Source organism: Anomaloglossus baeobatrachus, chromosome 8 (assembly GCF_048569485.1).
Source record: "Anomaloglossus baeobatrachus isolate aAnoBae1 chromosome 8, aAnoBae1.hap1, whole genome shotgun sequence".
NCBI lineage: Eukaryota > Metazoa > Chordata > Amphibia > Anura > Aromobatidae > Anomaloglossus > Anomaloglossus baeobatrachus.
The window spans coordinates 17769650-17841738 of NC_134360.1; the positions used below are offsets into that span (position 1 = coordinate 17769650).

Genomic DNA, 72089 nt, shown 5'->3' on the forward strand with positions numbered 1-72089 from the left:
AGCATGTTGGTTCTTTTTCAGCGTTTCTGCAATGTTTATTTTTACACCATAGAAGGCAATGAGAAAGTGCAAAAGCACAACCGCTGCATTTTATTGCTTTTTTGGTGAATGAAACTAACTTTTTTTAAATGAGCTGTTGACAAATGGCACCTGGTTTTTGTAAACAGCTTTTGTTTTTTTTACTGCCAAGTGAGCAGGGTTTGGCTGCAGAAAAGAAAGCATCGAAAAAGCAACGTGTAAACTCCACCTTAGAAGTCCTATTTGCCTCAGTGGTGGATATTGAACAGGGCGCTTAGGCATGGTCGTACTCGCTCATCACTATTAATAATGTCAAAGTGACCTCATCATATATGGGTATTGGGAAATGGTTGGTAGCTGTTCTTCACTGCTGTACTGTCAGACATTTCTACAGTTTCTTCAGTGCTTCATGACTTTCTCTCCATGTCTCTATGGTTAAACTGTGAGCTGTCACATCCTCTCACTATCAAAACTCACTACAAAATGACACCTAAATTTCCTTCTTTGGCTTTTATACAGGCCAATAGTCTCTCTTGATGGTTTGGGCTAAAACATATAATGTAAGTGATCCGTCTCTGACTGACGCAATCAAGCAACTTGGGGCTGTCATTTTGGATGATTCCCCCTAGGCAAATCACATTTTCTTTTCAATTCTCAGGATTCAGCAAATTCCTAAAAATTCAACACGTATTTAATTTGTATTAAATTGATTTGATTATTTCTAATCATGTTAGGTGGATTATCAAATAAGGATAAGATACATAGCTCACAGAAGATTATTAAGTGTTTATTTAATTCAAAGAGAAAATACAATAGATGTTTGAGGGAAAAAAATGAATTTAACATCATATTTCCATATTTATAGCAACACACAAGCATTACCATGAATTATAATCACATGAAGTTTACTCAATATTGTATCATTACATACAGAAACAGCAAATAGAGAGAAAAAAATAGCATAATCAAAAGTGAATATAAATTGAACAATCGCCATGGTTATGTTTAGTTATCATTGCTTATGAAAAATAGATTAAGAAAAACACAGTATGTAAAGGCTAATTGGAAATTAATTATTATAGCAATAAAAGGAAACAGTTATCTGGAATGAGTTTTGATTCGAAATGAATGAGATAAAAAAAAATGTAAGAAATGAGCATTAATATACCTGTTAAAAAAATTTAGAGGTGAAATGAATTGAGCCTGAAGAAGAGACCTGCGTAGTCTCAAAAGCTTGCTATTATTACGATCTTTTCAGTTAGCCATTAAAAGGTATCAACTACTGAGGACTTCAGTTCTTTTAAACATTTTTTTATCTCTACTGGCTAACACGGTACAAAGATATATTTTACCTAGGTTAAATGAAGGAATTCTCAGTTAATATAAGGATGCCATTTGTTAGGACCCGGTTACATTATTGTATTTACATGGGCAGTCTCTTGATTTTAACAAGTAGTATGCAGTCATATACGTTGTGGTGATAATCAACCTAAAGGAGTTTTCAGACAAATAAATTTAATTTTAAAGTTAATTTTAATCAATAGATCTTGGAGTAATAATAATTTTCACAGTAAAGTTCCTGTGCTGAAATAATCTTATATATGTGTCCCTGCTATGTGCTGTGTAATGGCCGTGTCTGACTGTACAGGGACATGGTCTGATCATACCACATCTCCTGGGCAGGAGAGGACGCAGAAGATTATAAAGACATTACAGCACAGGATCGTTGCTGATACTTTTTGTGAGGTAAAACATTTCCCTGTCTGTTTTTTTAAAAATGTTTTACCTCAAATAAATAATTGTTTACAATCCCGTGCTGTAATGTTTGTATACTTTTTATACTTCTTCCGTGGCCCAGGATATCTGGTATGATCGGACCATGTTCTTGCATGGCCATTACACAGTACATAGCAGAGACACATTTATAAGATGATCTCAGCACAGGAACATTTTTTTAAAACACATCCAATTGTGGAAAATATTATTCCGAGACCTATTGATTAAAATTAAATTTTGTTTGTGGGAAAAACCCTTTAATATCTTGCTCCTGGTTTATCCCCCATATTCCAGGTGATCTCTGGGGTTTCCAGTAGTGGCACACCCTGTAATCTGCTAACAGTCATTGGACCCGTCTAAGGCCTCTTTCACACGTCCGTGCCTCCGGTACATGTTTGGTCAGTTTTCTCACGTACCGGAGACACGGGCACGGCTCACCGAGGGCAATACGCACCTTTGACACGTCCGTGATAAACGTGCGGGACTTTCACGGACGTGTGAAAGAGGCCTAACAGGAAGAGCCCATAGCCATATGCCAGTTAAGATTAGACTTGTAGGTAGAATCACCGATATTTGTTGTCAATGTCCTTAACCTATTAAGGGGGCATGGTTGGATACCCTGGGACTTCCCTCCTTGGCGCTGCTTCAGGATAGTGTTGGAGACTAGTTCTTCTTATAACTGAATAATAATTTATCAGAATAGGGTAGGAATGTGTGTATCTGTGGAATATATAGGATTGATAGCTAAATGGTGTGTAAGATTTTATTACACAAGTAGAATAATGCAACCGATTTTTCAATTTGCGGTTTAAATTGTTTTTAGGTATAGACCACAGGGGCACTGTTCATTGTATGGTCCAGTTGATGTTTTGTAAATGTATGTTCCCTTTTTTTTCTGTTGTGTGAAAAAGTATCATATTATTTTTTTGTTTAAACTTGTTGGTTTAATAAACATGCACCTGATTAAAAAAAAAAGTTAATTATGATATTTAATGAGACATCTTGCTTTCAGATGAGTCTAACTACATAAGTTTCTCTATCTCCTCAATGGCAACTTGTTTGGAGATAGATCTCCACTGTGGAGGAATCTTTCCTTTATCCTCAAATTTTAAATTATAATATTTTTCAAAATCGGTTTCAAAACGGCAGGTGACCCATTTCCAGTATGATAAGGCGGAGTTGTCTGGAGTAATAGACCACTCGTTGTAAGGAGCTCCGGCTACTTTAAATGTTTTGTATGGATATTTTTTTTCATCACTTACTACAAACAATAGATCACTTGATACAAGAGTAGTGCATATTTCTGTACTGAAATAGTTTTTTTTATACCAATGACAACCTCGTAAAGCATTTGGACGATGGAACTGCATACTGTGACATCCATCATGAGTACTCGTAGTGTGTGTACAAACAGCACGACAAAATGGGCACTGTTTCCAGCATCCGGGAAACTGGTCAAATAACATTGTGAATACCTTTTGTTTCAGAATATTCAGATCACATACGGATAACTCATCTTTCAAATTTTTCACTATTATTTCTAAAGCTGTTGACATTGACTTCTTAAGAAACTGTATGTCATTGATATCCTGATATTGAACACTTTTCAGATCATTTGATGAAAGTTTAATTTCATTTCCAAGCCTTTGGCAAAAAATTGCCAGCCATGATTTCACATCTCCATTTTTGTCTGTGATTTCCGTGGTTGATTTATCTATAGCTTTTGAAATTAGTTGTCTAAAAAAATCCACTTTAATTTTCAGAATTTCAAAGATTTTATCCCTTTTACTACAATATACTTCAACTCGTTCTTTTAAAAAGTCTTGAACTGCCGATTTAGGATCTTTGATATAAGCGATGTAACATGAGAAACGTTCTTTTTCTGCCAGTGACTTCAGTAAACAATACTCCAGTTTTGATCTGTTCCCATTTAATGAATGATCGTTGCTTTTCATGTCACCTGCTAACTGAATTGCAGCTTTTTCTGTCACTTCTTGTTGAATAGAGCTTTTTAGTGTATTACACAAAAACTCGGCTAGTGATGCTGTTTCTTTAGTTTCCTTACAGGAGATTTTAAAACTCTGCCAGAATTGATCCTTCTTACTTTCTAGGTAAACAATGGGATTATTGGCTTTTCTAAAAGCATCTGATATTTGGATAAATCTCCTGGCGGCTCTTTGGCACAAGAATAGTGATACATACAGTTTGTATTCTGTCAAAAACCTCGGTTTGTTATCCAGCAATGTATTTATTTCCATGTTTATGATGTTCAAAATTTCATGAAAATAGATACATTGATAATCCATTTTGTCTTGCTCTTTTTTATTAATATATTCACTAATTCTCTTCTTTAGAGCATTTGTTGTATTTTCGATTTTGCTTTGATCATCAGAGTTAAGTTTTTCAGAAAAAAGTTTCTCTGAAATGTATGTATATCTTCGTTTACTCTGCATGTAGTTAGAGAACACTGTCGGAAAATCCTTCCATCTATAAGATTCGCTTATTGTAGCAACAAGACTGGTTTCTGTTTTGAAGCGATCTAGGAAAACGTTTTCTAAATCTTGGTGGATCTTGGGAGGCGAAGGCATATGTATTGTGTGTGATACTTTAGTAATTAAGCCTATCCACATCTCATTGAATTTTTCCTGCAATTCTTCGTCACTTAAGTTTCTCCCTTTTAAAGTCAGGGCCATGTTTTTGCTTTTCTCGAACATTTCATCCTCATATTTCTCCTTAAAAACGTCAATTTTTCTACAATTCTTTTTTGCTGTTAATAATTCATCAGCTTTTTTCTTCATCTCATCTATAAGATCATCTTTTAGAGTAAGGAGTCTTTTTTCTGCATTTGTTCTCCATTGCACTAATAATTCACTATCATTTTCCTCAGTGAAAAATTTCTTGAGATCTTCCTGAATGTTATTGTATTTACCATCAAATTCCTTAGTCAGAGAAGCCTTGTCTACAGATTCCATTACATTGTTGTGAATCTTGTTGTTGATCGTTCTTTGAAGAGTCAGCATGTGCTCTCTAATAGACCAAGCCCACTGGCCATATTTCGTTTCCAGTTTGTTATAAGCTGCAATTTCAAGGGAATTCTTAAAACTGAAAACAAAATTTTCATTTAGCAGTGCATTCCACAGATCATTAACACGGGCTTTAAACATTGAAATACTTAAAATATTTGCTTGTTCTTCCTGTTTTCCTGACTGGAGTATGATCTTCTTTAACTCTTGTACATTTTCACTGTAACTTGGATTTGGAGGAGCCATGGGTGGGTCACCTTCCCATAAGTGGGCAAAATAGTAAATATGGGTGTTTACATCAAACTGAATGACATCATTAAAACAAGTGACATCACACTGCTCCTGCTGTGCTGCGCACAATGTCATTTCATCCAGTTTCTCTTGAAATCTCCTTCTTCCCTCCATGTTTTTTTCTTTGGCTGTGATCTCTCCAACATTTTGATGGACAAATAAGCAGCTTGGTCTGAGGTTTACTTGCTTCATTCTCAGAAATGCTTGGACTGCAATCTGTAGGATGTCTTGCATTTCAGAAGGATTTTCACCAAAAATGTTAATTACAGTAAGATTACCCAAGCCGATTACAAATGTAGCCAGTTCATTATCATGGTTCACCGTATTTGTTTTTGATAGTTCGACAGCTCTTAATCCCTCCGTGTCTATTATAAGCAAATATTCAAACTTTAGTTCATGCTTAAGTTCTTCATCAACCTTAATAAGTTGCATAAAAGCTCCTCGAGTACATCTTCCAGCACTCACTGCAAACTGCAGGCCAAACATAGCATTGAGTAAAGTAGATTTACCTGTACTCTGAATACCTAGTACAGAAAGGATGTAAAGCTTTTTATCTCCTAATATTCCTACCAGTTCATCCAGAACAGCTCCTACCCACTTCACAGGTACATGTGCAGCGTCGCCATCCATAAGCTCAATTGGATGCCCTGAAACCATTAGCTGTGCTGCAATTTTTGGTAAAGTGAAAAAGTTTTTATCTTTTTCACGGAATATACCTAAAGCTTCATAAATTTGTCCAAGTTCTCGGAGAATGTGCTCAAGTCCAAACGTTGAGTTATTTATTATGTTGGATAGTTGTTCCATTTTGGCTTCCATGTTTTGTATAAAACGTTTATTTTTGCCTTTTTGTTTTTGCAACTTTAAACCTGACCAAATATTGTGATATTCTTGATATAAAGCTGATAATGTTTCTGAAGATAAATCATCCAAAAACATTTTAAACCACTGCAGAAAATACAATTTTGAGGACTGGTCGTTTGAATGTAGAATATGCAGGAGAGATCGCATAAAATCATTCAGAGGAAAGGCTTTTTCTAGTTGTTTGTTTCTTAGCGTTTGCTTTTGAGACTCGATATCACTCCGTTGTTGCTCAATACTCACATTATTTTTTCTCTTGAGTCTAGTGAGTTCCTTGTCTTTTTTGCTCCACTTGTGCCAGAGTTCACCTTGTAATGGGAGAAATTCATTCTTCATGGTTGATATATTTTTTTCTTTTAGTAATGACAGTAGAACCTCTGCTTGCTCTTTTCCTCGCTTGCACTGCTCCTTGTCCACATCCATCACAAATCCTTGTTTTCTGGCTATACTTGCACATTTGTAAAGAGAAGATTTTTTGTTTGAAGTGTTCAATAATGATTGTATTGCATTTGCTATTCCATTTACTAAATCTGCTTCGTTTCTGTCTTTTAACCCTATTTTTAATTTTGATCTAGATTTTGATGCAGTGTATTCTTTGTCTGCCAGAAGACAGATTAATGGTGTGGAAGACTTCAATAATTGCTGCAAAAGCATTTTCTCTTTTCCTTCTCTTGCATCAGAATTGTTGAACAAGACTACAATGACTGAGGAAATCTCTTTTAAAAATTGCACCTGTTCATCGTATTCTCTGGCATCGCCATGTAGATTAGTAAACGCAATACAGTCATTGAACTTATCATCATCCTTTCCACCTGGGCAATACCAAGCAATTTCTGTAACGCCATTCATGAGCAAACAGTTCTTCGTACTTCCTTTGCAGTGGCGGTGATAGAAGATGTCATGTTTTTGTTTACTCATCAGCCAGTTGATGATTTGTGACTTAGAAAAACCTGATGGACCCAAGCGAATGAAAGATACAATAGGAGTTTCAGCTTCAGTAACAAATTTGTTGTTAGATTTATCATCATTTTCGGTTCCATTTTTTATTTTCCATTTCTTCTTAACTTCTTGAAACGACCAAAGAGGAAATTCAATACACTTTGTGTTGGGGTTTCTTACCAGAAATGGTAGAGCAAACTGACAAATTGAAAGTTTTGTGTAAATATATTGTCGCATAAAATCATTAGCACAAAAAAAAATTGCCATCTGCACATCCATAGGGTGGACAGGTTGTTCATTATAGGCACTATTTTTATTTAGGTCTTCAGTGTCATCATCAAGGAAATCATCTAAGAAATTATCAGATATGTCATTGTTCTCTTCTTCATTTATGGTCACTGTGTGCTTTTGATCATCAGCAGTTTTGCACTGTATGTATCTAGTGCGATAGTCCAGCATAAGTAACTTTTGTAGGTAATGGAAAGAAAGTTGATTTTCCCCTAAAGTTTGGGTTTCAGTCATAGAAGATTTAAATATCTTATGAAAATCAGCAGTTTTCATTTTCTGTGGATAATATTTCATTAGGTCGAGCCTCTTCAACAATTGCAGAAAGTCTTCGTCCATGCTGCTGCTCTCAGTTTGATCCTCAATTTTTTTAATTGTTTTTTCATCCTTACAGATAATCTCCAGCTCCTTAGCAATTTCATCTGTGCTAAATTCTTTTTTTATGACACTTTCATAGGCAAACGCTCTCAGATTATCTTCCATTTTGCTCCAGTCACAAAATTCAGAATGTTGATTAATTATTTTTCCAACACTAGAGAAAATACAACCTTCTAGTTGACTTTTCATGAAAATCAAACGTTCGGTTTTCTGTTGCAAAGTCATTTCTTTGTATTCCCCTGCAGATGTTAATCCTGTGTAAAGGACGAATGCTTGCGCCCGTTCATCGCACTGACCTTTGAGGTTTGTGTACTCCTTATGGACGTCTTCCAAGTTAGTCTGTAAGAATTCAATATCTTTATATCCTAAAATGTTCCGGAAGTAGAGATTTTTCACACAGTATCCAAAGTTATTTGCAGTAAGGAGGATCAATAATTCCGCATCATTCTCATTTGTCTTCCTCATCGTGTTCAAAAATGAATTAAGTGAAAGACTAATGTGTTGGATAGCTTTTATCTTTTCTTGATACTGTTGTTCAGTGGATGATGACAGAGAGAATGTAACCTGAGAAATATTTTCTTTTGATTTCTGCAGAACATTAAGGAGTTCATTAAACTCGGACACATTAATCTGCTCTCGTTCATTATTTTCTGATTTATAAATCCACTTCATGATAAAAGAGGCATGTGGAAAATGATCAACTGAATAGATATGTGTCTCAAGTAGTTCTTTCAGTAAAATTCTTATGAGGTATACATCTTTTTCTGTACTTTCTTCATGTTGTTTAACAATTGTAAATAAATATTCTTGCAGACCTTTATCTGACAGGCACAGGTTCACCCAAGCACTGTAATTTCCTGTTGTTTCACTTAGTGTTTGTTTAAAATCAGTCAATTGTTTCAATTGTTCTTCCCAATATTCAGCTTTCCAGGATTTTACTTCTTGCAACAACACTTTTGTTTTTTCCAAAGCATCTACTAGATTTTCTCCAACCATCGTTTCTGAAGTCAGACCGGTTGATGACGTGTAAGAGTCAATTAAACATGAAGCAAGTTTGGTGACATCTGTAAACTGATCCCTGTGATTGCTCACTATGATCTCCCAGATAGGCATTAACTGAATTCCACGATCTATCACACTCCAGGTCTTGTTGCTTGATATAAGACCTGATCTCCATTGAATGAGAGAATCAACTTCTGATGGACCTCCTGTTTTGGTAGAAAAAAACTGAATGTCTTTCTGAAATTTTGACATAGTTGATCTGTCAATAGAACCCTGTAGATCTGTTTTTGATAAATCAAGATCTCCCCCACTTCCAGCAAAACTCGTACCTACATAGAAGTTAAGTGCTTCAGATGTCATTCTTTTAGCCTCATTCATCTGATCTGATTCAATGCCTTCCATGGAAGCTTTCCACCAATATATTCCCCCAAAGTGTATAGGTCCTAGGTTAGCATGAGAGCCAAACCTCTTGAAAAATTCAGTGCATTTTTTTTTTACAATTTGCTCATCCGAATGTATGCCAATTAGTTTTACAATGTCTTCTAGTCCATTTAGGGCAGCCTCAGAGAGCCTCAGCTGATCCTTAGTAAAGTAACATGATGCTAACGGGATGTAGTTGTATCTCGTTGTACAAATATATGTTCTCTTACTTGAGTGTTTATTGGTTGTATCAGATTCTGAGTTTTTGCTATAATCTGTACTACTTTTTAAACCAAAACCCATGAAACTAAAATTGACTGAGCTACTTAAACTTAACCCTATTTTTTCAACTCTCTTCTGAAAACTCGATTCTTCAATTTGGGATGTAAATTCTTTTTGCTGGAAAACTGGACTTTGTTCTGGTCCAAGAAGTTGCAAACTTTTTGGAATACACAGTAGTGGTTCATGCTTGCTAAACACATCCTCAATGTTTTTTGTCTGGAAAATTCCCTCAAGTGCCAATCCCCCAGAAGCATACTTAAGGATGTCTTCATCTTTTATGTTCTCTTTTCTTAGAAATGATTCTTCCATGAGCTTAATCTGCTTTTCATATTGATCTATGAGATCCACTAATGACTTTCCAGGTGGTGCAGAACATTCAGAAGGTATTTCAAGTGCTTTACGTATGTCTTCTTCTTTCTGCTTCACCGCCTTATCATGTCGATCTTTTCCTTCAGATCGTAATGTTTTTAGTTCAGTTATCATCTTCATTGCCTGCTCATTTTTTTCTTGTATTACCTGACATCGTTTCTCTTGTGTTTGGGTAATATTTGTATTGCTATCTGGTACATTGAATAGTTTGCGTAATGCTCTTTTTTCCCATGGATAACGGGTCTTCTCCTCTAGTGAAGAGCAGTCTTCAGGCTGAATGTATTGTATTGATTGTATGCTATTAATGCCCAGTTTTTCTTCAAGCACACAAAGCCAATAATCAGGATCCAATCCAGTCTCATGGAGCTTACTGGCAAGCTCCGCATCGGTAGAGCTACCAGCATGATGTTCTGTCATTTTCATAGAACTGAAAGAAAGAAAAAAAAATCTTATTATATTGTAATTTCTAGACATTTTAATTTCAAACATTAATCAAAATGTTAAACCAGAGGAAAAAGTGGTATGACTCCATTTTAATAAAAACAGTAATTTTTATTTCACATTTTAAAACATAAACAAAAAAATACCCAGAATTACATAATTCAAAGCAATAAATCCTCAGTAGTGGGTGAGCTGGTACCGTACAGCAATGTATGTATAATTATAGTTAATACAGTAACAGGTCAGCAACAATTGGCAGTAATAAATAGACAGACCATATTAATAAAGTGCAAAACATATATCAATTGGGGCTTTGACAATCAATCCGCCACCTCCTAAAGTGATATGGTCACTGTATAGCATGAAAAAGCCTAAGTACTGAGCCTATACTGACCAGTGATGTAGGTACCGCAACACCTGCCTGTCCCAACTCTGGTTTAACATTAAAATAGTGGTATTCAAGCATATGTTGTTTGGAATTGATCTAAATATTAATCAAAATGTTTAGATACAAAAGATTATTGAAAACTATAATCACAAAATAAATTACAACACTGGTGAACTTTAATCTTCTTTTGGAATTTTTGGGTATGTGAACACGTTTAGTATTTGGTGCAGAATTTCACCCCTTCATGACTTTTGACTGATCTATCCGTCATGGATCGTGTGCCGTTAAGCCCCGCCCCCTGCCGCGGGCAGGGAGCGGCGATCGGCGCACAAATCAGCTGTTTTCAACAGCTGACATGTGTGCCTGCATGTTACGAGTGGAATTGCATAACACCCGTAACATTAACCCCTTACACCTCACTGCCAAAGTCTGTCAGCGAGATGTAAATACGCGCGGTGAAGATTTTGACTTACCGCCGCCCCCACCGGAAGTCACGTGAGTGATCACGTGACTTCCGGTGGTTGCCATGGTAGCTCAGGGTCATGTGATGACGCCTGCAGCTATGACGTTTCACTTTCGTTTTCACACGGCCCGGAGGCCAGTGAAGCAGGAAGTGACTGTATCTGCTGTTTACAGCTGTATAGCTGTGATCAGCAGATAGATCAGAGCGATCGGATTGCTGATCGCTATAGCCCCCTAGGGGGACTAGTAAAATAAAAAAAAAGTAAAGAAAAAGTTTTAAAAATTTAAAACAAAAAACCTAGAAGTTCAAATCACCCCCCTTTCACCCCATTGAAAATTAAAGGGTTAAAAAATAAATAAATATACACATATTTGGTATTGCCGCGTTCAGAAATGCCCGATCTATCAAAATATAAAATCAATTAATCAGATCAGTTAACGGCGTAGTGGCAAAAAAAATTCCAAACGCCAAAATTACGTTTTTTGGTCGCCGCAAGTTTTCCGCAAAATGCAATAACAGGCGATCAAAACGTAGCATCTGCGCAAAAATGGTATCATTAGAAAAGTCAGCTCGAGACGCAAAAAATAAGCCGTCACTGAGCCATAGATCCCGAAAAATGAGAATGCTACGGGTTTTGGAAAATGGCGCAAAACGTGCGCCACTTTTTTTGGACAAGCTTGTGAATTTTTTTAACCCCTTAAATACAAGTAAACTTATTCATGTTTGGTGTCTGCAAACTCCCACTAACCGGGGAGAAGAAAGCTCATGCATAATGGACGCGCAATCTGAAGAATAAAGTCGTATCACTGTGGTCCTCAAATAGTTAATAATGAATTTTATTGGACAATCAAGATCACACACAAAACATGGTTAAAATCACATGTAATATCAAGAAACCCCACACCCCTCATGATGTTAATATGGGGTATCCCCCTGTGCAATCATCAACAAAGTGCAGTAGTGCATAAACCGGTCTTGTTACAGTATAAACAATGCACACTGAAATAGTCCCTATACATGCAAATGATATACCAGATTATTAGGATAAATCCTGTATCAGTAAGGTCTACAAAACCCGGAGCAAAACCTGAAAGCCGTATCAGTTGAAAAAATGTACAGCTAAAAATAGCTCTGCATGGATCCAACAATGACAAGGTCACAGAGTAGGAACAATAAATATGTAACATAAAAATGGCATGATAGGTCACACAATAAACCTGGTGACAGACTCATAATTCTCCTCACTAAAGAGTAACCACCCTAAGTAAGCCCAAGAATAAATAATTGCCCATCACTGAGCTCACGTCACAAAAAATGACCTCACACCGTGTCACTTATAGTATACAGCCTCCACATTCTCTCCTATAACATTTCCACTACACTGCCCCCTCATATGAAAACCCCCACTGTCCTCACCACTGAATTATACCCTCCAGACCTTCCTCACTTATGAACTATGACCTCCACTTCCCCACCTCTCCATGCAGCCCCCACTTCACTGTCCCCCTCATGATGTCCCCACTCTATAATAAACCTTCTGCTTCGCATTCTGTATACCAAGCCCTCCCAGGCTCCTAACTGAGCGCTCCCCATGCTGCCCCTTCTCCATATCAAGCCCCCCCCCCCATGGTTCCCCTTCCATACCGAGCACCATCCATGCTACCCCATTCTCCATACCATGCCTCCTATTCTCCATACTGCAACTCCCATTTGCTATACTGTCCACCACCCCCATTTTCCCATTCTGCTTCATCCCCAATGCAGGCGCACCCCTATCCTGCTTCATCCCCAATGCAGGCGCACCCCTATCCTGCTCCATCCCCCATGCTGCGCACCCCCATCCTGCTCCATCCTCCATGTTGCGCCCCCACATCATGCTTCATCCCCCCCGTCCTCCATGTTGCGCCCCCACATCATGCTTCATCCCCCCCATCCTCCATGTTGCGCCCCCACATCATGCTTCATCCCCCTCATCCTCCATGTTGCGCCCCTACGTCATGCTTCATCCCCCTCATCCTCCATGTTGCGCCCCCACATCCTGCTTCATCCCCCTCATCCTCCATGTTGCGCCCCCACATCATGCTTCTTCCCCCCATCCTCCATGTTGCGCCCCCACATCATGCTTCATCCCCCCCGTCCTCCATGTTGCGCCCCCACATCATGCTTCATCCCCCCCATCCTCCATGTTGCACCCCCACATCATGCTTCATCCCCCTCATCCTCCATGTTGCGCCCCCACATCATGCTTCATCCCCCCATCCTCCATGTTGTGCCCCCACATCATGCTTCATCCCCTCCATCCTCCATGTTGCGCCCCCGCATCATGCTTCATCCCCCCCATCCTCCATGTCGCGCCCACACATCATGCTTCATCCCCCCCATCCTCCATGTTGCGCCCCCACATCATGCTTCATCCCCCCATCCTCCATGTTGCGCCCCCACATCATGCTTCATCCCCTCATTCTCCATGTTGCACCCCCACATCATGCTTCATCCCTCCCATCCTCCATGTTGCACCCCCACATCATGCTTCATCCCCCATGTTGCACCCCCACATCATGCTTCATCCCCCTAATCCTCCATGTTGCGCCCCCACATTATGCTTCATCCCCCCCATCCTCCATGTTGCGCCCCCACATCATGCTTCATCCCCCCCATCCTCCATGTTGCGCCCCCACATCATGCTCCATCCCCCTCATCTTCCATGTTGCGCCCCCACATCATGCTCCATCCCCCTCATCTTCCATGTTGCGCGTGCGCCCGCCCCCCGGGTTGCTTGTTCAGCGCTGTCTTTGGCTGTAAAGCGCTTACCTGCTCCAGGCTGCATCTCCCGTTCTCCGCGGTGGTGGTGGCAATGTAGGTGGCGGCAGGATCTCACATCTTCAGCAGCGGCAGGATCTCACATCTTCCTCGGCGGCGGCTCCATCTCCCGTTCTCCTCTGCGCGGCGCTGCCTCACGCTGCTGTGACCTCTGCACAGTGAGCGCATGGCAGCACGTCGGGGCGGGGAGCTGATAGCAGCTCCTCTGACCCCATTTATATTCGCGTGTTATAGACGCGACTATAAATGACTGCGGCGCCCCCTCCCTCCTCCAAAAAGGCGACGGATTTAATAAAGAGTTTGGAGGAGGGAGAAAGTTTTGGTCTGGGCGCCGCCCCCTGGAAGGCGCCGCCCCAGGCACGTGCCCTCAAGTGCCTAATGGCAAATACGGCCCTGCACCCTGGGTCTCTTTTTGCCTCTACAAACGCGCACTGACCTGAGGCATCACATAGATACATCAGTTTAACCATATAGTGAACACGGTGAATAAAATATCCCAAAAACTTTTGTATGATCACACGTTTTTTGCAATTTTTCCGCACTTGGAATTTTTTTGCCGTTTTCCAGTACACTATATGGTAAAACTTATGGTTTCATTTAAAAGTACAACTCGTCCCGCAAAAAATAAGCCCTCATATGGCAAGATTGACAGAAAAATAAAAAAAAAGTTACGGCTCTCGGAAGAAGGGGAGCAAAAAACAAAAACGCAAAAACGGAAAGTGCCCGGGGCTGAAGGGGTTAAAGATTAACAAAACTTTTCAGAAATTATTTTATATATTTTAGGGTCTTCCACCAATCGCACAAAAAACCTCCTAGAAAAGTGCAGCTCATGAAACATGCGAGCAAGACAGAGCAGAGCCGATGCAGTAGAAAGTCATAGTCCTGTTTCCTGAGCACTGCACGTCTGGTCTTTTGAACAGTCTATGGGGATCTCAGGACACATTGCTGCACCAATATGCTCAGAATTAATGCACCTACAACAAGATATCTCCCAAAAGATAAAGGGGTGGTCTGAAAGCAAAGTAATTTTCATTCCAAATCTCTACCTGTTTAGTGCCAATATCTAATTTGTTTCTAATATACTTGCATTCAAAATTCCCTATGTCACAAGCAGTTTTGTACAAAACCCGCCGACTGCCATGGCGGTGTCAGACTCTGTTCACATTACAGATTCTGACACTCCATCCGATGGTTTCACCGGTGTCTCTGATCAACAAAGGCAGGCCCTTTCATTGACCTTCTATCTGCTCATTCATAGACAGGCTAGCAAGAGTTAACTAGAGTTAACCTCTGCTAGCCTGCTCATCAGGTTTCTTTGATCACATGTTGTAAGGAAGCCAATCACATTTGTTCCTCTCATATTTATGCTGGAGGAAATCTTCTACCCATGCAAACTGAAGTTTATGCTGTGTTGGTCTCTGTGTTGTGGTGTCCCAGACTTGCTGGAGAAAGAATTGCTTTGTGCTTGTTGTTGTTGTGGAGTTTACCCATCGTCTTGTTTTTCTCCACCCTGCTTTCATCCTTATCTCTTAGGCTATGTGTCCACGGTAGAATGTACCTGCGGATTTTTCTGCATGAAAATCCGCGACTTTCGCGGCAAATCCGCACCCGCGGATTTGCCGCGGGTTTTGATGCGGATTTCTTTTTTTTTTTTTTCCCCATTCTATACCCAAAATCCGCACCAAAATCCGCAACAAATAATTGACATGCTGCAGATTTTTCCGCATCAAAATCCGCGGCAAATCCGCCGCGGAAAAATCCGCAGCATGGACACAGCATTTCCAAAATGCCATTGAAATGGCTTGGAAGTGCCGCTGCTGCAGATTTTCGGAAAATCCGCGGTAAATCCGCGGCAAATCTGCGGCAAAATCCGCGGTAAATCCGCAGCGTGGGCACATAGCCTTTGGGTATAGAATGGGGAAAAAAAAAAAAAAGAAATCCGTGGCAAATCCGCGGCAAATCCGCGGGTGCGGATTTGCCGCGAAAGTCGCGGATTTTCATGCAGAAAAATCCGCAGGTACATTCTACCGTGGACACACAGCCTTATTGTCTTATCCCTCTGATCCCTCTGTGTGTGTGTGTGCTTTGTAACAGAGTTTTGGTTTCCCCCGTCTGTCTATTTTTGTGGGTTAAATCACACTCTTGTCCCAGCCCCCCTGGGAAGTGGGTATAAGATTAGGTCCGGTCAGGAGCAAGGTCGGGAAGGAGGTTCGGGCATCCCCACATTTAGGGGTATACCAGATATTAGGGATAGCATAGGGCCCCTAGCTTGAGGGTCTGCTAAGCAGCACCGGTTTCCTGCTATCCCCATAGTCATCATGATAATGGCATTCCCTATCTACACTGTCTAATTGCTTTTCTATTTTTTTCCTTACTTTTTTTATGAAGCTTCTTTTGAGAATCACAGTGCATGCTGGAACACTCCAACGGAACGTCATCAGGGGGTAAAGGCTGCGGTCACTGTCACAGCCTTTCCCTGAAATGGAGTGACGCTCATTTCAGGGCCTGGCCTAGTCCCTGCACTCTGTGCACTGTGCTGGCTGTGATCAGCAGTAATGAGCTGACATAAGAGCGGTGTCACAATACCCGGTGTGCAGAGACCAGTGACGTCACCTGACGTCACCCTAAAATGAGCGGCACTGATGATGCTTCATTCCAGGTGGGGGTAACGGTTGAGACACTGTCTGCAGACTCTTCCTCCTTATGATACCTCATTTGAGTATCCCAGCATTCACTGAGATTCTTGACTGAAGAGTCATCAAAAAGGAAGTATAAAAATAAGAGAGAATAGCAGTTAGTCAGTGTAGTTAAGGAAGTACAGGGAATTAAAAATGCAAGTTGTAACGCTGGCTTCCCTGCACCCCTTGCTCCTCTCCCCACAGGGACACGCGTTCACTCTCTGCAGCGGCCGGCTCTTCACACTACCTGGCTTCCTAGGGTCATTCCACGTGGGGGCTTCCCCCCTCCCCAGGCCAGTGCCTGTTGCACAGGTCCTCTGGGAGTGCCCCTAGGAAGTGCGAGAGCACCGCTGCCTTTCTTTTAAAAGGAGATAAAAAACCTGTGGAAAAAGAAGCGCAATAGGGTCTTACCCTGACAGACAGGGGATGACAGAAAGGATAATCCTACTCACCAAGGAGGGTTGTGAAAGGCACAACTCCTGTAACAGCATAAAACTGGATCAACGGCAGCAGTACCCCAGGTGGCTGATAACAGAGAGAAATTGTAGAATGGGGCTTTGTAAACCGCGCCAAAGATCACTGATGAAATCTTGAATTAATGTAAACTTTTTAATCTTGTACAGGTCTATGCGTTTCAGGAGGCTCTGCTCCCTTCCTCAGGACCAAACAGGCACAAGTTACATCAAATCTGTAGAAATTTATGTATCCCAGACATATATACACAATGTGATGTCAAAGAACCTCCCACAGAAAGAAAAAAATCGGCGGGAAAAAGTCTGAAATCACGTGGTGTGACGTGATGCAGTGAAAAAAAAGGGAAAAAAAAGAAAAAAAGTATTCATGAAACCAGTGATGTGAAAATATAAGAAGAGATTGTGCACCGCACTGCTTACCTTAACTGGAGGTAGTGTGGTATGTCTGTCCCAAAACACTGTTCAGTGTGAGGTTTCCTTGATTATTTCCATTGATTTTCAGGTATCACAGAAAAACATTTTTTCTCATTTTGATGGATCCAACAGAGTCCCTTATCGAGGTGCTATTGCCCAATTTAAACAAATATATCCATAGAACAAAAAGAGACAGGGCAGCACTCACCGATAAACTGGGACTATTTTATTTTTCACTGCTGACAGGTGAGACGGACATGAGGGAATGCAGGGAGGGGAGCACGAGGACGACGTGATGTGAAAATAGCAATGAAAAATAAAAATCTTATGAAATTTTTTTTTATTTTTTTTTTTTGTCATAATTGAGTAAAAAATATATATATGTATGTATATATATATATATATATATATATATATATATATATATATATATACCTAAAAAATTGTGTGTTTAAGACAGTAAGACTGAGGTGAGGAGGTATAGAACTCACATCAAACATAGATTCCATAGGTGACTGAAGGACAAGTTAGATTAGTCCACACAACCAAAGAACTCGGTGTAGAATTTCCAAAAACATATATATACATATACATATGAAAGGAGAGAGAAAAAAAAGGGGAAGATAGAATAGTTGTGGGAAATTGTAACAGTATAGTTCAATTTAATCAAAGTGATCATGCGAGCGCAATATACACATGTTGTAGATAGGACAAGGCACGGGGTGAAATAGGTTCAGGAGCGTGGGAAAAAGACGAGAGCGCATGCGTCAGTCAAGGCAGTGAGCAAGTACTGCAGTACTTGCTCACTGCCATGACTGACGCATGCGCTCTCGCATTTTTCCCACGCTCTTGAACTCTATTCACCCCGTCTCCTGCTTTTCAGTTTCTTCACATTACCCGCTCACTGCCTTGACTGACTCATGCGCTCTCGTCTTTTTCCCACGCTCCTGAACCTATTTCACCCCGTGCCTTGTCCTATCTACATGTGTATATTGTGCTCGCATGATCACTTTGATTAAATTGAACTATACTGTTACGATTTCCCACAACTATTCTATCTTCCCCTTTTTTTCTCTCTCCTTTCATATGTATATGTATGTATATATATATATGTATATATAAATTTTTTTCATAAGATTTTTATTTTTCATTGCTATTTTCACATGATCTTATCACTGGTTTCATGAATACTTTTTTTCCCTTTTTTTTCACTGCATCACGTCACACCACGTGATTTCAGACTTTTTCCCGCCGATTTTTTTCTTTCTGTGGGAGGTTCTTTGACATCACATTGTGTATATATGTCAGGGATACATACATTTCTACAGATTTGATGTAACTTGTGCCTGTTTGGTCCTGAGGAAGGGAGCAGAGCCTCCTGAAACGCGTAGACCTGTGCAAGAATAAAAAGTTTACATTAATTCAAGATTTCATCAGTGATCTTTGGCGCGGTTTACAAAGCCCCATTCTACAATTTCTCTCTGTTTTCTTTTAAAAGCGTCAGTGCATCATTCCCAGGAATCAATGAGAGGCACTGGGTACTTAAGGCACTCTCCCACTAGGGAAGGTGCCTGATCAATGTTCGTGTTTAGTTTGTGGTTCTGTGCCCTAGCCAGATAGTTGTCAGGTCCCCTTGTCCGTCGGTTCTTGTCTGTCCTGCCTGTACCTGTTTCCAGTCCATCCTCCTCTGTTGGCACCTTGTGACATCCCCTACTGGCCTACTGGCATCTGGTTCCAGTCCGTACTGCACTGTGGTACTAATGACTGTCTATCAACCCCAGCCTTGCTAGTGACTTGGCCTGTCTGTCCTGGCCATGCTGTTTGCTTTAGCTATTCTGGAGGTACCTGTCTTTACTAGATATTCAGTCTGTCTGCACCCATGTCTGTCTCTGCCCTGGAGGTGAGCTGCCACAGTCCTGGTCACTGCCCTGGGAATGGCACCTGGAGTCTGCCTCACGGTGGGTGGTTAGTCAAGCACCTCCCACAAAAGACCAGAGTCCGACTGTGGTCCAGTGAGTCCACTTAAGCTCTCCGCTTTACAGAAGCGTATTAGAAAACAGTTTACATTTTTGACACTAAATAGATAGGAATTTAGAAACAAAATTTCTTTGCCTTCTGACTACTCCTTTAAATTACTCTTTAAATGTTTACTAATGCTGCTACCTGCAACTAATCAGTACTGTATGGTCCATAGTTTGATGATGGCTGGTAACAAAATTAGCTCCAGTAATCTCCTTACCATTGTTAAGGACATAGTGGAAATTGCAGTTTTTGGTGCAGAGCAGCAAGGAACAATGAAGGTACTTAGAGGACTAAGGAGTGCAGCACAAACCATCCGGTATATAAAAACATCCATTTGTTGGTCTACATTAAAAAGCAAATTAGTGAATGCTCATTTTTGCTTTTTTAATGTAGACCAATAAATTGAATATTTTAGTTTCAACAATCTTTTATTGAGTTAGTCAGCATTAAAGCATTCAGATCAATGAAACAGTAATGATTTTCTTGATACAATTACAATGATCTTGAAACAGTTAGCCTCCAACAAAAGGAGACAACCGATACAGGTATCAACTAGTTCCCAAATGTTGTTGTTATATTTAAATACTCAATTTACTAAATAACTCAAAACAGTAATTTTAAGTAAAAACCAAATAACAGGGAAAAGAGGGGGAGAAAAAGTGGGGGTGGGTCCCACTGCTAACTAGAGGACTAGCAACTTTGTAACTTCAGTTTAACTGAGAGGGGTGTTATCTATAGTGGTCAACATATGTGTCGGACCTTACGTAGATATTGATGTGATATTCTCCAGAGTATTGGGGAGTTGGGTTTGAATCCATGGATCCCAAATTGCATGGAGCAATTCAAGGGAGTCGTTCCTAATGGCCTCTATTTTTTCCTAACGTATGATAATGTTAACCCGCTGTAGGACCACATTAAGGCCTAAGCCACACGGCGAGAAAATCGGTGCGAGTGGAGTGCGATAAAACATCGCATTCCACTCGGACCAATTCTAGCCTGTGTGTCAGCACACATGAGCGATTATTTTCTCAGCCCTAATCGGACCGAGAAAACAATCGCAGCATGCTGCGATTGTAATCCGAGACTCTTTCTCTCGCACCCATTCAAGTGAATGGGGCGAGAGAAAAATCGCACTGCACTCGCGGTACATCGGTGTACCGTGCGTGCAGAGCGAGAATGTCTATAGCCGGCTACACAGGCGAGAGGGAGAGAAATCCCTCCCTCCCCTCCTGAGTGCCGGCCCGCCCCCTGCAGCTGAGGTCTGCTCGCAGGAACGGACCTCAGTTGCAAGGACACAAGCATGAGACTCAGCTCTGCTGTACTGCCAGCACGAGCCGAGTCTCATGCAAGGGGATCGCAGTAGTCCCCGTGTGGCCCCAGCCTAATAGATAAAGTAGGGCCTCTCCTTTGACTGGCTATATAAATTTTGGATGCTAATATGATGAAAGAGATTAGCCGGTTACATTTAGATACATTTATTAGTGACCCTGTAGGTTTGTCTCCAAACAGGATGACTTCAGGTGAGTATACATTAGGGCTATCACTGAACTTATTTATTATAGAGGTGACTTCTCTCCATAGTGTTACCACAACTGGACAGGTCCACCAAACATGGGATATATCACCTTTTTGTCCACATCCCCTGAAGCATCGGTCTGAGGCACCTGGGTAGATGGAGCTCAAATATGTCGGAGCATAATAAGAACGATGGAACTTTTTTATAGATGTTTCGATTGAAATACTATGCCCAAAGAATGACAAAAGTATTTTAGGATTGATACCTTTATAGGTTAACCAGAAAAATTATATTAGCAAGCTTTCAGAGATGCTCTGAAACAGGGGCGTAACTACCGCGGTCGCAGCGGTCGCGATTGCGACCGGCCCCGGGAGGTTAGGGGCCCGCGCCCGCCCGGCAGATCAGCAGCCAGCTCCTTTCTGTAAGAGGAGCTGCGCTGTTCTGCCGCAGACCACGCGGCGCTGCGGCCGCTATATGACCCGGTCGCGGCCGCTGACACCAGGCCCCCCTGCCTGGTGTCAGTGGTGGCGTCACCACACTCCCGTCACTCACCGCGCTCCCGTCACTCACCGCGCTCCCGTCACTCACCGCGCTCCCGTCACTCACCGCGCTCTCGGCATCGCGCTCTCGTCACTGCGCTCTCGTCACCGTGCTCTCGTCACCGCGCTCCCGTCACCGTGCTCTCGTCACCGCGCTCCCGTCACCGCGCTCCCGTTACTCGCCGCGCTCCCGTCACTGCGCACTGCTTTGATATTGCAGACAGCGGCCGGCGCCGTTCTATGCATCATCAGTCTTCCCCCGTGCCTGCGCGCTGACGTCACTCCTGTGCAACTGCTGTGTGTGGTGAGAGCACAGCACGGGGGAATGAGGAAAGAAGTGAGGATGGGCAGCGGTGAAAGAAATAGAGGTGAGGACAGAACTGCGGTGGAAGGAGAAGAGAGGTGAGTACTTGTTTTATTTTTTTTTTATAAATCAGTGAGTACACGGGAAGGCTGGCTGCAGAACACATGGAGTCCTTAGAGGGGGCCTGGCTGCAGGACACATGGAGTCCTTGGGGGGGCCCTGGCTGCAGGACACATGGAGGCCCTGGGGGGGGCTGGCTGCAGGACACATGGAGCCTTGGGGGGGCCCTGGCTGCAGGACACATGGAGGCCCAGGGGGGGGCTGGCTGCAGGACACATGGAGTCCTTGCGGGGGGGGGCCTGGCTGCAGGACACATGGAGGCCCTGGGGGGCCCTGGCTGCAGGACACATGGAGGCCCTGGGGGGCTGGCTGCATGACACATGGAGGCCCTGGGGGGGCTGGCTGCATGAAACATGGTCTATGGGGCTGCATTATACATGGAGGTCTATGGAGCTGCATAATCATGAGGGACACCTTATACATGGACTATATGGGTGCATTATACATGGAGGAGTATGGGGCTGCATAATACAATATGAAGGTTTATGGGGCTGCATTGTAAGACATATAGGACTATGGGGGCTACATTATAATATATGGAGGACTATAAAGGCTACTTTATACATGGATGACTATGGGGTGTGTTATAAAACATGGAGGACTGTGGTGCAGTATAATATATGGAGAACTATGGGTGAATTATAATACATGGAGGACTATGGGAAATGCATTATAATACATGGAGGACTATGGAGGTGCATTCTAATATATGAAGGGTTATGTGGGACCCTTTATACTATATGGAAGGCTATGTGGGGGCCATTATAGTATTTGTAGAACTATATACGAGGGGGGACAAAGATACAAGCATGTGATGGGAATGTTTTGTGCTGAGGGAAAAAGGGCTCTTTCCCTCAGCACCCAGCTTCCCCATGCTCTGCTGTACATCTCCCAGCACCCAGCTTTCCCATGCTCTGATATGGAAAAGCTGGGTGCCGAGGGAATGATGTATAGCAGAGCATGGGAAAGCTGGGTGCCGAAGACAAGATGGATATCAGAACATGGGAAATCTGTGTTCTGATAGAGGGATTTCAGATCATGGGAAACCTGGGTGCTGAGGGTAAGAGCCAAGTGTCAGCATCATTATCCTGTACTCCGAGTGTCAGTGTCATTATCCCATACCACAAATGTCGGTGTACGTGGAGGGGGGGCCCCAGTCCAAATTTTGCACCAGCGCCCATCAAACTCTAGTTACACCACTGCTCTGAAAGCTTGCTAATATAGTTTTTCTGGTTAGCCTATAAACGTATCACTCATAAAATACTTTATTCATTCTTGGGGCATAGTATTGCAATTGATTTTTCTGGCTAACACGGTACCACAATATTACCTTGTATTGCACATTGAATAGATGTTTCGGAAAGAGATACCAGATTGCTCCCCCTTGTTATATTTTCATAACATTTGTTCCATTTTTCAAGAGTCATAGAGAACCCTAGGTCCTCCTCCTATTGGTCCATCACCTTCAATTTAATGTTTGACACATGGCGATTCAAGAAGAAGGAAGCGCCGAAACGCCAGCGTCGGGGAGCGTCACAATCCTGTATCAGCGTCTGGTGACCTTTGCAGCTATCAGGTAATGTGCCTGCTTGTACTTCTCTGTTCTCACCAGCGCTCGGCGTCAGTGCACAGATCACAGGCTTTGTTTTTTTGCCTGTGCCTCTGATTAGGGCATTCAGTCTATGCAACAGTAATTATCATAGTGGCACCCCACAAGACTGCAAAGTTTACTTACCTCTAATCTTATTACATGACTAAAGCTGGGGTCACACTAAACGACAGCGACAGCGACGTCGCTGTTACGTCACCATTTTCTGTGACGTAGCAGCGACCTTTTAAGTCGCTGTTATGATCGCTGCTTAGCTGTAAAACACAGCAGCCGAAGCAGCGATCATAACGACACGTGTCGCTGTGCTGCAACATGTGCAGGGAGCAGGGAGCCGCTCACACTGAGCGCTGGCTCCTTGCTCTCCTAGCTACAGTACACATCGGGTTAATTAACCCGATGTGTACTGCAGCTACATGTCACAGTGCAGAGAGCAGGGAGCCGCGCACACTGCTTAGCGCTGGCTCCTTGCTCTCCTAGCTACAGTACACATTGGGTTAATTACACGATGTGTACTGCAGCTACATGTGCAGAGAGCAGGAGCCGGCGCTGGCAGCGTGAGAGCGGCGGGGGCTGGTAACGAAGGTAAATATCGAGTAACCACCTTGGTTACCCGATGTTTACCTTGGTTACAGCTTACTGCAGCTGCCGGCTCCTGCTCCCTGCTCGCTTCATTTCGTCGCTCTCTCGCTGTCACACACAGCGATCTGTGCGTCACAGCGAGAGAGCGACGACCAAAAAATGAAGCTGGAAATTCAGCAACGAGCGGCGACCTCACAGCAGGGGCCAGCTCGTTGCTGGATGTCACACACAGCGACAGCGACGGGACGTCGTTGCAACGTCACAGAAAATGGTGACGTAGCAGCGACGTCGTTGTCGCTGTGTGTGACACCACCTTAATAGACATGCATATCGTTATCCTTGTCATAGCTACTGTCCCTGGTATCATTCAATAAGGGCTCTCTGATTTACCCCTTGTCCAAGAGTGTTAATACATTTCTGTATATATACTTATATCCTCCATCTTGAGAGTTTATCATTTGGGGAACTTATCCTCCACCCCTCCCCCCTCCCTTTCTAAGTACTGGTAATACCATTAACTCTCTCCAGCCATCTATGGAGCTTTGGCTGTTCTTTTAACTATTTAAATACCAATATATTTATATGTATACACACTGATCTCTCCTCTCTCTTTTTTATTTTTTATTTACTTATTTTGCACTTTGCACTTTTTGATTGTTTAGTAACCATAATTTTTGGCCACATTTATGTATTGGTCCAAGATTTGCTTATCTATATACTTATCACTTTATGATTAACTGATAAATGTGTTTTTTATTTATATATCTATTGGTCTGAGATATAACTTGATGAACTCCTATATGGTTGATCATATATAATGTTGTGATATATTATTCAGTTTTATATTTTTATATATATATATACTCCATATTTATATTGAACTTTGAGACAGGGATGATATGATTGTATGGATTGTGACGCCTATTGTCCAGCTTCGGCTGTGTCTCTTGAGATTAAATGGTTTTAATTAATAAAATATTTTGTATACATTATAGACCTTTTGTATTCGTTTTTTTCTTTTTTGGTCGATTCAAAATAGTGTAGATCAGTGATATTGTACCCCTCCCTCCTTGATCAAATATGCAAATCCTTTTAAAAGCCGTTGGGTTGAGGGTCTGTTTTTCTCCCATTAATGTACCCACAAAATGAAACATCTGTTCTATTCTGAACATTTACTCCCCCGGTGGTAAGAATTGGGTTATAAATTCAGCTTTAGAATCTAGATTGTAAAGGGAGGCTAGGTGACTCACACGAGTAATGCCTTTATTTTTCCACCAAGAGAACCCACCTGTGGCTACACCCAGAAGGAACATTGGATTACCAAAGAAATTAAGAAGTAGGGATGGTTTTGATTGTAGCAGACACTGAAAACGAGTAGACCTCCACAACCTAACAGTGTTATAAGAGAAGGGGTCGGACACAGCCATCTTGAGCGGAAGTGGACCCGTCATCCAGATCAGACTACTTATAGTATAGGGAGCCAGTAAGGCATCTTCCAGTCCAACTCACCTAGAGGAGCACTCACCCATCATATTGGTAGATATTTGTGTGAACTGAGCCGCTTTATAGTAAAGAATAAAATTAGGGAGGGAAATATGGTAGAAAAGTGTCTGCTGTGCTATCCGGGCTCTTTTGTTGTTCCAGGTAAATCTAGAGACCGCCGCATGTATGTGTTTGAAAAAGCTTTGTGGTAATAGTATAGGGAGTGATCGAAATAAATATATGTATCGTGGGAGAGTGTTCATTTTAATTGAATGAGTTCTGCCAAGAAAGGAGATAGTAGGCTGTGACCATTTCTTAAAATCTTGTATCATTTGTTGGGCGAGAGGAGAGACATTCCACTTGAACAGCGAGGTTCTATGGCCAGTAAGTTTAACTCCTAAATATGATATATAATGAATTTGTCTCTGGAATTTAAAATTAGAAAGTATATTATTATGAAGGTTGTTTGGGGTGTTAAGGAAAATATGTTTTCTCCACATTAACTTTCAGTCCCAAGAGTGACTCAAATCTGTGTAAAGCTGGGTTCACACATAGTGACAGCGACAACGACGTCGCTGTTACGTCACCATTTTCTGTGATGCAACAGTGACCTTGTAAGTCTCTGTTATGATCGCTGCTTAGCTGTCAAACACAGCAGACGCAGCAACGGTCATAACGACACGCGTCGCTGTGCTACATGTGCAGAGAGCAGGGAGCCGCGCACACTGCTTAGCGCTGGCTCCCTACACTCGTAGTCACAGTACACATCGGGTTAATTAACCCGATGTGTACTCCGGCTACATGTGCAGGGAGCCGTGCACACTGCTTAGCGCTGGCTCCCTGCACTCGTAGCCACAGTACACATCGGGTTTATTAACCCGATGTGTACTGCAGCTACATGTGCAGAGAGCAGGGAGCCCCTCACACTGCTTAGCGCTGGCTCCCTGAACTCCTAGCTACAGTACACATCGGGTTAATTACCCGATGTGTACTCCGGCTACATGTGCAAAGAGCAGGGAGCCGGCACTGGCAGCGTGAGAGCGGCGGACGCTGGTAACGAAGGTAAATATCGGGTAACCAGGGAAAGGGCTTCCCTTGGTTACCCGATGTTTACCGTCGTTACAGCTTACAGCAGCTGCCAGAAGCCGTCTTCCTGCTCGCTTCATTTCGTCGCTCTCTCGCTGTCACACACAGCGATGTGTGCTTCAGAGCGGGAGAGCGACGACCAAAAAATGAAGCTGGACATTCAGCAACGAGCGGCGACGACCTCACAGCAGGGGCCAGCTCGTTGCTGGATGTCACATACAGTGACGGGCCGTCGCTGCTACGTCACAGAAAATGGTGACGTAGCAGCGACGTCGTTGTCGTAATAAATAGTGTGGGTCTCCTGAGCTGACCCCTTCTTAGACCAAGTCATCTCCTGCAGTCTGGTGTCTTGGCTTACCAACTTTGACGCCCTCAAGGTGTTGGATTAAGGCATAATCCCATCTGTTATGATCCGGAACCATGGAAGACCACACCAAATCATTGGTAAAAGGTGACAAGAGCATTGGCAACTAATCAGGCTGCCATCCCCTTACTAACCATCACAACTAGAAGTAGCCGAGGGGTGAACTAACATCCTGTGCACCGCGAAGCCAGCCGGAGAACTAACTATCCTAAAGGAAGGAAAGATGAATAACTCTCTGCCTCAGAAAATAGACAAGAATAGCAAGCCCCCCACATTGAAAGACTGCGGTGATATAGGAAAAACACAATACACAGATAGATGACAGGATTAGCAAAAGGTGAGGCCCCCACTGACTAAAATAGGAAACGACAGGAGAGGGACTGATGGTGGCCAGAGAAAAACCGTGCAAAAATCCAAATTTCTGATAGTACAAAAAGGCCCTCAGATTGCACGATCTGAACTCTGTCCTATACCAGGTGCTTTTGTCATATCAATGAACAGAAAGCAAGAATCAGAACAAATTCAACAAGCCACAAACACATGGACCCAAAGGAGCTATACTCCAAACAGACCTGCAGGGAGTTCCCCAGCCAAGCCAAACTGAGGGGGAAAAATCCCTGCATGCAAATAAACTGAAAACAACCACAGCAAATGACAAACCCAGATAAGAGCAAAAGAACCAAACAATAAATAAAGAGCAAAGCACTTATCTGGGGTAGATGTGGTGTGGTGCAGAATGAAGCAGGCTGATGATACAAAGAACAACTGACATCCGGCATGGCCTACTATCAGACCAGGATTTAAATAAGCAGAGAGTTAGCAAAGGAAACGCCCATTGCACAACACACCTGGTCCAAGTCCAAACCATTCCTGACCACCTGAGGGAGATCCCAGCAGCCAAAACATAACTAACATTCACAACACCCATCCGAGGTGTGGAACTCACAGAGACGCGTCTTCCTCCATAGAGTGCCGCGCATGCGCCCCTAACTTGGATATTTTAATATACTGGATGGTTTGCGCTGCACTCCTCGCTCATTCTCTTATTGCCTTTATGTACTAATGGTGGTTCTGGTGCTGAATATCTGTATTGATCATTGTTCTGGTGATGTAGTCATGTACTGACTGTGGTTCTGGTGCTGTATTTATGTAATGATGGTGGTGGTTCTGGTGATGTAATCATATACTGATATAGTTACACATGTTGAAAAAAGACCTAGGTCTATCAAGTTGGACCTTGCTCCACCAATTATCTATTTTGGTCACTAAATTATCTATAACTCACAATGTTTTGTGTACTGTGGAAATAATCCAGCCCTTTTTAAAAGCTGTTACAGTGTCTGCCATTACTACAGCTTGTGGTCGGCATTCCATAGTCTGACTGCACTAATTGTAAAGAACTCTTTCCTAGATAGCTGCCGTAATCGCCTTTCTTCCACCTGCAGTGAGTGACCCCTAGTATGGTCTTTGGAAGAAATAAGTCATGTGCCAGTCTTTTGTATTGACCACATGTGTATACATATAAATGAGATGTTTTTTTCTGAGATGTTTTTTTTTCTAAGCTAAACAAGCCCAACTTTTCCAATCTCTCATCATATGGGAGGCCTCCATCCCTTAATAACTTAATAATCCTGTAGTAATCTAGTTGCCACCTCTGAATATTCTTTTTAAAATGTGGAACTCAAAACTGGATATCAGATCTAGATGGGGCCTTAAAAGTGAAAGGGGTATCAATATGTTGGAATCTCAGGATTTAATTTTTTTTTTTTTAAACACCCTAAAATCTTGTTTGCTTTTTCTGCTGACATTGAATACTGCTACTCAGCGTACTTGTAACCAGAATACCAAGTTCTTCTCCTGTTCTGCAATCTTGAGTTTATTTCAGTTAAATACATACAGTTAGGTCCAGAAATATTTGGACAGTGACACAATTTTCTCGAGTTGGGCTCTGCATGCCACCACATTGGATTTGAAATGAAACCTCTACAACAGAATTCAAGTGCAGATTGTAACGTTTAATTTGAAGGTTTGAACAAAAGTATCTGATAGAAATTGTAGGAATTGTACACATTTCTTTACAAACACTCCACATTTTAGGAGGTCAAAAGTAATTGGACAAATAAACCAAACCCAAACAAAATAATTTTATTTTCAATATTTTGTTGCAAATCCTTTGGAGGCAATCACTGCCTTAAGTGTGGAACCCATGGACATCACCAAACGCTGGGTTTCCTCCTTCTTAATGCTTTGCCAGGCCTTTACAGCTGCAGCCTTCAGGTCTTGCTTGTTTGTGGGTCTTTCCGTCTTAAGTCTGGATTTGAGCAAGTGAAATGCATGCTCAATTGGGTTAAGATCTGGTGATCGACTTGGCCATTGCAGAATGTTCCACTTTTTTGCACTCATGAACTCCTGGGTAGCTTTGGCTGTATGCTTGGGGTCATTGTCCATCTGTACTATGAAGCGCCGTCCGATCAACTTTGCGGCATTTGGCTGAATCTGGGCTGAAAGTATATCCCTGTACACTTCAGAATTCATCCGGCTTCTCTTGTCGGCTGTTATGTCATCAATAAACACAAGTGACCCAGTGCCATTGAAAGCCTTGCATGCCCATGCCATCACGTTGCCTCCACCATGTTTTACAGAGGATGTGGTGTGCCTTGGATCATGTGCCGTTCCCTTTCTTCTCCAAACTTTTTTCTTCCCATCATTCTGGTACAGGTTGATCTTGGTCTCATCTGTCCATAGAATACTTTTCCAGAACTGAGCTGGCTTCATGAGGTGTTTTTCAGCAAATTTAACTCTGGCCTGTCTATTTTTGGAATTGATGAATGGTTTGCATCTAGATGTGAACCCTTTGTATTTACTTTCATGGAGTCTTCTCTTTACTGTTGACTTAGAGACAGATACACCTACTTCACTGAGAGTGTTCTGGACTTCAGTTGATGTTGTGAACGGGTTCTTCTTCACCAAAGAAAGTATGCGGCGATCATCCACCACTGTTGTCATCCGTGGACGCCCAGGCCTTTTTGAGTTCCCAAGCTCACCAGTCAATTCCTTTTTTCTCAGAATGTACCCGACTGTTGATTTTGCTACTCCAAGCATGTCTGCTATCTCTCTGATGGATTTTTTCTTTTTTTTCAGCCTCAGGATGTTTTGCTTCACCTCAATTGAGAGTTCCTTAGACCGCATGTTGTCTGGTCACAGCAACAGCTTCCAAATGCAAAACCACACACCTGTAATCAACCCCAGACCTTTTAACTACTTCATTGATTACAGGTTAATGAGGGAGACACCTTCAGAGTTAATTGCAGCCCTTAGAGTCCCTTGTCCAATTACTTTTGGTCCCTTGAAAAAGAGGAGGCTATGCATTACAGAGCTATGATTCCTAAACCCTTTCTCCAATTTGGATGTGAAAACTCTCATATTGCAGCTGGGAGTGTGCACTTTCAGCCCATATTATATATATAATTGTATTTCTGAACATGTTTTTGTAAACAGCTAAAATAACAAAACTTGTGTCACTGTCCAAATATTTCTGGCCCTGACTGTATGCAGCAATAGGATTACTTTGCAAATGTTACGTAATTGTTAACGTAGTCGTGTACTGTTTGTGGTTCTGGTGATTTATCAATGTAGATGTTGTAATCTTTAATTTATTAGACATGAAACTTGATCATTATAGGTTAATTGTGCCGGACTGGTAATACAGCCATCTGAATTAGGCCATATTTGTCAGCTGAACAAGTGTTTAACTAAAGTCCCAATAGTTACAGGCAGCTGTCTGATTATTTGGCCAGCAGCTATCTATCCAGACTCTCCAATATACAGGACTGCTCACTTTGATGAGAGCTTTGTGTTTTCTATAAGAGAGTCATTGTTAGACATCTCTGGAGGCTAATAATTTAGAGAATATAAGGATCTTCAGACCTAAATCTGACATGCTGGATCCTTATCTCTCCAGACATCACCAGTCAGAGGCCCCCACACATTAGACTATGGGTCAAATCTGTCGATATTGGCGGATTCTTACAACTTTAAGGCCCCGTCACACTAAGCAACATCGCTGCTGATGGACAACTTTTGTGACGTAACAGTGATGTTGCTAGTGATGTTGCTGTGTGTGACGTCCAGCAACAACCTGGCCCCTGCTGTGAGGTCGTTGGTTGTTGCTGAATATCCTGGACCATTTTTTAGTTGTTGCTGTCCCGCTGTGAAACACACATCGCTGTGTGTGACAGCGAGACAGCAACAACTAAATGTGCAGGCAGCAGGAACCGGCTTCTGCGGACACTGGTAACCACGGTAAACATCGGGTAACCAAGAAGCCCTGTCCTTGGTTACCCGATATTTACCTTCGTTACCAGCCTCCTCCGCTCTCACTGTCAGTGCCGGCTCCTGCTCCTTGCACGTGTAGCAGAGTACACATCGGGTAATTAACCCGATGTGTACTGTAGCTAGGAGAGCAGGGAGCCAGCGCTAAGCAGTGTGTGCGGCTCCCTGCTCTCTGCACGTGTAGCTGCAGCACACATCAGGTAATTAACCCAATGTGTGCTGTAACTAGGAGAGCAGGGAGCCAGCGCTAAGCGGTGTGCGCTGCTCCCTGCTCTCTGCACGTGTAGCTGCGTGCGCTGGTAACCAAGGTAAATATCGGGTTGGTTACCCAATATTTACCTTAGTTACCAAGCGCAGCATCTGCGTTGCTGCTGGCTGGGGGCTGGTCACTGGTTGCTGGTGACAGCTCACCAGCAATCCGTGTAGTGATGCTCCAGCGATCGCTGCCAGGTCAGGTTGCTGGTGGGATCGCTGGAGCGTCTGACTGTGTGACCTCTCACCAGCAACCTCCTAGCAACTTACCAGCGATCCCTATCAGGTTGTATCGTTGTTGGGATCGCTGGTAAGTTGTTTAGTGTGACGGTACCTCTAGACTTAATGTTTATGGGAGGGCTTAACTTATCTAATGGGTATATGCACATAATGTCTTTAAGATGTCTGCAAATATCATGGGTTTTTCATTCCGAAGACGCTTCAGGACGCTCTGGGGTCTTTCGTGCGAAATATACTTTTTTTTTTACTTCTTTTCAGTTATCTTTTCTCACATCTTTTAGGGACTGTTTTTTAATTAAATTATATTATATAAACTATTGCGCAACTTACAAGCAGAAGTCGCCTGAGGAATGGTTAGGTCTCTTCATTCAACTGCTTCGCGTCTTTAGAAACTTGAGGCAGTTAAAAGAAGCTCAAAAGACTGAACATATGATCAGCAAGTAATTTTTACACTGCAGGGCATAAATTCAGTCTTTTTAGGGTTTAATTAGCGCTTTTTCATGCACGTTATGGAGCAGAGCTGCCTGAAAATGATGTCATGTGCACATACCTTTTGTCTGACTTACCAGTAGGGGGTGTGACAACTTAAAATGCCTAGGGCAGCATGAATACCAAATATGGCCCTGTGTATAGTATTACGATTATACATTGATCATTGGTCACATTGTACACATGAGCTCAGTATATAGTGTAAACTGTATAAATAATATAATGTTCACTAGTGACCTTATACACAGGAGCTCTGTATATATTGTCTAGTGTACAAGTAATACAATGATAACTGGTGACATTATGCACAGGAGTTCTGTATGTAGTGTACAGGAAGTACAGTGACTGGTGACATTGTACACAAGAGCTCTGTATATAGTGTAAAGTGCACTGGTAATACAGTGACTTACCAGTGATGCCTCTAGTTGAAGTTATTCATCCTCTCTTTCTGCTTACCGCTAAGACTTTTTCCAGTTAGGACTTGTCTCTGCAGAAAGTAGCACACAGAAAACTGTCAATGTTTCCTTCTAGAGCACATTTCCAACTTATTTCACTTTTACATTTCACAAGATGAAGAAAAAAGTACAGTAACTCGACCTCTCTCTTGTTCTCCTCATGAAAAACAGTATCCTCAAAAGCAAAATATATCACTGCAGTAATAAAGTCCCCTATTTGTTACCATATACTAATGACCCACATACAGTAATTTTGTCACCCATCCTGGCTCATTCCTCTAAAAATATCCCCCATCCTTTAATAAGCTCATCCATGCTGACCCCTTTCTGTAATAATGTCCTGTGACCTGGGATCTTTATTTCATAATGTCCTCTGACCTGGGCCCCTTTATTTGATAATGTCTAACTGTTGTGGTGCAGGAAGCTGGTGGCTTTCTGCATCATAATACATTTTAACTGAATGTGTGTCCAAAGACGCATTCATTTGAAACCAGTGTTGTCTTCAGTACTGGATGGGAGCACCGCTTCTTGTTCGGGAACTGGCAAAAACTGGCTAAATCCCACTCCAGATATGCACAAGATTCATGCCAGGTGAGGCTGAGCTGCAGCCAGAGTAGATCCTTTATATGACTTGGATGTTTTTTTGATTTTTATAAAGATTGTCAGCTCCTTTTGTATTTTGGAAGGAGACAGACCGATTATTTAATGCCCATAGTTACCATTTGAATCCAAGTGTATATACTTTTTAATTTTGTGAAAATATTATTTTTGATTGGTAAAAAATATGAAAAATAATTTGAACAGTTTTGATATTTTCTACCTTTAAACACTAGGGGGAGCAGCTACTGAAATTTGCCATGTAATCCTACTGTACTGATGGCTCGCATTACAACTGCAATAAATGTGGGCGGGATCTGCTCGTGGGTGTGTGATGTCTCCTCCCCTCTCCTTCTGGGCATTCGCAAAAGGATAAGGGAGAATGAAGTTTAGGATCACAGCACAGACATTTTGTGGGTGACTGCAATGTAATACTGACATTGTCATGCCTTCACAAAATGCAGATTTACTGTTTGTATACTATTGAATTAGTGCCTTGTGATAACAGCGCCATCTGTTGGCATATTCTCTCATTGCATCTATTTTATCATTTCCTCATTTGTTGCTTGAGCACCTTAAAGGGAACCTGTCAGCAGAAATTTCGACTTAAACCTAACAGATTCCCCCTCTGCAGCTCCTGGGCTGCATTCTAGCAAGGTCCCTGTTAGTATTGTGGCCCCTTTCTGACCCAAAAAAAAGAGTTTATATCGAGGTACCTTTTTGGCTTCTGATTCTCTAAATGTGTCACGGGGGCGGGCTGCCTGATGGCCGTTATTCTGCCCCCTGTTCCTGTATGCCGCCCCCATCGCCGATTTCTATACTTCTGGACGCCGCCCACTGCTCCAGCCATCCCCGCGCATGCCCAGTGCTCATCTCTCGTGGATGAGCACTGTGCCCAGTGTCACCGGTGGTGACGTGCGCGCAGGGTTTAGATTATGGGCGGTGCTGTGATGTTAATTACCAAGCAACCGCCCATAATCGCGGGACCGCGCATTCCCCCTCGGCCTGCTTCTTTCTGCGCAAGCGCGCTGCAGCTGAACTCCTCCTGATCGGTGTAGTCACTGCTCCGCGCTCCTCCCATCTATTTCCTGCCTCAGGGCAAGATGGGAAGGAGGTGACGTGAGTTCAGCTGCAGCGCGCTTGCGCAGAAAGCAGGCCGAGGGGGAATGCGCGGTCCCGCGATTATGGGCGGTTGCTTGGTAATTAACATCACAGCACCGCCCATAATCTAAACCCTGCGCGCACGTCACCACCGGTGACACTGGGCACAGTGCTCATCCACGAGAGATGAGCACTGGGCATGCGCGGGGATGGCTGGAGCAGTGGGCGGCGTCCAGAAGTATAGAAATCGGCGATGGGGGCGGCATACAGGAACAGGGGGCAGAATAACGGCCATCAGGCAGCCCGCCCCCGTGACACATTTAGAGAATCAGAAGCCAAAAAGGTACCTCGATATAAACTCTTTTTTTGGGTCAGAAAGGGGCCACAATACTAACAGGGACCTTGCTAGAATGCAGCCCAGGAGCTGCAGAGGGGGAATCTGTTAGGTTTAAGTCGAAATTTCTGCTGACAGGTTCCCTTTAACTTTTAGGCCTCCATAAGTTCCCATCAACCTTTTCACTTGCCTCACCCTTCTCTTTAGTAGCAGCCATCTCAGCCCCTGGGATGGCAGACATGCTGATTGTCTCTTGCCAGATCTTCAGCCCTTCTGGTTGCTTTCCTCAGCATAGCACAATTCATGAATTATTATGTTTTCCTGGTTAATGCTCAATGTATTGTATGAACCAATTGTACTTAGTTCATGTTGATGTCTTTGTTGACAGTTTCTTTTGTCTTTACAGGTATTCGAACCATTTTATGTAATTATTTACCATGTTATATAATTACATTGTGTGTGTCCTGTACCATGTGTAATGCTATGTTTTTACGATATGCCGAATACTTATTCTAAGAAGTAAGTTTTTGGGGGTTTTTTTCAGAATTTTTGTTCTTTACTGTGAATTATTTTAACTATAGTGTAGAGACTCATAAGCGTGGGGACCCTTGACAACTGGGTTATGAGCTTACATATTTTGGCCAAAATGTGGACCAATACCTCACTTTATGATATCATTTTTTATTGCACGTGTTTTCTGCATGATGAAGCTGAGCCCTTTGGGGTGTCTGTCTAAACTATTTTCACTATACCTACAACGGCACGGGACCGCGATGGGGACTCGGGTCGCACCAAGTTTCACAAATCTTTTTATGGGGCGATTTAAGTCCTCATCAATTTTAAGTAAGCTGGAAAATATAAAGAAAATAGTTTTTTATAGGCGTTTTATAGATGACCTGATAATTATCTGGAATGGTACAAAAGCAGAAGCAATAGAAATGATAAATACGTTGAATAAAAACGATTGGGGTATTTCATTTACTTCAGAAATAAATAATGAAAAAATAGTGTTTTTAGATTTGGAAATTAGCCATAAGGGGACTGGTATCATCACAAAAACGCATTTTAAGAAAGTTGATTCCAACGGATTTTTGGATTTCAGAAGTGCCCATTATAAAAAATGGAAAGAAAACATTCCATACAGTCAGTTCTTTCGCATCAGGAAAAACTGTACTGAAGATAAAGACTATGAAACCCAGGCTGATATTTTAAAGAACAGATTTAAGGAAAAGAAATATCCCAAAAAATTGGTTCATGCCGCATATGAAAAAAACAGAGGAAAAAAACAGGAGGATTTTTTGGGCAAGAAAGAAGGGGAAAAAAATGAGGTGATGTGTAAAAAAACAAATGACAGAGAAGGAGGCAGGTGGAAATTTAATTTTATTACGACCTATAATAGAGGGAATAAGATGATACGTATGATTCTGAAAAAATATTGGTATATTCTAAAACGGGATCTGATTTTGGGAAAATATTTGCCTGAGGAACCAAATATAACATTTAGGAGGGGGAAAACGATAAAACGCTTAATAGCCCCAAGTAGATTAAGAGAAAATAAAAAAAAATCAGCAAGGATAGAAAAAAATGAAGATCAGGTGATTGGAATTTTTAGATGTAGTTCTAGGAAATGTCATACGTGTGGAATTATAAACCATGGAGCAAAACAGATTACAAGTAAAAGTACAGGCAAATTAATTAAAATAAAACAAAATCTGAGTTGCAATAGCGATTATATTATTTATGTTATCGACTGTAGCTGTGGGCTACAGTATGTGGGACGCACGACACAGACGTTACGTGCTCGTATGAACGGGCACAGAAATAGAGCAAAAAATGGGTTTTTAAAACATAGTTTATCAAGACATATACTACTCAAGCATGAAAAGAATTTTAATATAAGGGTGACACCTCTAGAACAGATACCTATGGAAACGATCAATAGAAATTCTTTGCTCAATCGCAAAGAAACATATTGGATTTACCGCCTTCAAACATTGCATCCTAATGGCCTTAATGATATTGTGGAAAGAATATAGTATACATCCCTGTCTAAATATAAGGAAAAAGAAAAAAAAAAAAGATTTTAAATTTGTTTTTTAAAGAATTTTTATCTAATTTTTTTTTTTTTTGTACTACCTTTTATTTGATAAATCTTATTGATAGTAATTTTATTGATAAATGCTTACAGTGTTTTTAGTTTTATGATTCTTTTAAGTGATTTGTTGTTTGTGGATTTGTTTTTAATGAACCACTAGAGTTGAAGTGAACTAAGAAACTGATTATACAGCTGTGGTTATATCCACACCCTTATTTGAATACCAGGTAAATTGTATTTATTTTGTTATCTATAAAGTAGAGTGAGATGCATTTTTATTTAGATACCTGAGGAAGGCGATTGTTCCCGCCGAAACGCGTTGTATCCGTTTTTTATTTCCGTATGTTTGGGTAATAAATTCCATTTGAGGACAAGAGTTTTTAAAATCATTACTACGGGGAGCGCGGCCACTACAGAATTCGTTTACTTCATTTTTAACTTTTTCACCTGTGGTAATCCGAGCCAGGACCATACACAGGATCAATTCAAGGCAAGCAGCAGACCCGGATAAGGAGACTTTGGAAAAGTCATATATGCCTGAAGTTTTGTGGCAAAAGGTGAGTGCATAAAACTTCAGTAAAAAAAAGGGCACCAGAGGGCCGCTTTGATAACGCGCTGAGATTGGCGCCGCGTGTTTGTTTTTTATTATATACCCTGCAGGGAATCACCTTACTCCTCAGTAATGTGTATGCCCCCAGTGATGTATATACAGCAGTGTTTGTGTGCGGCCATGTCTGTTAGTGATGGCCATCAATCAGTGCGGCACAGCCGGGAGGAGCAGCTGCCTGCTTTCCCATATTAAAAATATCTCTATGTTTGTATGTGTGCATGTATGATGTATGTATCTATGTATGTCAGTGTATATGATTGTGTATAGATTTATGTCTATTTATAAGTGTTTTTCTGAATTTCTCTTTAAATTTGTATATGTGCGTATGCCTGTATGTAACTGTGTATGTGCATGTCTGTGTGTGTATGGGGCCCACTGAGACTCTTTCGCCTGGGGCCCACAAAACCTGGAGCCGGCCCTGGTATCAGGCACAGGGATTAGATCCTCAGACAGTTTTAGTCACAGGGATTAGATCTGCGGACTGGATCAGGCACAGGGATTAGATCCGCGGACTGTATCAAGCGCAGGAATTAGATCCGCGGACTGTATCAGGCATAGGGATTAGATCCGCGGACTGTATCAAGTGCAAGGATTAAATTCATGGACTGTATTGGGTGCAGGGATTAAATCCATGGACTGTTTCAGGTGCAGGGATTAGATCTTGGACTGTATGAGGTACAGAGTTTAAATCCATGCACTGTATCTGGTGCAGGGATTAGGTCCGTGCATTGTATCTGGTGCAGTGATTAGAATCATGGACTGTATCAATTGCAGGGATTGGATCCATGGACTGTACCAGGCACAGGGATTAGATATATAGACTGTTTCAGGCGCAGGATTTGAATCTGCGGACTGTATCAAGCACAGGGATTAGATCAACGGAGGGATACATACGGACCATACATGATAGGGTTAGATACACGAAGTGTTCCACACAGCATGAGGTTAGATACACAGAGTGTATCACACAGGATTGGGTTAGAAACACGGAGTGTACCACACATGATGGGATTAGATACAGCCCTGAGCTGTGTAGGGACCCGCAAGTATGAGGATCCGTGATGAGGATTGTGGGCTTATGTACATTGGCCAATTTACTAACTAATACCTCATATATATTTGATATATATTTTTTTGCACTTTTTTTTTTATCACGGGGTGCAGCCGGGCCTCTTAATACGGCCGTGCATAGTGGAGTCTCTGTCCCTTGTGTGCTGCAGCGAGTAGTGTCCGGGTAACCCGCCTAATCTAATAGTAAGGGCGTGATAATAGGTTGCTGGCTGGACACCATGCGCATACAAGTGTGAACAGTGCCCTATGCGCGCCACTAGTGTGCAATTTACCTTGCACCTGTGAAGTGTCCATCATGTTGAGAGGTTTGCCTGCATCCTGTTGGTGCATTAGATGTGTTGGCCTGGGCTAACTGGACTGGTTGCCCTCTTTTTTTGTTGTGAGTATACAGCCCTGAGCAGAGCATATCACACATAATGGGATTAGATGCATGACTCAACGGACCGTATCACACACGATGGGATTAGGTACATGGCTCAGTGGACCATATCACACATGATTGTTTCAGATGCTTAGCTCAGGGAACCGTACCACACATGATTGGATGCAGGGCCGTATTTGGAGTTCATGCTGCCCTATGCACTGTCAGTGGTGGCGCCCCCTTCTGATCAGTCAGATTAAGGGTATGTGCACACAGCATTTTGTTTTCAGACAGATCCGCCCTGTAACCCGCCAAAAAAAAAAGCAAACTCTATATATAAAAGGAATGAACTCACATACTGCAATGTAAAAACAACTTGTTGTTCATATGTTCAATCTTCGGAGGTTTTTTTAAGCGCGTCAGGTTTCCTCAGACATGAAGCTGCTAACGGTGTGCACACCCACACCGACACTCCAGTCACATTGTGTACACACCCACACCGACACTGCAGTCACATTGTGTACACACCCACACCGACACTGCAGTCACATTGCGTGTACACCCACACCGACACTGAGTGCTACTCTGCTCCTCCAGTGTCAGGACACGTGCAGAAATACTAAGTGATTTTAGACAGCACTGACTCTCACCAAAGGATGAGGGACTGTCTTTAAAATGCAAATAGAGTGCAGCGCTGCACCAAGACACCGGCCGCACCAGGGGGGACAGAACCGTCTGCATATATATAATAAAATATTAAGTTAACTGTATATGCCAGAGCGACGTCCCCAGTATAAATGTGTCTGCAGATTAATTGCCATTTTGGGAGTAAAAGTAAAATGTCATCGCTCTTAGCAACACATTGTCCTGCGTCTCCCAAGACTCCCCTCTTGTTTGTATGGGGAGATAAGGTATGCACACCAGTGACTATGTAAGGGGAATACATGGAATAGCAGAAACTGCTGTGTGAATACTGACATGAAAAATTCAATAGCTATCTGTAAGAATGAAATGTGAAAAATGGAATCTGCATTACTGCCATGAATATATGAATACATATAGCTATTGAATTTTTCATGTCAGTATTCACACAGCAGTTTCTGCTATTCCATGTATTCCCCTTACATAGTCACTGGTGTGCATACCTTATCTCCCCATAGTGATGTTTTTTAGGTTTTTTGCACCCAGTTCAGACATAGAATGGAGTTCCAAACGTTATTTCTTATTTGTTAGTTGTTTTTCGTTTGGGAACCCTCCCCACACACCTATTGCCAATTCACATCGTATATATAGCCTGGGTCTCAGCTTCCCATACACGGTAAGTTTTTTAACTGCATGAGAGGACACACACAAGCTAGGGACCCCAACGTAGAGAAATACTTTGGCGTAGTGTTGGGGTGTGAGGTAAATCCGGAGATATGACGATAAATCATGATATTCAAGTATGTCAGGAAGCCCTCTCCTGGTGTCACCCCCCCTTTCCTTCACACAACTGGTTTAGCAACAAATCCCATGGCCATGTCCTGTGATATGGAAATTAGGTGGCTTAGGGACAATGGACACAGGATGACTCCCTGCCGTCACCCTGTAGTAGGAGCTGTATCTCATTAGCAAGGCTATGGAAATAGCCAGACAGAACGACTCCAGTAAAAAATGGTTCATATCTCGCAAGCCATATTTCCGATAAATATGGCAACCATAAAAATGGTGTCTCCGCATGTGGACGATGCCGGCACCCCCTTTTTATGGGAGCAGGACATTGGGAAATGCCCCAGGCGTGATATCAGCCAATGGGGAACTGGCAGACAGGTCATGAGTCCCCTCGTTCTGTAGCTAAATTCATAACTGTCACAATGAGAGCATTGGCGTCTGCCTACGACGCTCCCAGGCAAAGTTATGGCCAATATCCCCTTTGCTGGATAATTCTGATCCATGCAGGGGGAGTGGCAGTGCTTCCCTGTGAGGTCACTAAGGTAGGAGGGGACCTGGATCTGCCCAGGTTGATAACCCTACTTCGGCCATTTTCCAGTGTTCTTCTGCTCGGGGGCCTGGTTGGGAAAGACCTGTGAGGGAGTTCCTGGAAACCTGGTCTACAGCGCCCCCCTGTGGCCAGACGCAACAAGGTAACTGCTGGAACTGTGTATGCCTGTTTGTAACCCATGCTTTGATTGTAACTGTACTCTGACATATGTATATTCTGTAGATTCCCTATTGTATATATTGTAGTTTCTAGTGTGCTTTAGGCTGATTAAATTATATAATTAATCTTGGGCTGTTCTGTTATCTCGATCTTGAATCCCACGTCTGTGTGTTCGGCTAATAGTTACCGTAAATCGGTTGGTGGCAGCGAATTGTGCCAAGGATTATTGTGGGGAGGCCAGTGAGATTCGGGGAGATTTTATATATTCCGCCCGCGGAGGTCGGGGGAATATATACCTTACTCTCACCGGGGACCCTTCAATAATCGGCATAAGTAGTATAGCGGCCTCCTTGCTTATTGTCGGGCAATTCCATAATTGGCCTGACTATAAGAGGGGCGCTAGAGAGCGCATCACGTGCTCTGTCGGTCGGGAGGTATAAAGGAGGGGTGACCCCCCACTTGTTACCCCCCGATTGTGACGTACTGGTAGCCAGCGCGGGGGATTTCTGAGTGACCCCCCCGGTGGTTTGTGACATATTGGTGGCATAGCGGTGGGATCGAGATAATAGTGTGTGTGAGTGTGAGACCCATACTCCCAGACACTAAAGACTGCCTGCAGCAGCTGTGGCTGCTGGGGTCTTCAGACTAGCTCAACACTAGAGTGTCAGAGTGCAGATACTGTAAGGTGTGTGGAGGCATCAGGTGTCAGTTCTGTGTCAGTGACCAAAAGTCTGCAAGAATGGCTGATGGCACCAGGAGCAGAGCTATGCAACTGGCCAATGCTAAGGCAGGAGCCGAAGAGAGGGAGGACGGTGCTGTGGACAGCAATGAGGAGGTTGCCCACGAGTCCTCCAGGAGCTCGACGCCAGAAAACCGTTCTGCCGAGGACATTGCGCAACCTGGCACTGCTGGACAAGATGAGGAGGAGCTCACCCAAGGTTCCTCAACGAGCCAGATGCCAGCCCTCCGCTCTGAAAGGGACAGTGAATCACCAGGCTCCGCAGCGTGCCGCAGATCACCACGTGCCATTCCACCGAGCCTGGGAGGCTCGGATAGCCTTCTTCAAATGGCTATGGCCCTTCTCCAGGCTGGAGACCAGAAGGGCTACAAGGAACTCCTGGCAGAGCGCAGGGCAGAGCGGCACGCAGAGCGTGAGGCTGCGGAGCGAGAGCGGCAGGCAGCGCGTGAAGAGCGAGAGCGAGAGCGACAGGCAGACCGTGACTACCAGCTGCAGCTAGCTCAGCTCCGGCCCTCATCAGCCACATGTGACCTTCAAAACACCAAACTTCCAAAGGTCCGTGTTGAGGACTTCCCAGTGCTGGAGAAGGATGGAGACTTGGACTCTTTCCTGACTGCTTTTGAACGGACTTGCTTGCAGCACCATCTGAACAAGGACCAGTGGGCCAAATACCTGACCCCCCGTTTAAGGGGTAAGGCCCTGGATGTCCTTGGGGACTTGCCTGCTGAGGCAGATCAGGGCTACGACACCATCAAGCGGGCCCTGATCCAACAGTACAACCTCACTCCAGAGTCCTACCGCAAGAAGTTCCGGAGCCTACAGAAGGGACCAAAGGACTCCTGGGCTGACCACCGGCGGGCACTTGCCCGAGCTGCCGACCACTGGACCCAAGGCCTGCAGCTTTCCACCGGACCGGAGATCCTGGACTTGTTCATCACGGAGCAACTCTTGTGGAACTGCCCTGAGGATCTCCGCCAGTTCATCCGAGACCAGAAGCCAAAGGGGTCCACGGCTACAGCTGCCCTTGCCGATGACTACACCAACAACCGGGCCCCTGAGGCCAGGAGAGCGGCCACCAGCAGCACCTGGAGAGGGGGTAAGATGAATTCTGCGACTGCCCCACCTGCCCCTAGACTGCAGGGGGTGTCCCCCTCAACTCCCCTCTCCAGGCCCGTGGCGGAACCAAGACGGTGCCACCAGTGCAACCTACCTGGACACTTCAAGGCCATGTGCCCTCAGCGTCCCAAGGCCCCGGCTCCGTCCCCGTCCCAAGGGCCGCCCAAGGTGTATTGTGTGGGTGGGGGTGGTGGTAGGTCCCTGGACAGCTTCCAACCTGTCACCGTCGGCCGGTCTGTGACCATAGGACTGCGAGACAGCGCCTCGGAGGTGACTCTGGTGCGGCCTGAGATGGTGTCCCCCCAAGACTTGATCCCTGGAAAAACCCTCGCTGTCTCCGGGATTGGAGGCACTGACCCGGCGCTGCCTGTTGCTGACATTTATGTGGACTGGGGCGCAGGGCGGGGGGTGAGGGAGGTGGGGGTAACTGATCGGATCCCCGCAAACGTGCTACTTGGGACAGATTTGGGGCAGATAACCTCCCAGTTTGGGCCCCAACCAAGGGCTGAACCTTCAGCCCGTACTGACATGCCTCCGGACAATGTTAATGTGTTATCTATGAATGATGTAAGGGAGGAGGGAGTGAACTCTGATATTTCTGCTTGCATAGACACCATAGACACACACTCAGCTGCAGCTGTGACAGGGGAGGGGGTCAGAGAAAGGTGTGACAATGCCTCTACAAGTAACCAGCCTGTGAGCTGGGATCTGTTGCCCTCTGCAGGGATAAGCAGAGAGCAGGGTGCTGCAGGGGGAGGACCAGTGTGTGGGGTGGGGGCTACCACAGCAAATGTGGGGTCCCCAGAGATTTCACAGCGGGGTTCTGTTGCTGCAGGAGGGGAACAGGCAGGTGAGATTGGGGCCGGTCCAGGAGCGGAAGTGCTCCCAGGTAAGATCTCGGTGCATGGTTCCCCCACAACCGGGGTGTCAGGAAGCCAGGTAGGTCTGCCTGAACCGGCGACTTGGTCAGGAACGGAGAAGGAGCAGGCACGACCCACGGTCGCAGCGGCTGTGGCCGCTGTCACCCGCAGTGGGAGTGCTGGGAGCCAAGGGGCCTCCCGGAGGTCCGATAGCTCTTCCCCTTCTGACCAAGTGGCAGCCGAGTCAGGTGGAGGCCAGGACACAGGTCCCGGGGTACTGACTGAAGATGTGACAGTCTCGTCGATTCTGGCCACATCTAGTCAGGGGTTTCAGGCAGCGTTAGAAGCTGACGACAGCCTGAAAGCTCTTAAGGAGCAGGCGGCACAGCCTCCCTCGGACTCGGACCCGGAGCGAGTGGTCTGGGACCAAGGACGGCTGTACCGGGCCACGGTCCAGCAGGGTTCACCGGAGGCGTGGCCCAGGGACCGACAGTTGGTGGTACCCTATCCGTTCCGGACGGAGTTGTTGCGGATCGCACATGAGATTCCGATGGCCGGACACCTAGGGATCGCTAAGACCAAGGCCAGGTTAAACCAGCGTTTCTACTGGCCAAAAATGGGGGCCGATGTGGCTGCCTACTGCCGTTCGTGTGAAACCTGTCAGAGAGTGGGGAAGGCGGGGCCACGCCCCAAAGTCCCACTAGTATCTCTGCCAATCATCGATGAGCCTTTCAGGAGGGTGGCTGTGGATCTGGTCGGCCCGCTGGCCATCCCCAGCAGCTCCGGGAAACGCTTCATACTGACGGTAGTGGACTATGCCACCCGGTACCCAGAAGCAGTGGCCTTGTCGTCCATTCGGGCTGACAAGGTGGCCACCGCATTGCTGGAGATTTTCTCCCGAGTGGGTTTTCCCCAGGAAATGCTCACTGACCGGGGGACCCAATTCATGTCCCAGCTGATGGAGGCCCTCTGTAAGCAAGTCCAGGTGCGACATCTGGTGGCCAGCCCGTACCATCCACAGACTAATGGCCTGTGCGAGCGGTTCAATGGCACCTTAAAGCAGATGCTTAAGATGTTGGTCGACTCCCATGGGCGTGACTGGGAGCGGCATCTCCCACACCTGTTATTTGCTTACCGGGAGGTTCCACAGGCCTCAACAGGATTCTCACCGTTTGAGCTCCTGTACGGGCGACGTGTGCGGGGCCCCCTGGCTCTGGTGAAAGAGGCTTGGGAAGGGGATTTGGCCACCCCTGGAGTGTCGGTTATCGAGTATGTCATGCGCTTCCGGGACAAAATGCAGGCCTTGACGCAACTGGTACACGACAATATGGCTCAAGCCCAGGCCGATCAGAAGCGTTGGTACGACCAGAACGCTTGTGAGAGGACCTACCAAGTGGGTCAAAAGGTGTGGGTACTGGTCCCCGTACCACAGGACAAGCTTCAGGCAGCCTGGGAAGGCCCATACCTCGTGTACCAGCAGCTCAACCCTGTGACGTACCTGGTCACCCTGGACCCTGCCCGTGGAAGGCGGAAGCCCTTCCATGTGAACATGATGAAGGCACATCATGAGCGGGAGGCATGTGCGCTCCCCGTGTGCAACCTGCCCGAGGAGGGAGAAGCGGAAACCCTCTTGGATATGCTAGCCCAGGTTAGGGCAGGCGGATCCATTGAGGATGTGGAGGTTGGCCACCAGCTCTTGGAGGACCAACGGTCCCAGCTGTGGGCCACCCTGCACCCCTTTCGGGGGTTGTTTACCAACCAGCCCGGAAGGACTGACTTGGCTGTCCATCACGTGGACACTGGGGATCATCCCCCGATCCGGCGTTCAGCATATCGGGTCTCCCTGGAGGTGCAGCAACACATGCGCCAGGAGATTGACGAGATGCTGAAGCTGGGGGTGATCCAGGCATCCAACAGCGCTTGGGCCTCGCCTGTAGTCCTCGTCCCTAAGAAGGACCGAACCACTCGGTTCTGCGTGGACTACAGGGGGCTCAGTGCGGTCACGGTCGCCGATGCGTACTCAATGCCACGCATCGATGACCTGCTCGATCAGTTGGCCGGGGCTCAGTACCTGACCATCATGGATCTGAGCCGGGGATATTGGCAGATCCCCCTGACTCGCAAGGCCAGGGAACGCTCTGCCTTTATTACCACATTTGGACTGTACGAGTCCACGGTGATGCCATTCGGGATGAGGAATGCCCCTGCCACTTTCCAGCGGATGGTCAACACCCTGCTCAAGGGACTTGAAGGGTACGCGGCCGCGTACCTGGATGACATTGCCGTCTTCAGTCCCACCTGGGAGGACCACCTAGAGCATCTAGCACAGGTGCTCAGGCGGATCCACCGGGCAGGTTTGACCATCAAGCCGGGAAAGTGTCAGCTGGCCATGAGCGAGGTCCAGTACCTCGGTCACCGGGTAGGTGGGAGAACACTGAAGCCCGAGCCTGAGAAAGTGGAAGCCATCGCATCCTGGCCCACCCCCAGGACCAAGAAGCAGGTGATGTCCTTCTTGGGGACCGCTGGGTACTATAGGAGGTTTGTTCCATGCTATAGTAGCCTGGCAAAGCCCTTGACGGACCTCACCAAGAAGAAGCTGCCCTCTGCAGTCGATTGGACAATGGACTGCGAGACAGCCTTCCGGGCCCTAAAGGACGCCCTGTCCAGCCCGCCCGTGCTACAGGCAGCCGACTTCACGCGGCCGTTTGTAGTACAGACCGACGCCAGTGACTTCGGCCTCGGTGCGGTGCTCAGCCAGGTGGACTCTGCGAGCCAAGAGCACCCAGTCTTGTACCTGAGCAGGAAGCTGTTACCAAGGGAAGTTGCCTATTCCACGATGGAGAAGGAGTGCCTGGCCATAGTGTGGGCCCTGCAGCGTCTGCAACCCTATCTATACGGGCGCCACTTCATCGTGGAGACGGACCACAATCCCCTCAGCTGGTTGCACACCGTCTCTGGGACGAATGGGCGATTGTTGCGATGGAGCCTTGCGCTCCAGCAATACAACTTCACCATTCGCCACAAAAGGGGCCGTGACCACGGTAACGCAGACGGGCTGTCCCGACAAGGAGAGGTCGCGGACGGGCGCACGGGGGAACACCGGAGTGTGCTGCCCCCTAGCGCCCTCAAAAGGGGGGAGGTGTGAGGTAAATCCGGAGATATGACGATAAATCATGATATTCAAGTATGTCAGGAAGCCCTCTCCTGGTGTCACCCCCCCTTTCCTTCACACAACTGGTTTAGCAACAAATCCCATGGCCATGTCCTGTGATATGGAAATTAGGTGGCTTAGGGACAATGGACACAGGATGACTCCCTGCCGTCACCCTGTAGTAGGAGCTGTATCTCATTAGCAAGGCTATGGAAATAGCCAGACAGAACGACTCCAGTAAAAAATGGTTCATATCTCGCAAGCCATATTTCCGATAAATATGGCAACCATAAAAATGGTGTCTCCGCATGTGGACGATGCCGGCACCCCCTTTTTATGGGAGCAGGACATTGGGAAATGCCCCAGGCGTGATATCAGCCAATGGGGAACTGGCAGACAGGTCATGAGTCCCCTCGTTCTGTAGCTAAATTCATAACTGTCACAATGAGAGCATTGGCGTCTGCCTACGACGCTCCCAGGCAAAGTTATGGCCAATATCCCCTTTGCTGGATAATTCTGATCCATGCAGGGGGAGTGGCAGTGCTTCCCTGTGAGGTCACTAAGGTAGGAGGGGACCTGGATCTGCCCAGGTTGATAACCCTACTTCGGCCATTTTCCAGTGTTCTTCTGCTCGGGGGCCTGGTTGGGAAAGACCTGTGAGGGAGTTCCTGGAAACCTGGTCGACAGCGCCCCCCTGTGGCCAGACGCAACACAGTAACTGCTGGAACTGTGTATGCCTGTTTGTAACCCATGCTTTGATTGTAACTGTACTCTGACATATGTATATTCTGTAGATTCCCTATTGTATATATTGTAGTTTCTAGTGTGCTTTAGGCTGATTAAATTATATAATTAATCTTGGGCTGTTCTGTTATCTCGATCTTGAATCCCACGTCTGTGTGTTCGGCTAATAGTTACCGTAAATCGGTTGGTGGCAGCGAATTGTGCCAAGGATTATTGTGGGGAGGCCAGTGAGATTCGGGGAGATTTTATATATTCCGCCCGCGGAGGTCGGGGGAATATATACCTTACTCTCACCGGGGACCCTTCAATAATCGGCATAAGTAGTATAGCGGCCTCCTTGCTTATTGTCGGGCAATTCCATAATTGGCCTGACTATAAGAGGGGCGCTAGAGAGCGCATCACGTGCTCTGTCGGTCGGGAGGTATAAAGGAGGGGTGACCCCCCACTTGTTACCCCCCGATTGTGACGTACTGGTAGCCAGCGCGGGGGATTTCTGAGTGACCCCCCCGGTGGTTTGTGACAGGGCTCTATTGCATTGATCAATTCAGTAGCTAAATTTCTCTTTATTCATATATTCATGGCAGTAATGCAGGTTCCATTTTTCACATTTCATTCTTACATGTAGCTATTGAATTTTTCATGTCAGTATTCACACAGCAGTTTCTGCTATTCCATGTATTCCCCTTCCATAGTCACTGGTGTGCATACCTTATCTCCCCATAGTGATGTTTTTTAGGTTTTTTTGCACCCAGTTCAGACATAGAATGGAGTTCCAAACGTTATTCCTTAATGTTAGTAGTTTTTCGTTTGTGAACCCTCCCCATACACACCTATTGCCAATCCACATCGTATATATAGCCTGGGTCTCAGCTTCCCATACACGGTAAGTTTTTTAACTGCATGAGAGGACACACACAAGCTAGGGACCCCAACGTAGAGAAATACTTTGGCGTAGTGTTGGGGCTCTATTGCATTGATCAATTCAGTAGCTAAATTTCTCTTTATTCATATATTCATGGCAGTAATGCAGATTCCATTTTTCACATTTCATTCTTACAGATAGCTATTGAATTTTTCATGTCAGTATTCACACAGCAGTTTCTGCTATTCCATGTATTCCCCTTACATAGTCACTGGTGTGCATACCTTATCTCCCCATAGTGATGTTTTTTAGGTTTTTGCACCCAGTTCAGACATAGAATGGAGTTCCAAACGTTATTTCTTATTTGTCCCCTCTTGTTTGGTCTGCTGCAGCACATACTGCAATGGTGCCCGTATAGGGAATCTGTCACCAGGTGTTTGCTCCCCCATCTGAGAGCAGCATAATGTAGAGACAGAGACCCTGATTCCAGCCATGTGTCACTTACTGAGCTGTTTGCTGTCATTTTCTCTGCTGCAGATGTCGCAGTTATACAGAGCTCCTGAATATGCTGGACTACCTGCAGCATGCCAAGTAGTCCTGTAATGATCAGCTACTGCTGATTAAACAGTGAAATTATCAAAACTACACTAGCCAACCCAGTAAGTGACACATTACTGAAATCAGGGCCAAGCCCCTACATTATGCTGATCTCAAATTAGGTGGCAAAAACCTGGTGATAGATTCTCTTTATCGCCCCCTTCACACGTCCGTGAAAAAAACGAGCTGTTTTTTCACGATCGTATGAAAGGGGTGGTTTGCTCCCCGTGTGTCGTGTTTGTGGCACATTAGTGTTCTCCGTGTGTTATATGTAATAACACACGGAGAACGGAAAGTCCCACCTTCCTGCTTCTTCCAGAGCTGTCTGTGGTGCTGAATGACAGTGTCCGGCACAGGCCACGCCCCGCTGACGCTGCTTCCGGCCCCCAGTGGAGAAGATGCGTTGTTCAAATTCACTGGGGGACGGATGCCGGTGACAGCCGCGGCAGAGACAGCAGGGACGGTGGAGGCGAGTATGTGTTTTTTTTTATTTTTACAATGACACATGTGTTTCTCTGGTGCGTGTCACGTGGGACCGCATCCACACTATAACTGTGTGGTATGGGTGCGGGCCGTGTGACACCCGTGCTGCCGGAGAAAAACGGACATGCCTCCGTATGGAGCACACAGGCACACATGTGCGCCACATGGTGGCATGGGCCAATGGCTGAACACGTGCGTGCACATAAACCCATTGATTTTAATGGATCTACGTGTGCCCGTGTCTCCGGTACATGCGGAAACGGACCTAGCACGTACCGGAGGCACGAACGTGTGAAGGGGGCCTAAGGCAAACAGTATCAATATAAAACTGCTCACTAAAGATTAACCACCCTAAGTAAGCCCAAGGCTGTGCCAAAGAATAAATAATTGCCCAACACTGAGCTCACAGCACAAATAATGACCTCACACCATGTCACTTACAGTATACGGCCTCCACATTCTCTCCTATATCATTCCCACTACACTGCCCCCTCAAATGAAAACCCCCACTGTCCTCACCACTGAATTATACCCTCCAGACGTTCCTCATTTATGAACTATGTTCTCCACTGTCCCCACCTCTCCATGTAGCCCCCACTTTACTGCCCCCCTCATGCTGTCCCCCACTCTACTGTATAATGAGCCTTATGCTTCGCATTCTGTATACTGAGCTCTCCCAGGCTCCTAACTGAGCATTTCCCATGCTGCCCCTTCTCCATATCAAGCCCCCTCCATACCAAGGCCCCCCCCCATGGTACCCCTTCTCCATACCAAGCCCCCCCATGCTGCCCCTTCTCCATATCAAGCCCCCTCCTTACCGAGCCCCTCCCATATCAAGCCCCCTCCATACCAAGCCCCCTCCATACCGAACCTCCCCATATCAAGCCCCCTCCATACCGAGCCTCCCCATACCAAGCCCCCTCCATACCGAGCCTCCCCATACCAAGCCCCCTCCATACCGAGCCTCCCCATACCAAGCCCCCTCCATACCGAGCCTCCCCATACCAAGCCCCCTCCATACCGAGCCTCCCCATACCAAGCCCCCTCCATACCGAGCCTCCCCATATCAAGCCCCCTCCATACCGAGCCTCCCCATATCAAGCCCCCTCCATAATGAGCCTCCCCATATCAAGCCCCCTCCATACCGAGCCTCCCCATATCAAGCCCCCCCATATCAAGCTCCCTCCATACAGAGCTCCCCATATCAAACCCCTCCATACCGAGCCCCCCCATCCTACCCCATTCTCCATACTCCAACCCCCATTCACTATACTGTCCACCACCCTCATTTTCCTCCCCCCCATTCTCCATGTTGCGCACGTCCATCCTGCTCTATCACCCCATCATACGCACCCCCATCCTGTTCCATCCCCTATGCTGCGCATCTCCATCCTGCTCCATCCCCCATCCTGCTCCATCACCCACGCTGCGCACCCCCATCATGCGCCATCCCCCATGCTGCACACCCACATCATGCTCCATCCTCCATGTTGCGCCCCAACATCCTGCTTCATCCCCCTCATCCTCCATGTTGCGCCCCCACATCATGCTCCATCCCCCATCCTCCATGTTGCGCCCCCACATCATGCTCCATCCCCCCATCCATGTTGCGCCCCCACATCATGCTCCCTCCCCCCATACTCCATGTTGCACCCCCACATCATGCTCCATCCTCCATGTTGCACCCCCACATCATGCTCCCTCCCCCCATCCTCCATGTTGCGCCCCCACATCATGCTCCATTCCCCCCATCCTCCATGTTGCGCCCCCACATCATGCTCCATCCCCCCCATCCTCCATGTTGTGCCCCACATCATGCTCCATCCCCCCATCCTCCATGTTGCGCCCCCACATCATGCTCCCCCCCAGGCTGTCTGTTCGGAGCTGTCTTCGGCTGTAAAGCACTTACCTGCTCCAGGCTGAATCTCCCGTCGGCGGCGGCTCCATCTCCCGCCGGCGGTAGCTCCTCCATCTCCCGGCGGCGGCAGCTCCATCTCCCGGCGGCGGCAGCTCCATCTCCCGGCGGCGGCAGCTCCATCTCCCGGCGGCGGCTCCAGCTCCATCTCCCGGCGGCGGCTCCAGCTCCATCTCCCGGCGGCGGCAGCTCCATCTCCCGTAGGCGGCAGCAGCAGCAGTTCCATCTCCTGTCCTACTCTGCTCGGCGCTGCCTCACGCTGCTGTGACCTCTGCAGAGTGAGCGCAGCACACGGCCGCACGTCGGGGCAGGGAGCTGATTGGAGCTTTGCTGACTTGGAAGTGCCGGCGCGCTTACAGCTTCATTTATATTCGGGTGATCGACGCGAATATAAATGATTGCGGTGCCCCCTCTCTCCTCCAAATAGAAGCAGGATTAAATAAAGAATTTGGATGAGGGAGGAAGATTTTTTTTAAAAAAAAATATATATATTTTTTTTTGTTTTGGTCTTGGCGCCGCCCCCTGGAAGGCGCCGCCCCAGGCACGTGCCCTCCAGTGCCTAATAGTAAATACAGCCCTGATTGGATGCATGGTTTAGTGGACCATACTAAACATGAGGTGTAGATTGGGTGCAGGAATACGGTGTAAAAATTTCAGCACCAAATCTGCATCTCTTAGCAAAAAAACCCTCAGTTTTCTGCCAGGAGATGCAATTCTGTGAACTCAGAGTTCATTGAGGTCACCTGGGGTCAGGTTACATGCAGTTACAGGTGGAGGATCGTGGGAACCTTCAGATGTGGCTGCAGCTCTGACTGAACCTCTCAGTGGGTGGTGATCACGCTGTGCCTTCAGTAATGTAGCAAAGCTGAAATCGTCGTGAACCTCATGTGGATTACGTCTGACCTGCATGTGTGTTTTTTGGGTTAATAAAGTAGTTAAAGATGCTGCAATTTTGTCTTTTATTTCAAATAAAAGATTTTTTCGCTGTTTGTGTTTATTTACTTTCACTTCCAGATTAGTAATGGGGGGTCCCATAGACGCCTGCCATTAGTAATCTAGGGCATAGTGGCAGTTGTGGGCTGTGATTAAACCCTCATTACCCTGATTGCCACCGCACCAGGGCAATTGGGAAGAACCAGGTAACGTGCTGGAATTGTTCCATGTAATGAATGTGACAATCCTAGGTGGCTGGAGGCTGCTATATTTAGGCTATGGGGCTCCCAATAACCATGGGTCTCTCCAGCCTGGGAATACCAGCCCCAAGCTGTTTAGATTTATCATGGCTGGGTATCAAAACTGGGGGGACTGCTGTTTGTTTTTTTAATTATTTATTTAAATAATTACAAAAAAAATAAATAAATCTGCATTAGTTTCCTCTTATTTTGATACACAGCCAGGATATACACATGGCTGGGGGCTGCAGCTTGTAACTGTTTGCTTTATATGTGCTAGTATCATAATATGGGGGGATCCTACACCAATTTTTTTTTTTATTTTTACTTTGCGATAGACTTGCAGACCGGGTCTGTGATTGAAGCTTCAGACACAATATCACTCAGCGTGGGTGCGTATCTGACTGCAACCAATCATAGACGCCGATGGGCGGGGAAAGCAGTGCAGATGCATGAGCCTAATGCACAGCCCCAGAAGTGAATGGGCATCGTGGGAGCAGTTACATCGGTGGCTCTCTAAGTATCGTGTGCTTGGTTTATTAATTTTTTCCTTAATTTAACTTTTTTTTTTTATTACCTGAGTGCCGAACCCAGATCATTAGCTGGAATTCCCTGAGAACTCCGGGCCCGGATCAGGCTCCCGGATACTTTTGAAACTGCGCAGATCGAGACTTTTATCAAAAATTATAACATCAAATCTAATATTAATTGGAACACAACTTTCAATGTCAATCTTTTTACTTGCAGCTTATGTGCTCTGCAGTATGTTGGTTGCACAACCGGCACATTAAAAAATAGATTATTATTATTATTATTATTATTGTTTATTTATAGAGCACCATTGATTCCATGGTGCTGTACATGAGGGGGTTACATACAGAATACATGTACACGTTACAATAGACAGACTAGCACAGGGGGAAGAGGGCCCTGCCCTTGCGGGCTTACATCCTAAAGGATTTTGGGGAGGAGACAGTAGGTGGGGTGTAGGTGGGGCGGCAGCTCCGCACGGTGGTGGGGCGGCAGCTCCGCACGGTGGTGGGGCGGCAGCTCCGCACGGTGGTGGGGCGGCAGCTCCGCACGGTGGTGGGGCGGCAGCTCCGCACGGTGGTGGGGCGGCAGCTCCGCACGGTGGTGGGGCGGCAGTTCCGCACGGTGGTGGGGCGGCAGCTCCGCACGGTGGTGGGGCGGCAGCTCCGCACGGTGGTGGGGCGGCAGCTCCGCACGGTGGTGGGGCGGCAGCTCCGCACGGGGGTGAAGCAGTGAGGTCATTGAAGGTTATAGGCATTTCTGAACAGATGAGTCTTTAGGTTCCGTTTGAAGCTTGCGAGTGTAGTAGATAGTCTGACGTGTTGAGGCAGTGAGTTCCAGGAGACTGGGGATGCTCGGGAGAAGTCTTGGAGTCGGTTGCATGAGGAGCGAATGAGAGAGGAGGATAGAAGGAGATCTTGGGAGGACCGGAGGTTACGTTTTGGAGTGTAGCGAGAGATTAGTTCAGAGATATATGGAGGATGGGTTACATCATGTTTTGAATCGTGTATTTCTGATAGATTTTTGTCTCAAGCTTTTTATTATGTCTTGAATAAAGGATTTTTTTTTTAGAAGAACCTTTGCTGGATTATTCTCGCCCCTCTTCTATGTTTCCCCAATGGCAGTATGAGCTTCCGTGCATTGGATCTTCAAGCAAGTATGGTGAGCTGACAAACCCTTTTTCTGGTAAGGTGCATATTTTGGTCAGAAAATTGCTGCACCAAAAAAAAAAAAAAAAATCAGTGTGCGCACATAGCCTAAAGCTCCATTCAGACGTCGCTGCACACACAGACGTCTGAATGAGGCATTACACTGACTGAGCAGTGCAGAGTCAGTGCTCATAGCTCCGCAGTGGGATGATTACACTGCTGTTCTCTGAACACTGCGGTGACATCAGCAGTTTGGCAGCCTGACATTGTACTACTTAGGTTAGTTTCACACTTGCGTTGAACGGTATCCGTTGCATTGTGCTGTGTGATGGATGCAGCGGATGTGTTGCATATAGTGGCACAGCGGATGCAACAGATCGTACAAAACAACGGAATCTGCTTTTTTTTATCTTTACAGTTTTACCAGCGGCAGACTATTGTGAACGATGAGCTGATCACCCGGCTGCCGGGTGATCAGCTGATCGCTCACAGTAGCCGACCGCCGGGTGATCAGGTGATCGCTCACAGCAGCCGGCCGATCAGCTGATCGCTCACAGCAGCCGGCCGCCGAGTGATCAGCTGATCGCTCACAGCAGCCAGCTGATTGCTCACAGCAGCCGGCCGCCGGGTGACCAGCTGATCGCTCACAGCAGCCGGCTGCCTTGTGATCAGCTGATCGTTTGGCCACAAAGAATGTGTGCAGGGGGCGGAGTGTGGAGTGGGTGGAGCCGAGCGGGGCCATGGTGCTGAGGATGTCAGTGCCGAGGACTGCATGGCTGGGGACAGGTGAGTGTGTGTGTGTGTACATGTGGAGTGGAGTGCGGGAGGGGGCGAAGCCGAGCGGGGAAGTGTCTGGCTCCCTGCACACGTAGCTAGGGTAAATATCGGGTAACTAAGCAAAGCACTTTGCTTGGTTACCCGATATTTACCTTGGTTACCAGCTTACACCGCTTAGAGCTGGCTCCTTGCACACGTAGCCAAGGTAAATATCGAGTTACTAAGCAAAGCGCTTTGCTTAGTAACCCGATGTGTACCCTGGTTACGTGTGCAGGGAGCCCAAGAGAGTATGCACAGCGAAATCTTACTGATTCCGCTGCTCAAAAAAACGTTACATGCTGCGTTCCTTCCGCCCGGCAAAAGCAATGCAGTGTTGGCTAGCGGAAGCAACGCAGGTACATCAGTCGCAATCCGTCGTCCATACAAGTCTATGTATGGATTCCGCTGTTTTCCAAAACGGCGGATTGTGACTGAAGGAAAACCACGCAAGTGTGAAACTAGCCTAACACAAGGCTACTGAGCTGTTCTCACCACTGGAAAAGATTAGTGCTGCAGCACTGCTGTCATCATTCACAGCAGCCCCGCTGCAGTGACTTCTCCCAGTGGTGATAACAGTTTAGTTGCCAGACCTGTACTCACTGCAATAGTGCTGGAGCTTCTGTCACCACCACTGTGGTCTATAAATACAAAGTAAAACAGTACATGACATTTTGTATTAAAAATAAATTATTATATAATCAATAATTATTAATACAGAAATACATTTAGCAACACATTGCCTTTAAGATTTTGTTATTCTGGGTAATGGAATATGGTGTATTTAAAATATTGTGGGGAAGATGTGTTGCACTTGTGCTGAACAGTGGGGAGCTACTTGAGCCAAAGGTAGCTGCAATCAGGGCTGTATTTTGCCTTCGTGCTGCCCTAGGCACTTTAAGTGGTCGCGCCCCTTAGTGACAACGTAAAACTGAGTTTTCGCACACGACATCTGTTTAAGGCAGATCTACTCTGTAGCACACTTTAAAAAGTATCAATAAGAAACGAACCCCCCCCCAATGGGAATCACCACAGGCACATCAAAACATAGCATGATTATAAAATATTCCCACCACACCGTCCCCACTTATATACTGTGACTGTGACACTGCCCCTAATAAACACCACACTGCCCTCCCTTATAAACTACTGTATATCCACCACACCTTCCTCGATTATGAAATATGATCTGTACATTGTGAGGAGGGAGCAGCATGATGTGAGGACAATGTCCCATGCATGCTGCCCCCTCCTCACAATGTCCCATGCATGCTGCCCCCTCCTCACAATGTCCCATGCATGCTGCCCCCTCCTCACAATGTCCCATGCATGCTGCCCCCTCCTCACAATGTCCCATGCATGCTGCTCCCTCGTCACAATGTCCCATGCATGCTGCTCCCTCCTCACAATGTCCCATGCTTGCTGCCCCCTCCTCACAATGTCCCATGCATGCTGCCCCTCCTCACAATGTCCCATGAATGCTGCCCCCTCCTCACAATGTCCCTTGCATGCTGCCCCCTCCTCACAATGTCCCATGCATGCTGCCCCCTCCTCACAATGTCCCATGCATGCTGCTCCCTCCTCACAATGTCCCTTGCATGCTGCCCCCTCCTCACAATGTCCCTTGCATGCTGCCCCCTCCTCACAATGTCCCATGCATGCTGCCCCCTCCTCACAATGTCCCATGCATGCTGCCCCCTCCTCACAATGTCCCATGCATGCTGCCCCCTCCTCACAATGTCCCATGCATGCTGCTCTCTCCTCACAATGTCCCATGCATGCTGCCCCCTCTTCACAATGTCCCATGCATGCTGCTCCCTCCTCACAATGTCCCATGCATGCTGCCCCTCCTCACAATGTCCCATGCATGCTGCTCCCTCCTCACAATGTCTCATGCATGCTGCCCCCTCCTCACAATGTCTCATGTATGCTGCTCCCTCCTCACAATGTCCCATGAATGCTGCTCCCTCCTCACAATGTCTCATGCATGCTGCCCCTCCTCACAATGTCTCATGTATGCTGCTCCCGCCTCACAATGTCCCATGCATGCTGCTCCCTCCTCACAATGTCCCATGCATGCTGCTCCCTCCGCACAATGTCTCATGCTTGATGCTCCCTCCTCACAATGTCCCATGCATGCTGCTCCTTCCTCACAATGTCCCATGCATGCTGCTCCCTTCTCACAATGTCTCATGCATGCTGCCCCCTCCTCAGTGTCCCATGCATGCTGCCCCCTTCTCACAATGTCCCATGCATGCTGCCCCCTCCTCACAATGTCTCATGCATGCTGCCCCCTCCTCAGTGTCCCATGCATGCTGCCCTCTTCTCACAATGTCCCATGCATGCTGTCCCTCTCCATGAGCTCCTAATGCTGCCTTCCTCTTTTCCATAATGAGACCTTCATGTTGCCCCACTCATGCTAAGACCACCACACTAACGCTTATGCTGAGACCCCCCACACACACACTACCCCACTCTTGATATTGACTCCCCTACATTGCTCCACTCCATACTGATCCCACACATGCTGCCCCTTCTTCACAATGAGCTCCCAATGCTGCCCCCTCTTATTCTGAGTCCTTACACTCCCCCCACCCAATCGATTTTGTCATTGCACTATCCCTCATCCCTTGTCCTCTGTCTCTAGCATTAGCCCCTCTCTCCCACTCCCCCAGCATCAGCCTCTCTCCCCCAGCATCAGCCTCTATCTTCCCTCAGCATCAGCCTCTCTTCCCCAGTCTCAGCCTTTGCCTCCCCCCAGCCTCAGCCTGCCCCAGTCTCCGCCTCAGCCTCCCTCCAGCCTCCCTCCAGTCTCAGCCTCAGCCTCCCTCAAGTCTCAGCCTCAGCCTCCCTCCAGTCTCAGCCTCAGCCTCCCTCCAGCCTCCCCCCAGTCTCTGCCTCTGCCTCCCTCCAGCCTCCCCCCAGTCTCTGCCTCTGCCTCCCTCCAGCCTCCCCCCAGTCTCAGCCTCAGCCTCCCTCCAGTCTCAGCCTCAGCCTCCCTCCAGCCTCCCCCCAGTCTCAGCCTCAGTCTCCCTCCAGCCTCCCCCCAGTCTCAGCCTCCCTCCAGTCTCAGCCTCTGCCTCCCTCAAGTCTCAGCCTCAGCCTCCCTCCAGTCTCAGCCTCAGCCTCCCTCCAGCCTCCCCCCAGTCTCTGCCTTTGCCTCCCTCCAGCCTCCCCCCAGTCTCTGCCTCTGCCTCCCTCCAGCCTCCCCCCAGTCTCTGCCTCTGCCTCCCTCCAGCCTCCCCCCAGTCTCAGCCTCTGCCTCCCTCCAGCCTCCCCCCAGTCTCAGCCTCTGCCTCTCTCCAGCCTCCCCACAGTCTCAGCCTCTGCCTCCCTCCAGTCTCTGCCTCTGCCTCCCTCCAGCCTCCCCCCAGTCTCAGCCTCAGCCTCCCCCCAGTCTCAGCCTCAGCCTCCCTCCAGCCTCCCCCCAGTCTCAGCCTCAGTCTCCCTCCAGCCTCCCCCCAGTCTCAGCCTCCCTCCAGTCTCAGCCTCTGCCTCCCTCAAGTCTCAGCCTCAGCCTCCCTCCAGTCTCAGCCTCAGCCTCCCTCCAGCCTCCCCCCAGTCTCTGCCTCTGCCTCCCTCCAGCCTCCCCCCAGTCTCTGTCTCTGCCTCCCTCCAGCCTCCCCCCAGTCTCTGCCTCTGCCTCCCTCCAGCCTCCCCCCAGTCTCAGCCTCTGCCTCCCTCCAGCCTCCCCCCAGTCTCAGCCTCTGCCTCTCTCCAGCCTCCCCCCAGTCTCAGCCTCTGCCTCCCTCCAGCCTCCCCCCAGTCTCTGCCTCTGCCTCCCTCCAGCCTCCCCCCAGTCTCTGCCTCTGCCTCCCTCCAGCCTCCCCCAGTCTCAGCCTCTGCCTCCCTCCAGCCTCCCCACAGTCTCAGCCTCTGCCTCCCTCAGTCTCAGCCTCTGCCTCCCTCCAACCTCCCCCCAGTCTCAGCCTCTGCCTCCCTCCAGCCTCCCCCAGTCTCTGCCTCTGCCTCCCTCCAGCCTCCCCCCAGTCTCTGCCTCTGCCTCCCTCCAGCCTCCCCACAGTCTCAGCCTCTGCCTCCCTCCAGTCTCAGCCTCTGCCTCCCTCCAACCTCCCCCCAGTCTCAGCCTCTGCCTCTCTCCAGTCTCAGCCTCTGCCTCCCTCCAGCCTCCCCCCAGTCTCAGCCTCTGCCTCCCTCCAGTCTCAGCCTCTGCCTCCCTGCAGTCTCTGCCTCCCTCCAGCCTCCCCCCAGCCTCTGCCTCCCTCCAGCCTCCCCCCAGTCTCAGCCTCTGCCTCCCTCCAGCCTCTTCCCAGTCTCTGCCTCTGCCTCCCTCCAGCCTCCCCCCAGTCTCTGCCTCTGCCTCCCTCCAGCCTCCCCACAGTCTCTCCCTCTGCCTCCCTCCAGTCTCCCCCCAGTCTCAGCCTCTGCCTCCCTCCAGTCTCCCCCCAGTCTCAGCCTCTGCCTCCCTCCAGCCTCCCCCCAGTCTCTGCCTCCCTCCAGCCTCCCCCCAGTCTCAGCCTCTGCCTCTCTCCAGCCTCCCCCAGTCTCAGCCTCTGCCTCCCTCCAGCCTCCCCCCAGTCTCTGCCTCTGCCTCCCTCCAGCCTCCCCCCCAGTCTCTGCCTCTGCCTCCCTCCAGCCTCCCCCAGTATCAGCCTCTGCCTCCCTCCAGCCTCCCCACAGTCTCAGCCTCTGCCTCCCTCCAGTCTCAGCCTCTGCCTCCCTCCAGCCTCCCCCCAGTCTCAGCCTCTGCCTCTCTCCAGTCTCAGCCTCTGCCTCCCTCCAGCCTCCCCCCAGTCTCAGCCACTGCCTCCCTCCAGTCTCAGCCTCTGCCTACCTCCAGCCTCCCCCCAGTCTCAGCCTCTGCCTTCCTCCAGCCTCCCCCCAGTCTCTGCCTCCCTCCAGCCTCCCCCCAGTCTCAGCCTCTGCCTCCCTCCAGTATCTGCCTTTGCCGCCTCCCCCCCCGCATGCGCAGATCTCTGGTCTGCATTAGAGACACTCCCACGCTCCTTATGAATCCACTTACCTGCTCCAGTGCCCGCCGCCATCTTCCTGGCTCACGTGAGTATCCTCTTCTGACACCGGCTTCCATCACGGCGTCCTCCACGGCGTCCTGCTGTGAGCTCTGCATGTGACGTCCACACAGCAGTGGACGCAGCACAGAGGAAGGAGCTGATTGGCGCGCGCCTGTGACCCCGGAAGTGCAGGCGCCGGCAGTTCCGGGGTCAATCAGCTCCCTGTGCTCGGCGGCCACAAAAAAAAAATGTAAAAAAAAAAAAAAAATTTTTTTTTTTTTTTTTTTTTTTTTTGCTGCCAGAAGGTGCCGCCCCTCACAATCTGCCGCCCTAGGCACCGGACCACGGGTGCCTAATGGTAAATACGGCCCTGGCTGCAATGTAACCCCTCATTTCCTAGACTATTGATTTTACTTTAGTTTATTGCTCAGTATAAATTTGAGCTTTGATTGAAAAAATCTGAGTGATGACCCTGTCAGAAAGCAATAGTGCATCCACCTATACAAAGTGCACATGTTACATTTATCCCTGAGAAGCCATCTCATGTATGGGGCTTCAGGGGAGCAGGAGATGAAGAGGCTGAGTAACTGATGAATGCTGAAACTCATGTGTTTGTCATTTGGAGAATGAACTCGTTATATGTACAGACTACAGAGAAATTAACATATGTGAACGACCATATACACAGCGGGGCTTCCCTTTTATGTCGCCGCTATATATATATATATATATATATATATATATATATATTTTTTTTTTTTTTTTTTGCTTCTTAGCCCAGCCTGATATCAGAATAAAAAAAAGCTTTAACCGATTCAAGACCGCCGACGGTAAATATATGTCGGCCTCTGCTGGGCTCTGTGTAGCACCGACATTTAATTACAGTCAGGGGGGGATCACAAACCCCTGAAACTCGCAATCAGCAGGGTTCCGGTACAGAACGGTAGTCCTGCCTGGAGACATCATCCGGACCTGATTAGATCAGGTCCAGATGATGTTAATCCTTTGCGATCTTCTATGTACCGTGATTGTTGTTGATCGTGGCATATAGAAGTTTAAGAGAAACAGTGTGCTCCATCTCTTACCTCTCCAGCTCCCCCGTGACACGATCACGGGGGAGACGAGGGTTGTCATGGCACCCAGAGGTCACATGATGACCTGTCAGATCTAGCCTGCAGCAGAGTGTAACAGACGTTCTGCAGCCTGAGACACTGACAGTATAATGCATTGCTGTGCTGCTGCTGCTGCATGGCAATGCATTATAAGGCTCTGTGCCCACGTTGCGTATTTGCATGCAGTTACGCTGCGTATTGCACTGCAGCGTAACTGCATGTGTCCTGCGTCCCCTGCACAATCTATGAAGATTGTGCCTAATCCATGCGCTCGTTGCGTTTTAGAAGGCAGCGATTTGCATGCTGCCAAATCGCTGCGTTCTTAAACGCAACATGTCACTTCTTTTGTGCGCTTTGCATGCTGTCTCCATTCTGTCTATGGGAGATGCAGCATCCAGAGCGCACAAATTGTGCAGGAATTCTGCAGTCACCAAAGTTTCAGCTGTGTTCTGAAGCGCACATGCAGTGACTCTATGCTGTGTGCAGAACGCACTCACATAGGCACATAGCCTACCAGCGATCAAACTTAGAAAAGTTAAAGTCCCATATAGGGACTAAGTAAAAAAAAGTAAAACAAAAAATAAAGAAACCTGCAAAATGTAAAAAATAAAAAAAAACACAAAAAAATACCAAAAAATACATTTACTTATATAAAAAGAAAAATAAAAAAGTACACGTATTTGGTATTGCCGCGTCCAGCCTGACCTGATCTATAAAACTGTCACACTATTTAAAGGGAAGGTACTGTGTTTTTTAATTCTTGTATTAATAATACTGATTATGGAATAAATTAATTTCATTGTTTAGTTCGTTTTTATTTAATTCTATTTTTACTGAAACACTGGCGGCTGCTATCTTCCATTTGCAGTGCGTAACGACAGTTACACACCGCAAATACAGCAAACCTGTGCATAAGGGCTGATAGTCCGACCCTATCTCTAGCATTGAGGCTGCTCTCTGCTGTGATCTGGACACGCCCCCTGGGCTGTCCTGTCACAGCTCTGGGAGGAGACCGCCGCTATCTTTGTGGAGCCCACAGTGTATGCCATGTGATACACTTTCCCCCTGTCACCTGCTCTGTGTTCAGCGCTAGTCAAGCTGTGACAGGAAGAGTTGACAAGACTCTGGGCTGACAGGAGTAGCTGCCGGGAGCGGAGGTCCGGGAATGAAGTGAGCACCTGCAGCTCCTCCCGTCATTGTACTTATCAGTGACAGAAGTAGCTGCCGAGACACCAGGCTCACAGGAGGAGATGCCGAGAGTGGAGGTCCAGGATGGGATGAGTACCAGGGGTGGGGAGCAGTGATCGAAGCTTTGCGTTGAACGGCATTAGTTGCATTGCGTTGTGTGACGGATGCAACTGATGTGTTGCATATAGTGGCACAACGGATGCAACGGATGCTGCAAAACAATGGAATCCGTTTTTATTTTTTTTTTATTTTTAATTTTTTTTTTTTTTACAGTTTTACTGGCGGCAGACTATTGTGAATGATCAGCTGATCGCTCCCAGCAGCCGGTCGCCGGGTGATCAGCTGATCGCTCCCAGCAGCCGGTCGCCGGGTGATCAGCTGATCGCTCACAGCAGCCGGTCGCCGGGTGATCAGCTGATCGCTCCCAGCAGCCGTTCGCCGGGTGATCAGCTGATCGCTCCCAGCAGCCGGTCGCCAGGTGATTAGCTGATCGCTCTCAGCAGCCGGTTACCGGGTGATCAGCTGATCGCTCGGCCGCCGAGAATGTGTGCGGGGGGCAGAGTGCGGGGTCGGTGGAGCTGAGCAGGGCCACGGCGCTGAGGACAGGTGAGTGTGTGTGTGAGTGCGCGTGTGTGTGTGTGTATACATGCGGAGTGGAGTGCGGGAGTGGGCGAAGCCAAGCGGGGAAGTGTCTGGCTCCCTGCACACGTAGCCAGGGTAAATATCGGGTATAACTAGGCAAAGCACTTTGCTTGGTTACCCGATATTTACCTTGGTTACGGGTGCAGGGAGCCAGAGAGAGCATGCGCAGTGAAATCCTAAGGATTCCGCTGCTCAAAAAAAGTTACATGCTGCGTTCCTCCCGCTGGGCAGAAGCAACGGAGCGTCGCCCAGCGGAAGCAACGCAGGTCCTTTTGGCACAATCCGTCATCCATACAAGTCTATGGGAAACAGCAGAATCCGTTAACGTATTCCGCTGTTTTCCAAAAGGGCTGATTGTGACGGAAGGAAAAAAACGCAAGTGTGAAAGTACCCTAACATCTATAGTACAATGCCTGGCTGCCGCCACCACCGCTGTGTTCAAAACAAAGCAGAGAAATCACACGCTGCTGTGCTCTGAACACACTGACAGAGCTCTGCTATATCACTGCACATGGATATAACAGAGCTGTGCACTATATGCAGCACTATGGAGCACAGCATTATGGAGTACTATATTATGGAGCATTGTGTTTTATGGAGCACTATATGGAGCTCTTTATATTGTTGAGCAGTGTAGATTGTGGAGTAGTGTATAGTATGGGGCACTATATTATGGAATACGGTATTATGGGGCACAGTATTGCAGAGCACGGTATATTATGAGGCACAGTATTGCACAGCACAGTATATTATGGGGTACGGTATTGCGGAGCATGGTATATTATGGGGTATGGTAGGTATATTATGGGGCATGGTATTATGGGGCACGGTATTGTGCAGTACGGTATGTTCGGCACGGTATTATGGGGCACGGTATATTATGGGGCATTGTATTGTGGAGCATTGTATATTATGGGGCATGGCATTGCAGAGCACAGTATATTATCGGGCACGGTATTGAGGTGGACAGTATAATATTGGGCACGGTATTGCATAGCATCCATAGCACGGTATATTATCGGGCACGGTATTGCGGAGCACAGTATATTATGAGGCATAGTATTGCGGAATACGGTATATTATAGGGCACGGTATTATGAAGCACAGTATATTATGTGGAATGGTATTGTGGAGCATGGTATATTATGGGACACATTATACAGTGGAGCACCATGCCAGCAGTCCTTGGTGACACTTTTTACAGTTCAGGATCAGTTTGTAGTCCCCGACAATATGGCTTCTGCACTATGCTCCTAAATTTCATCCTCTTATCCTTTTGGAAACACCCAGAAGGGGGGGGGGGAGGTGTAACATCACTCACATGAGAGCAGATTGTGCCCACTTTAACTGCAGTTTTAGACTATGTGCGCACGTTGCATTTTTTTCATGCATTTCCGCAGCATTTTGAACTGCAGCGTTTCAATGCCAAAAAGCTTGCGTTTTGTTTTCTAAACAAAGTCTATGGGAATATAGCAAAATTCTAAAATGCTTTTTTAAATGCAGCGTTTTGAGTGACAAAATTTTGTCAAAATCTCTGCGTTTATAAAAGCAGCATGTCAATTCTTTTTTGCGTTTTGGCAGCGTTCAGCTAATATTGAAGTCAATGACAGTTTTGAAAACGCATCCAAAATCAAAATTCTAGCGTTTTCCATGCATTTTTGCTGCTAAACGCATGCTTTTTGTCAAAATTAAAGCATGCGTTTCTGGCATTATAGTGAGGTCAAGAGGTTTCCTTTTGCCCTCACATCCAGCCCGACTTCAAATAAAGAGTCAAACAATAAGTTAATTTAATTTTTTACATAAATATTAAATCTCAATAATTATTTTAGGAAAATTATCTTTATAGTGTATGATTTTAAAGCATGATTCTTTTTTTTTTCACTTTTTTCCTAGTGTTTTGAATGTTCAAAGTTTATTTAGTAGTGTCTTTGTATTGAAAACGCATCCCATTTTAAGCACAGAAAATTCATGGTAAACGCGGTCAAAATGCGGCAAAAACGTTAATAAAACGCATGCGTATTTCTTGCGTTTATATGGTCAAAACCAAATTTGACAATGACAAATTCTGCCAGAGGATGCGTTCATTTCTGCAAGTTACAGAATGCAACATGCGCACATGGCCTTACACTTGGTTTTCAGCAGCTGCTCTCTGTTTAAAAGTGGAACATATCACACTTTTAAAATTATTTTTTCATATTTTGCTCCATTAAAAAAAAATGATAATATTTAAACAAAACATTAAAACATTAATAATTTATATTTTTTTCAGTTATTTTTTTATGGCACTTTCCCTTTAACCCCTTCAGGGAACAGTTTAAAAAAATGCTTTCTCATCATACCGCAGAAAAAAAGTGGAATAAAATGCAATCAAACAAGCTGCCACACAGCTCCATCAGCAGAAAAATAAAAAAAAAAGCTAGAGCTCTGAGAATACAGCAATGCCCCCAAAATTTCTTTTTTTCTAAAAAATGTTTTTTATTACATAAAAGCTGCAAAACATAAAAAAATCTATATAAATGTAGTACCGCTGTAACCGTACTGACCCCAAGAATAAACCTGTGTTGTTACTTTTACTAAACAGTGAACGCCATAACAAAAAAAAAAAAAATCACAAAAAATAATTCCTGAATTGCTTTTTCATGTTAATCCTTCCTATCAAAAATGAGAATAATAAATGATCAAAAAATGCCCGAAAATGGTACCAATAGAAATGTCAACTCGTCCCACAAAAAACAAGATCTCACATGGCTCGCCAAACATGTTGTTCACGGTCTATTCCAGACAATTTGACACTCTAAAATTGAAATTGCGCTCCTTCCTTTCCGAGCCCTACTGTGCTCCCAAACAGTAGATTTCCACCACATATGAGGTATCAGCGTACTCACGAGAAATTGCACAACCAATTTTACAGTGCATTTTCTTGTTACCCTTGTGTAAGTGCAAAATTTGAGGCTAAAGTAACATTTTTGTGGGAAAAAGTAAAATGATAATTTTTCCTTCCATATTGCTTTAATTCCTGTGAAGTACTTGAAGGGTTGATAATCTTCTAGTATGTGGCTTTGAGCAGTCTGAGGGGTGCAGTTTTAGAATGGTGTCACTGTTGGGTGTTTTCTGTTACCTCGGCTTCTCAAAGTCACTTCAAATGTGATGTGGTCCCTAAAATAATGGCTTTGTAAATTTTGTTTGAAAAATGAGAAATTACTGATGAACTTTGAACCCTTCTAACTTCCAAACAAAATTAAATTATGTTTCAAAAATTGTGCTGATGTAAAGTAGACATGTGGCAAATGTTATTTATCAACTAGTGTGATATAACTTTTTGATTTAAGGGAATAAAAATTCAAAGTTTGAAAATTGCAAAATTTTCACCAAATTTCTGATATTTTCACAAATAAATGCAAAAGATTTCGTCTTAAATTTACCACTATCATGAAGTACAATATGTCACAAAAAAACAATCTCAGAATCACCAGGATCTGATGAAGCACCAGAGTTTTCACCTGTCAAAGTGACACTGGTCAGAATTGAGAAAATTGGCCTGGTCATGAAGGCAAAAAAAGGCTCTGGCGCGAAAGGGTTAAACGCGAACAGAACGCATATCTAATATATAAAGCTGAGTGTATGTATGTGTGTGCGTGTATGTGTGCTTGTGTGTATGTGTGCTTGTATTTGTACTTGTGTGTCCGCTAAAGGAATCAACACTGTTCCATTTACAATCATGAAATTTTGCACAGCCACTTCATTTGACTCAGAAAACGTCATAGACTATGTTTTGAGGTGAAAATTTAACCCTGAACTTAGGTATTCACCAAAAAACCTGCTTACATTAAAGTTAATGTAGCTGGGAGCTACAGGTCATTACTAGGAGCTGTGATTGGTTGCTATAGGCAGCAAATGTCATTATTAGTATAAGAAGCTTATGTGTGAGGTAATGTGATTTTGGTGGAGAAAGAGAGGGACAGACAGAGAAACAGAGACAGAGAGAGAGGCATACAGGGAGAAACAGAGAGAGACAGGGTGAAAGATACAGAGACAGACAAAGGCCGGCTTCACACTTGCGATTAACTCGCACGAGTGCAATGTGAGAAATTCTCGCATTGCACTCAGACACATGTTAATGAATGAGGCAGCTCCCATCTGCTATTTTTTTCTCAGTCCAAATCGGACTGAGAAAAAAAATCGTAGCATGCTGCGTTTTGGTGAGTTTCTCGCGCGAGTCTCTTTAATGCAAGTCTATGGGTGCGTACGGACCATCCTAGTGACATGCGATTTTCACAATAAATTTCTAGCAAGTAGCAGAGAATAATGTAAATGCTCCTGTACATAACAGTACATGAGTACCAGCTGCTGAGGGTAAAAACTGATTACACACTGACAGCACACTGATGAAATGTGAACAGAAATTGTCCGACTTTCTGGCATGAGAATCGGACCGATTTTACACTCGCAAGTGTGATTCCAGCCAAAGACAGAGAGATGGATAGAGAGACAGACAAAGACAGAGAGAGAAAGACAGGGAGATAGAGAGAGAGAGTCTTATAGAGACAGACAAAGACAGAGAGAAACAGTGAAATAGAGGACAGAGAAAGAGAGAGAGGCAAAGAGACTGACAGAGAAAGAGATGGATAGACAGAGAAAGACAGAGAAATAGAGACAGAGCGACAGACAGAGAAAAAGAGAGAGGGAGATAGACAGAGAGGGACAGTGGGAGAGAGAGCGACAGTTACTATCCTTGCTGGGGTCTACAGCTAGTAAAAAATTTTAACCCCTTAACGACCTTTGACGTACTGGGTACGTCACGGTGACATGGTGCTAAACGACCCATGACGTACCCAGTACGTCATGGCGAAATCGCGGTCCCGGAGCCCCGGGGAGTCCAATTTCTTTAATTAAGCGGTAGATTCGGGAAGGAGGGGACCTCTGCCTGACCTCAGGAGGGGTGATGCCTCCTCCCCGAACCTACAGAGGCTGTGATTGGCTGACAAACGCCGCTCAGCCAATTACAGTCACTGTAATGTTCCAGCCATTGAAAATGGCTAGAACATTGAAATCCAGCCCTGATCAGTGCTGCTGTAGCACTGGCCATTGGCTGGAGCTGGGTGATCGGTGCTTCACCCGCCCCCAGCTCTGATTGGAGAGACCGGTCTTGTGACCGGTCTCTCCAATCCATGTGGATCTGGGGCCTGTGACCGTCCCTGGAAGTCGAAGCTCTGCGGGTGCCCATCGGTAAGTTGCTGCCCCCGCTGCTCGCCCCTGTCCCCGCCGCTCGCCCCGCCAGCCCCGCCGCTGCTCCCGATCCACCGCTGTCCCCGCCGCCACGCTCAATTTACCGCTGTCCCCGACGCCACTGTCCCCGCCGCCGCTCCCGATCCACCGCTGTCCCCACCACCACGCTGCCACGCTCGATCCACCGCTGTCCCCGCCGCCGCTCCCGATCCACCGCTGTCCCCACCGCCATGCTCGATCCACCGCTGTCCCCGCTGCCACGCTCGCCGCTGTCCCCGCCGCTGCTCCCGATTCACCACTGTCCACGCTGCCACGCTCGATCCACTGCTGTCCCCGCCGCCACGCTCGCCACTGTCCCCGCCGCCACTCCCGATCCACCGCTGTCCCCGCCGCCACGCTGCCACGCTCGATCCACCGCTGTCCCCGCTGCCGCTCTCGATCCACCGCTGTCCCCGCCGCCACGCTCACCGCTGTCCCCACCGCCACGCTCGATCCACCGCTGTCCCCGCCGCCACGCTCACCGCTGTCCCCACCGCCACGCTCGATCCACCGCTGTCCCCGCTGCCACGCTCACCGCTGTCCCCACCGCCACGCTCGATCCACCACTGTCCCTGCTGCCACGCTCACCGCTGTCCCCACCGCCACGCTCGATCCACCACTGTCCCCGCCGCCACGCTCACTGCTGTCCCCACCGCCACGCTCGATCCGCCGCTGTCCCCACCGCCACGCTCGATCCACCGCTGTCCCCGCCGCCACGCTCACCGCTGTCCCCACCGCCACGCTCGATCCACCGCTGTCCCCGCCGCCACGCTCACCGCTGTCCCCACCGCCACGCTCGATCCACCGCTGTCCCCGCCGCCACGCTCACCGCTGTCCCCAACGCCACGCTTGATCCACCGCTGTCCCCGCCGCCACGCTCGCCGCTGTCCCCACCGCCACGCTCGATCCACCGCTGTCCCCGCCGCCACGCTCACCGCTGTCCCCACCGCCACGCTCGATCCACCGCTGTCCCCGCCGCCACGCTCGCCGCCGCTCCCGATCCACCGCTGTCCCCGCCGCCACGCTCGCCACTGTCCCCGCCGCCGTCGTACCCACCTTTTTCAGCCGCTGCTGCCCCCGAATCGGTCGCCGCCTCCTTCATCGCCACTACACCTCCTATCCCTCCATGTGCTGCAAGCCATGGGGGGAGGGTGGCTTGCAGTGCTCCACATGTGGGGGGAGGGTGGCTTGCAGTGCTCCACATGTGGGGGGAGGGTGGCTTGCAGTGCTCCACATGTGGGGGCAGGGTGGCTTGCAGTGCTCCACATGTGGGGGGAGGGTGGCTTGCAGCACATGTGGGGGGAGGGTGGCTTGCAGTGCTGCAAGCCACCCTCCCCCCACATGTGCTGCAAGCCACCCTCCCCCCTCCATGTTCTGGGGGCCACCCTCCTCTATGTGCCATCTCTCTCTCCCATCAGACTCTGCCCCCCTCCCCGATCTGCTGCCTGCTCTCTCCCATCCTCTTCATCTACTGCCCCCTCTCACCCTCCTCAATCTGTTGCCTCCTTCATCTGCTGCCTCTTCTGTCTGCTGTGATCCTGCTGCCTAGATCCATCCTGTAAGGTAGGTATCCCCATCTCACCTCCCCGCCCCCACCATCCTCTGCCGCTCCTCCACCCGCTGCGCCATTTCCCATCATCCATCCGCTGCGCCCTTTCCCATCCTCTGCCGCTCCTCCATCCGCTGTGCCATTTCCCATCATCCATCCGCTGCGCCCTTTCCCATCCTCTGCCGCTCCTCCATCCGCTGCGCCATTTTCCATCTTCCATCCGCTGTGCCCTTTCTCATCTGCCGCCCCGCCCTCTCGCATTGCATTATCCAGCGCAGTTGCTCACTTCCAGACTGCAGTGGATGATGCGATGCGAGACTCGTGCATCGCTCTCACGTTTGGCACTGGTCTTAGTGGCAGGCGCTCATATTTTTTTTTTTTTACTGATGTCTGTATTTTTTATTTCGCCAAACTAATTTTTTTGTATGGGGGGGGGGTCTAGTTTCCAAAATGGGATCACATGTGGGGGAGCTCCATTGTTTATGCACCTCAGGGGGTCTCCAAATGCAACATGGCGTCTGCTATTAATTCCAATCAATTTTACTGTGAAATGGCGCTCCTTCTCTTCTGAGCCCCGCCGTACGCCCAAACAATTGATTTCCACCACATATGAGGTACCTGTGTACTCAGGAGAAATTGCACAATACGTTTTATGGTGCATTTTTTCCTGATACCCTTGTGAAAAAATAGCTACCTGTTTGAAAAAACAATTTTGTGGTAAAAACAATAAAATATTTTCACGGCTGAACATTAGAAACGTTTGTGAAGCCTCCAGGGGTTCAAAGTGCTCACTAAATAGCTAGATAAATTCCATGAGGGGTCTAGTTTCCAAAATGGGATCACATGTGGGGGAGCTCCATTGTTTAGGCACTTCAGGGGGGTCTCCAAACGCAACATGGCGTCCGCTAATAATTCCAACCAATTTTGCTGTGAAATGGCGCTCCTTGCCTTCCGAGTCCTGCTGTGTGCCCAAACATTTGATTTCCACCACATATGAGGTATCTGCGTACTCAGGAGAAAATGCACAATACATTTTATGGTGCATTTTTTCCTGATACCGTTGTGATAAAACAGCTACCTGGTTGAAGCAACAGTTTTGTGGTAAAAATTTTTTTTTTCTTTTCATGGCTCAACGTTATAAACTTCTGTGAAGCCCCCAGAGGTTCAAAGTGCACATCAAACATCTAGAAAAAATATTTGAGGGCTCTAGTTTCCAAAATGGGGTCACTTGTGGGGGAGCTCCATTGTTTAGGCACCTCAGGGAGTCTTCAAACCCGACATGGCGTCCGCTAATGAGTGCAGCTAATTTTGCACTCAAAAATTCAAATGGCGCTCCTTGCCTTCCGAGTCCTGCCATGTGCCCAAACATTTGATTTCCACCACATATGGGGTATCTGCGTACTCAGGAGAAAATGCACAATACATTTTATGGTGCATTTTTTCCTGATACCGTTGTGAATAAAAAAAGCTACCTGGTTGAAGCAACAGTTTTGTGGTAAAAAAAAATTTTTTTCTTTTCACGGCTCAACGTTATAAACTTCTGTGAAGCCCCCAGGGGTTCAAAATGCACATCAAACATCTAGAAAAAATATTTGAGGGGTCTAGTTTCCAAAATGGGGTCACTTGTGGGGGAGCTCCATTGTTTAGGCACCTCAGGGAGTCTTCAAACCCGACATGGCGTCCGCTAATGAGTGCAGCTAATTTTGCACTCAAAAATTCAAATGGCGCTCCTTGCCTTCCGAGTCCTGCCGTGTGCCCAAACATTTGATTTCCACCACATATGAGGTATCTGCGTACTCAGGAGAAAATGCACAATACATTTTATGATGCATTTTTCCTGATACCCTTGTGAAAATACTAATTTTTATGGCTAAAGTAACATTTTTGTGTTTAAAAAAGTAAAATTTTCATTTTTTCGTCTACATTGCTTTGGTTGCTGTGAAGCTCCTAAAGGGTTAATAAACTTCTTGGATGTGGTTTTGAGCAGAGTGAGGGGTGCAGATTTTAGAATGGGGTCACTTTTGGGTATTTTCTGTCGCCTAGGTTTCTCAAATCACTCCAAATGTGATGTGGTACCTAAAAAAAATTTTTATGTAAATTTTGTTGGAAAAATGAGAAATTGCTGATGAACTTTGAACCCTTCTAACTTCCTAACGGAATTTTTTTTTTTTCAAAAATTGCGCTGGTGTAAAGCAGACAAGTGGGAAATGTTA

General features: G+C 46.5%; 1 protein-coding gene across 1 annotated transcript; it reads right to left on the reverse strand.

Annotated features, from left to right (window-relative positions):
- Nucleotides 1-1917: 1917 nt before the first annotated feature.
- LOC142249615 (interferon-induced very large GTPase 1-like) lies at nucleotides 1918-32704 on the reverse strand. The gene is made up of 2 exons (XM_075321346.1): nucleotides 32663-32704; nucleotides 1918-10068 (listed from the first exon to the last, which is right to left on the reverse strand). The coding sequence occupies exon 2, from the start codon at nucleotides 10062-10064 to the stop codon at nucleotides 2817-2819; it is 7248 nt and encodes a 2415-aa protein (XP_075177461.1). The 5' UTR covers nucleotides 10065-10068; nucleotides 32663-32704; the 3' UTR covers nucleotides 1918-2816.
- Between the last annotated feature and the right edge of the window lie 39385 nt (nucleotides 32705-72089).

Excerpts from the sequence above, each read along its gene's own strand:
- LOC142249615 (XM_075321346.1), bottom strand. The coding sequence starts at position 10,064 with ATGAAAATGACAGAACATCATGCTGGTAGCTCTACCGATGCGGAGCTT.